At 42.3% G+C, this 71067-nt stretch overlaps 3 protein-coding genes and 1 pseudogene across 8 annotated transcripts; 2 read left to right on the top strand and 2 right to left on the bottom strand.

Annotated features, from left to right (window-relative positions):
• The first annotated feature begins 2933 nt into the window (after positions 1-2933).
• LAMTOR5 (late endosomal/lysosomal adaptor, MAPK and MTOR activator 5) lies at positions 2934-7671 on the top strand. The gene is made up of 4 exons (XM_055339214.1): positions 2934-3045; positions 3429-3490; positions 6842-6959; positions 7337-7671. Exons 1-4 carry the CDS (start codon positions 3011-3013, stop codon positions 7395-7397), a joined length of 276 nt encoding a protein of 91 aa, XP_055195189.1. The 5' UTR covers positions 2934-3010; the 3' UTR covers positions 7398-7671.
• A 10714-nt stretch (positions 7672-18385) lies between these two features.
• Positions 18386-58282, top strand: SLC16A4 (solute carrier family 16 member 4). Of its 6 annotated transcripts, none has more exons than XM_055340244.1 (9): positions 18386-18528; positions 19604-19702; positions 24787-24919; positions 25758-25901; positions 26072-26233; positions 27761-28252; positions 30660-30871; positions 31895-31988; positions 56413-58282. In XM_055340244.1, the coding sequence occupies exons 2-9, from the start codon at positions 19616-19618 to the stop codon at positions 56457-56459; spliced, it is 1371 nt and encodes a 456-aa protein (XP_055196219.1). In that variant the 5' UTR covers positions 18386-18528; positions 19604-19615; the 3' UTR covers positions 56460-58282. The 6 variants fall into 6 exon arrangements, with proteins under 6 accessions (XP_055196219.1, XP_055196217.1, XP_055196216.1 ...); XM_055340242.1 differs by lacking the exon at positions 56413-58282 and adding an exon at positions 42141-46520; XM_055340241.1 differs by lacking the exon at positions 56413-58282 and adding an exon at positions 40370-42134.
• LOC129520372 (U4 spliceosomal RNA) lies at positions 45002-45126 on the bottom strand (annotated as a pseudogene).
• RBM15 (RNA binding motif protein 15) lies at positions 57862-64909 on the bottom strand. Its single transcript, XM_055340240.1, has 2 exons — positions 62011-64909; positions 57862-57969 (listed from the first exon to the last, which is right to left on the bottom strand). Exons 1-2 carry the CDS (start codon positions 64871-64873, stop codon positions 57923-57925), a joined length of 2910 nt encoding a protein of 969 aa, XP_055196215.1. The 5' UTR covers positions 64874-64909; the 3' UTR covers positions 57862-57922.
• Positions 64910-71067: the final 6158 nt, after the last annotated feature.

The raw sequence follows: 71067 nt of genomic DNA, 5'->3' as shown, positions 1-71067 counted from the left end.
ATCCTCAGTGGAGCCCCCAGGAGGGCTCTGCTCCTGAGAGGTGAAGGAAGAGGGGCCAGGGTCTCTGAGGCCAACAGCAGCAAGAGGACCTAGAAGGTCTGGTTGCCCCCACTGTGCTTCTCACCTCCAACTCGCCAGTCAGGATATGTGGGCATGGCCATTCTCTGCTGGGCCCTCCTGGGACTTTGATTTTAAGAGCTTGTTTTAGGGAGGAGAGGAGGAAGATGAGGATAAGTGTGGCAAAAGTTCAAGATTTAAAGGTTTTGCTTTTTTCTTTGTTTTTTTAAGTAATCTCTACACCCAACATGGGGCTCAAACTGACAAGTCCTAGATCAAGAGTTGCACACTCCTTCAACTGAGCCAGCCAGGTGCCTCACCACTTACAGTTCCTTTCCCAAAAGACCCATCAAGGGCAGCCTGGGTGGCTCAGCGGTTTAGCACCTGCCTTCGGCCCAGGGTGTGATCCTGGAGACCGGGGATCGAGTCCCATGTCAGGCTCCCTACATGGAGCCTGCTTCTCCCTCTGCCTGTGTCTCTGCCTCTCTCTCTCTCTCTCTCTCATAAATAAATAAAATCTTCAAAAAAAAAAAAAAAGGCCCATCGAGATTCTTCAATAAATACTGAATCCTATTGTGCTCCACAATGCTCAGGATGCAGAAACGGAGGAGAAACTTCTCCCTGTCTTTGAAAAGTAGGCATATAAAGAATTACAATGCAATGAGGCAAGTACTTGAGTATGGAGCTTTTCCTGTCACCCCAGAAGTGGATTCAGCACTGAAAACTGAAGAAAAGAATGATGGAAAAAAAAAGAATGATGAAATACCCCCACCAAATGATGAATGTGGAAAACTGTGGGGTTAGGCACGCCCCCAGCAGTCTCCCCATCCCCCAGCACCTCCCCAGCCTATACCAGCAACCTGCTCCTTCTGCCCACCTCGCAGGGGGGGACAGCAACAGGGCAGGGAGAGGGATAGGGTGGACTTGTCTGCCCTCTTGCCTCTGGGGTGGCAAGGATGTGTGGGCCAGCACTGTCTGGCTTTGAGAGAATCAGAGGTTCCCTGCAGCTGCATTAGCCAATCTGGTAGCTGTTAGCCACAAGTGGCTACTGAACAGTCGAAATGTGGCCAATTGGAATTGAAATGTGCTATGAATGAGGTACCTGGGTGGCTCAATGGTTGAGCGTCTGCCTTTGGCTCGGGTCGGGGTCCTGGAATTGAGTCCCTCATCGGGCTCCCCACAGGGAGCTGCTTCACCCTCTGCCTGTGTCTCTGCCTTTCTCTCTGTCTCTCATGAATAAAAAAAAAAAGAAGAAGAAAAAGAAACGTGCTGTGAAAAGTATACACCGGATTTTGAAGACTTAGTGCAGGGAGAGAAAATGTAAAGTATTTCATTAGTATTTTTAAATTGATTACATGTTGAAATGACAACATTTTGGACACATTATTTGGATAAATAAAATATATTATTAAAGTTAACTTCACCTGTTTTACTTTTTTAGTGTTGGCTAGACCATTCAAAATTACAAATATAGGGGCAGCCTGGGTGGCTCAGCGGTTTAGTGCCGCCTTCGGCCCAGGGCCTGATCCTGGAGGCCTGGGGTCAAGTCCCACGGCGGGCTCCCTGCATGGAGCCTGCTTCTCCCTCTGCCTGTGTCTCTGCCTCTCTCTATGTCTCTATGAATAAATAAAATGTTTAAAAATTTAGAATAAAAATCACAAATATGGCTCAAGTTAGAATTACACAGGAGGTATAATTTGTAACCTCTGCTGGGGAGGTCACAAACCAGGGCGAAGTCCTAGAACCGTAAGCTTTACAGCGCGTTGGGCTGTAGGGGGCGCTGCCGCAGAGCCAAGCTTCCGGCCTGCGGGACTTCGGAGGGCAGAGGACAAAGTTTTGTGTGTGTGTGTGTGTGTGTGTGCGCGCGCGTGTGTTTTAAGATTTTATTTATTTATTCATGACAGACACAAAGGGGGAGAGAGAGAGAGAGAGAGGCAGAGGGAGAAGCAGGCTCCATGCAGGGAGCCCCATGTGGGACTCGATCCTGGGACTCCAAGATCACACCCTGGGTCGAAGGCAGGCGCTAAACCGCTGAGCCACCCAGGGATCCCCGAGGACAGTTTTTAATGCTCTTTCAAAGGTAGTTTTAAGCTGCTTTCCGTAAACTTTAATTTTTTAAAAATTTAAATGGCCCAAACTATGTTAACATAAATAATTTTTCTAGGCAAAAGTCTGAAACTCCTGAATCACAACATTGAAGACTAGAGTTTTAAGGAAGCTGCTAGTCTCACTATCAGCTGGGGATGTAGCCTTCGACCCAGGAATCCCATCCTAGTAGTTTATCATAAGGAAAATTTTAACGTGCACAAATATTCAGCTACAAGGATACTTACGCCGTATGTAGTACCCAGCCCTCCCCCCAAAACTGACAGACTAACTGGACACTAATAAGGGTTCACTTAAATCATTTATGGCACAACTATACAATGGAGTATTTTGTAATTACTACAACAGACGTCTATGGATACTTACTGGCATGGAAAGACATTTATGCTAAATTCTGTGAAGAAGGCCAGCTACATACCTGCATGTCCAGTATTGTGTCAATTTTGCCTAAAAACAGAAAAAAAATGAATAAGAGCATACAGTTGCAGGCAATGGGCTGAAAGAATATTCTCCAAGAGGTTTTTTTTTTTAAGATTGTATTAATCCGGGGCGCCCCGGGGGGCCAAGAGGACTAGGCCCCTGCTCCTGCTCAGGTGCTCAGGTCGGGGCTCAGGTCGCGGCCTGGGCCAGGGGCGGCGCCCGGCATTGCGCGGCCGCTCCTCTGCCGCTCCCTCTGCTCTGCTCGGGCGCGAGAGGGGGACGGGCGGGGACGGGCCGCGCCTGGGCACCGCGGGCGGAGGGGCGGCGAAGTTTGTCCCTCTGCCGGCGCCGTCCCCGGGGCGCCGGTCGCGTCACGTGGCCCGACGCTCCCGGCCGGGGCTGAGGCGGCGGCGGCGGCGGCGGCGGCATGGAGGCCACCCTGGAGCAGCACCTGGAGGACACGTGAGTCGTGCGGCCCGCGGCCCGTGCCGAGGTCGCGGCGGGGGCACCCGGAAGTCCCGCGCGGCCCGCCCCGCCCCGAGCGGCCGACCCGCTCCTCCCCGCGGGCGGCGGGCGACAGGCGCCCCTCAGGGCTTCCGGCCGCAGCCCCGCGCCCAGCCCGAGCCCGGGGCACAGCGCCCCCATCCCCCCAGTCACGTTGGCTCGGGCGCCGGGCTGACCCCAGGTCACCGCGACGCCCCTGCCCCGGAGGGCGCCGACGCAGACGCACTGCCGCGCCCGTAGAGCGCGAGCCTGGTCCGCAGGGCCCCCGCCGGCGCGGCGCGGAGCACTTAACCCCGCCTCTGACCCGCTGTGCTTCCCTCCCCCGCGGCCCCCGGAAGCAGCATGAAGAACCCCTCCATCGTGGGCGTCCTGTGCACGGACTCGCAAGGACTGAACCTGGGCTGTAAGTCCCCGCCGTGCGCCCCCCGGGGGAGGGCCGGGAGCCTAGCCCCTCTCCCCTCCCCGCGCACCTCCCGCTGGCCTGCCACCCGAGGGGCACCTCTGTCTCCAAACGGGATTAGAAAGCGGAGACCTTCCCGGGGCGCCTGGGCGGCTCAGTCAGGCGGCACCTGCCTTCTGCTCTGGTGCTGAGCCGGGGCCCCGGTCCTGGGATTGACCCCAGGTCGGTCTCCCTGCTGAGCAGGAACCTGCTCCTCCTCTCTCTGCCCCTCTCCCCTTCTGGTGCTGTCCCTCTAAAAGGAATAAAATCGGGGGATCCCTGGGTGGCGCAGCGGTTTGGCGCCTGCCTTTGGCCCGGGGCACGGTCCTGGAGACCCGGGATCGAGTCCCACGTCGGCTCCCTGCATGGAGCCTGCTTCTCCTTCTGCCTGTGTCTCTGCCTTCTCTCTCTCTCTGTGTGTGTGACTGTCATGAATAAATAAATTTTAAAAAGTTAAAAAAAAATAAAAGGAATAAAATCTTTTTTGAAAAAAAGAAAATTAAAATTTTTCAATTGGTATTTATGAAGGTAGACATGTTTGCAGTTCTGGCACCACAAAATTGTTTCTACTAAAATAGAATTTGAATTATTTTTTAATTTGAATTATTTTAAATTGGATCTAGCGGATAGTAACATCAGGTACCATTTGTTGAATGTCTGCAGACTACCAGGCTTTGCGCAGTTTATCTCTAATTTTCACAATAACCCAGCAAGATGGACGGTGCTATTTTGAAATCCAACTACACTTACCAGTAAGAGAGTAGGCAGTAAAAACAGGACCTTCAGAGTTGAACACACTTGGGTTCAGCCCCCTGTTCTTCCTCTTGCTTAATAGTGTGAACTTGGACCAAAAATAGTGTTTCTGAGCCTCAGTTTCTTTACTGGATTGCATCGGTTGATTGGTTGGTTGTATAGATTTACTTTCAAAGGGCAAAAACTCTTAGACAATTTAATTTTTTTTTGAATTTTATTTATTTATTCATGAGAGACAGAGGCGGAGAAGCAGGCTCCCTGCAGGGAGCCCGATGCAGGGACTCAATCCCTGGATCCCAGGATCACACCCTGAGCCGAAGGCAGAGGCTCAACCACTGAGCCACCCAAGTGTCCCTTTTAGACAGTTTAAATACATGTCTAACAGAATTACTCCCTTAAAGTCAGAGGTAATGCCAAAACACACTCTCACTTACAGACACCCGTATCTTCCTTGTCTTCTCTCAGTGAAGAAAGGGGGTCTGATACTTTATTCACGTACCTCCTTATCCCTAGTGTGACCTTTAATTTCTTGTGCACTCATTAACTTCTGCACATCTGTCTCAGGAATTTCAATTTTTTTTAATTATTTATTTATGATAGTCATACAGAGAGAGAGAGAGAGGCAGAGACAAGGCAAAGACATAGGCAGAGGGAGAAGCAGGCTCCACGCACCGGGAGCCAGACGTGGGATTCGATCCCGGGTCTCCAGGATCGCGCCCCGGGCCAAAGGCAGGTGCCAAACCGCTGCGCCACCCAGGGTTCCCTGTCTCAGGAATTTCAAACCTAAAGTCATCTTGCATGGCCAAGATAATCTCCACTTGATCCAAATGGTCTAAAGCCATTTGGTCTTTCATTACATGGGAATTTACCTAGAGCTTTTCTGGGTCATTGTTGTCATCAAGTTTTAAGATATAAAAAATACGGTCCTTGATTCCCTCTCACGTCAGAGGAGGCTCATCACTATACAGGCAGCCCTCATCCAAGCCCCCATGGCGCAAAGACTGGTGCTAAGCAGCCAGGCCTTGGGCAGTGAAGATGGAGAGCAGTTGGTTGACGTGGGTGGAAAGGATGTGAGCTGCCAAGGCTACTCTGAGCCAGGATCTCTGTACTGGGTTTTTGTTTAATAACAGTAATTATAGAATTGCATTATTAAGCTCTTATTACGTGCCAACCACCATTCTAAGTGCCTTCCCCAAATTGAGTCCTTTAATCCTCCTAACAACCCTGTGAGGCAGATAAAGAAATTAAGGCACAGGGACACCTGTGGGGCTCAGAGATTGAGCGCCTGCCTTCAGACCAGGGTGTGATCCTGGAGTCCTGGGATCGAGTCCCACATCGGGCTCCCTGCATGGAGCCTGCTTCTCCCTCTGCCTTTGTCTCTGCTTCTCTCTCTCTCTCTCTCTCTCTGTGTCTCATGAATAAAAAAAAATATAAAATCTTAAAAAAAAAAAATCCACCGACTGCCATAGTGGCGTGTCTGTTACCTGCCATAGTTCCAGGCAGGTGAGCTTGTGCCACCTTCCTTTTTTTTTTTTTTTTTTTTTAATTTATTTATGATAGTCACGCAGAGAGAGAGAGGCAGAGACATAGGCAGAGGGAGAAGCAGGCTCCATGCACCGGGAGCCCGACGTGGGATTCGATCCCGGGTCTCCAGAATCACGCCCTGGGCCAAAGGCAGGCGCCAAACCTCTGCGCCACCCAGGGATCCCCTTGTGCCACCTTCCTATGTGGAAATAATAAGGTTAGTCATTACTTTTGGTATCTGGCACCCAAGATTTAGTTATCTACAGGCTAAAACAAACATGAACAAAAAACAGTTATGTTGATATTTGAAAACAGCCAGCTTACTCTAGTAGAAATAACAGAATATTCTCATACACTGTCAAGGTGATCTTAGGGCTGAACTCCTTTGAGGTTGAGCTCACTTTTAGATGTCACATGAGGAATTAGTTTCAAGAGTCTCTTGCCCTTTCTGACTGCTTTTTGTCAAATTCACCTCTGAGTGTCTTGGTTTCAGAAAGGTTCCTGTAAAATGAGTTTATGGCTTTCAGATGGATTTCAATTACAACTTCCTTATATGCGTGAGTAGGAGTTTAGAGATGGTGATGAGAATGATTGAAAATTGAGTGTTCTCCTGATGCTTTATTGATTTAAGAACTGTCTCTGGCTTCCTTTTTTTTTTTCTTTTTTAATTTTTTTTTTATTTATTTATTTATGATAGTCACACACACAGAGAGAGAGAGAGAGGCAGAGACATAGGCAGAGGGAGAAGCAGGCTCCATGCACCAGGAGCCCGACGTGGGATTCGATCCTGGGTCTCCAGGATCGCGCCCTGGGCCAAAGGCAGGCGCCAAACCGCTGCGCCACTCAGGGATCCCTGTCTCTGGCTTCCTTACGTATGTAACCAGCTTAGTATCAAGACAAAATCATTTCATTTCAGTACCTAACCTAAAAGACCATGAACTGAGCCTTCTTTTTGTGAGTAAGTCAGTGAGAGGTACTATTATAGCTCTAGACTCCTTTTTGGACAATTAGTGACCTGGTGACATCTCTGTCTTCCAGGCCGTGGGACCCTGTCCGATGAGCATGCTGGGGTGATATCTGTTCTAGCCCAGCAAGCAGCTAAGCTGACCTCAGACCCCACTGATATTCCTGTGGTGTGTCTAGAGTCAGATAATGGGTAAGTAGTTGTTGGCAGATCCTTTCCTTTTTATAAATGGTGAAAGAGGAATACGGAACTATGCAGAGTATGATCACAGCTTTGCAAAAAGAGAAAAAAAGTGTGCATGATATACGTGTAGGTAAATGTGTGTATGATATACATGTAGGTAACAACATAGTAGTGGTTGTCTCTGAGCAGTAGGATTATAGATTCGTTTAATTTTTCATATTTTATATTTCTCTATTTCCCAAATGTTTGTGTTGATATATTGCTTTTGTATATAAAAAAATGATAAATATTTTTTTTAGTTGTGTCCTAAACCAAACAGCATGTTTAATCTTCAACAGTCTTCCACTTACAACATTTTACTGAATATCTTTCGCTTTGTCTTTCAGGAACATTATGATCCAGAAACATGATGGCATCACGGTGGCAGTGCACAAAATGGCCTCTTGACGTCTCATCAGTTCTCCAGCAGCCTGTCGTAGAGGCTCCATCCTACCTACGTTGATTATCTTGTAGAACGACTAAAGTTCCAATAGTTAGGCCATTTATTTAGTGTGCATTGGGCACTTTTCTGTTAATTTTAGAGTAAACTGCTTTTGGACACCCAATGGACTGACTTATCAGAACATTAGTAAGAAAGGATCATGTTTTGAAGCAGCATGTCCAGGTCACTTTGTACGTAGAGTTTTCTTATGTTCAATAAATCTGGTCAGAGGAAAGCTTGGATCTTTTCTGGATTCTTTAAATTCTTATCAAATGTTCTTTTTTTTTTTTCAATTTACTCTCTTCTTTTTATTTATTTTTTTTTAATTTTTATTTTTTTTAAATTTTATTCATTTATTCATGAGAGACACAGAGACATAGGCAGAGGGAGAAGCAGGCTCCATGCAAGGAGCCCGATGTGGGACTCGATCCCCAGACTCCAGGATCACGCCCTGAGCTGAAGGCAGGCACCAAACCGCTGAGCCACACAGGGATCCCCTACTCTCTTCTTTTTCAGAAGCTTCCCGAACTACACACATCCTCACACAGTGTCCATAGATATTTAAAACAAATTAAGCCTATAATTAACAAGCCTACCCCATAACAACAATATAGCTAATATCACTAAGTACTTGTACCAGGAACTTATTCTCACTGATGACCCTACATGGTATGTACTCTTAGCTGCCCCATTTTGCACTTGTGTAACTAAGGGATTTTCAGAAAAACCTTTTGGATTTAAGACTCCCAACTCAGGGGTGCCTGTCTGACTCAGTCGGTGGAGCTTGTGACTCTTGATCTCAGGGTTGTGTGTTTGAAACTCATGTTGGGTGTAGAGGTTACTTAAAATCTTTAGGGCCTCTGAGTGGCTCAGTCAATTAAGCATCTGACTTCAGCTCAGGTTATGATCTCAGGGTCCTGGAATGAGCCCTACATCAGGCTTCACGCTCAGCAGGGAGTCTGCTTCCCCTGATCCCCCCGTTTGTGCTCTTTGTCAAATAAATAAAATATTTTTTTTTTTTTAAGAATCTGTTAAATGAGAAGTTACTATAGGCTTTGACTCCCTTTTAATAAAATTATAAAAATAGGACACCTGGGTGGCTCAGCAGTTGAGTGTCTGCCTTTGGCTCAAGGTGTCCCTCTCCTATTATGTCCTGCTTTTCTCTGCGACTCATGAATAAATAAATAAATTCTTAAAAAAAATAAAGATTCCTGGGCCTTATCTTATTAGCAGAATGGAATTTGGGATATATAAGTCAAATAAATTTGAGCCTAAGGATTAATCTGATGAGGTAGACCAAACTATTTTTCAAGCAGAAAAATTTCCTCAGTATGTATTTCCAATTTTTTTTTTTTAAGATTGTATTCATTTATTCATGAGAGACAGAGAGAGGAAGAGACACAGGCAGAGGGAGAAGCAGGCTCCATGCAGGGAGCCTGATGCGGTACTCCATCCCAGGTCTGCAGGATCAGGCCCCGGGCTGAAGGCAGCACTAAACCGCTGAGCCACCGGGGCTGCCCTGTATTTCCAATTCTTAACCCTGAGTGATAAGAACCAATCTTTTAAGTTTTTGCTACATACTAGACACATGCGAAACAATTTGCATGCATTTAGCTCATTTAATCTTACAAGCTATTATCCCCATTTCAGAGAGGAATAGGCTCAGCAAAATAAAGTCTAGCACAGGATCAAATAAAAATATAAAAAATTGGCAGAAAGGGAACAAAAGAATGCAGGGCTAGAGATTACTGGATAATCTAGAGCTAGGAAGAACTGAGTTCTTTGGAAAGAAGCAGTCAACTCAGGAGAATTACAGAGCAAAAATGGCTGGGTTTGACTTTAGGGATGTTGAATTTCTAACAAGATACGCTGGTGGGGGATCCCTGGGTGACTCAGCGGTTTGGCGCCTGCCTTTGGCCCAGGGCGCGATCCTGGAGACCCAGGATCGAATCCCACGTCGGGCTCCTGGTGCATGGAGCCTGCTTCTCCCTCTGCCTATGTCTCTGCCTCTCTCTCTCTCTCTCTCTCTCTCTCTCTCTCTCTGTGTGTGTGTGTTTTTCATGAATAAATAAAATCTTAAAATAAATAAATAAATAAAATCTTAGGAAAAAAAAAGAATGGTAAATCCTGTAAAGAAAAATTTAAGAGTTTGAGCAAAGACCGATTTGAATTGGGCAGCACTGAACCAGAAGTAGGAACACTGTGCCAATAGAAATTTGGGGAGAGGCTTTCATAGAGAAAATGCAGAAGCAAGGAAATTATTGATTGGATATATAGCTTAAAGCCCAGTTTGCTGTGTTTGGTTGTCCTTAAGTAACAATCTTGTAACCTTCAGGCATTTATGGGCTTAGAGTTGGGTTTGCTTCTGTAGGCTCCCTGAGCATTTGCACCCCCTTCAGTCTAATGGTGTCCTATTGCTTTAGCGAAGAGGTTTGTTCATTTTTTGTATTTGTTACGATACCAGGTGCATTGATCCAGGTGTTGAGGAACAGAGGGCCCACTGAGGACAGCACAAGCTGATATCCCACAAATGACACCCCCCCCCAGGTGTCACACCCCCCCCCCCAAGTTTCCCAGGGTGGGATTTGTGTGACATTCCTCTGGAAGCTTCCCATTGTGTTAATATTAATGCCTTGCTAGAGGGATGAAGGATCTTTAACTTGGCAATGGCAAGACCTCCAGTATCCTGTAGATGCTCCTTAGCATACGAAAATCCTTTTGAAATCTCCCTTTCCTCATCTGCCCCAATTCTGCAGGTATATAATCAGCCACTCCTCACAAACCTGAGGAAGTAGCTCTTCTTGCCCGGGTCCTGTCCCGGGGCTTTAATAAAACCACCATTTTGCACCAAAGACTTCTCAAGCATGATTTCTTGGTCCTCAGCTCCGGGCCTCATGTATATTCCAAAACTTATCACAGGTGCAGCAGGAGATACTTGCTAGGTAGAGACTCCTCCTTGTTCAGCCAACAGGTAATCTAAAGCAATTCTATTATCTAAAACCACTCTGAGAAGGAAGCCTAGGGGCCTTCTGTTACACAGCAATGGCAGTACATTCAGCAATAGTTGCCAGAATTACTGAGCATTGTCTCCCTGTGCATTAACACAGAAAAAAAAGGAAGTTGAGGAAAGGCAAGAAGAATAAAGGTTTCATACTGAAGATGAATTTCTTGATCATGATCTTAGAGCTGTCCACCTAAAGATGCTATCTGCTTCTGGAAGGAACCTCCTTAGCCTATTTTAATTGTAGTTCTCCAGCTGGTGTGCAATTCCAAGAGACTGAAGGAGCCCTTTCAAATTGGAGATCTGGACCCACGGTTTTGGTCCTTGAAATTTGGCTGCCATCTGGGTGGTAAGATGGACCTGGTGTCCATGGAAGTTCAAAGTCCTTACTTGTTCTTAGTGATTTAAAATCAAAAGGATGGGGAAAAGGTTGGCAATGTCAGTTTGGAGAATTGTAACCAGATCTGTGAGGTAACTAGAATTCAAGATCCAGTCTGGTTTACAAGTAGATAGCAAAACTTCAAAGACTGAACAGCACTAGAATCTGACCTCTGTTGGGGAGGAAGAATTTCCTATGTCCTTCAAGGTCCTTCTAGCTGGACTAAAGATCAACTGACGTAAGATTAACAGAAAAATTTAGTTTCATAAATATAGAGAATCTACAGACATAAAATTGTAAAGACCGTGAGACAACCTGATGCTCACGTCCTGAGGGATAGGGCTCTGAGGATACAAAGGAAGAAAAGCCATTAGCGATGTGACAGGTGTTTGGAAAACAAAGGTTATACAGATAAGTTTCTTAGGTAAATAGGAACCTGTTAATATCTCTCTTCCTGATACAGGCAGGCAGTTGTAGAGGACGTAAGGAGCCTTTCCTGAATCTTAAGGTTTTTGATTGCTTTTAACTCAAAATAATATCCATGCTCATGTGGCTATCTTGGGCAGCCTGGGTGGCTCAGCGGTTTAGCGCCGCCTTCAGTCCAGGGCGTGATCCTGGACACCCGGGATCGAGTCCCACGTCGGGCTCCCTGCGTGGATCCTGCTTCTCCCTCGGCCTGTGTCTCTGCCTCTCTGTGTCTCTCATGAATAAATAAATAAAACTTTTATTTTATTTTATTTTTTAAATAAAACTTTTAAAAAATAAATAAAGTGGCCTATCTTGTAGTGGCCTGCCCTTGGCCCCTACATGTTCATGGGTCAACTGTAATCTGTTTCAAGTAAATCTAGTCTCATTAGACTTGCCCTAATTACTTACACAGGTGCAATAATAATAATGATTGATCATATAGGCTCTTTTTAAATCTGCTTTGCTGGAAGTTATTATGAGAAATCTTAGATTTGACTTTTAAAGTCTCTCCAGTTCAAAGAAAAGAATCCGCCAAGTCAAGGCCTCATCATCACACTTCACCTAGAAAACCTACAGATTTGGGTTAATGTCTCTGTCTTTGAGGTCCCAAATGATGGGGAGCAGAAGGCTAGCTGAGGACACAGCACAGGCTCACACCCTGCAAACCGCACCCTCCCCTCCAAATCCTGGGTGAGATATTTGTGACATAGCTCCAGGAAGCTCCCAACTATCTTGATGCCTTGCTAGAGGGAAAAACAACCTCACTTTGACAATGGCAAGGCTTCCAGGATCTTGTAGGTCCTCTTTAGCATATGTAAATCCTTTTATTTTTTTTAAGACTTTATTTATTTATTCATGACAGACAAAGAGAGGCAGATACCTAGGCCGAGGCAGAAGCAGGCTCCCTGCAGGGAGCCCCATGTGGGACTTGATCCCAAAACAGGATCATGACCTGAGCCAAAGGCAGACTCTCTACCTTGGAACCACCAGGTGCCCCTATGTAAACCCTCCCTTTTCCTCACCTCCTCCAACTCCCAGGTATATAATCAGCCACCCTTCATTAGCCCAGGGCAGCGGCTCTTCCTGCCCTTGGGTCCTGTCCCCGGGCTTTAATAAAGCCACCATTTTGCACCAAGATGTCTCAAGAATTCTTTCTTGGTCCTCAGCTCCAGACCTCACCCCACCAAACCTCACCTTGATTCCAAAACTACATCACTAAGATAGCCTGACCTTCCTGGGCCTGCCACAAAGTAACCTTCCTTACTCAGGCTGCTAGGAATGCTGTAAAGAAGGTACTAGGCCAGTTTTTCCAAAGGGCTTTAGTGGCTCCATAAAATCAACTTTAGTTCCTTAAAACTGCCTGGTCAAATGCATATTTTATGCATATTTTACTTACATGTTTTATGCATATTCTCAAATAATGACATTCCAGTCAAAACTTTGACAATTTAACCAATGTCTTTTTTTTTTTTAAGATTTTATTTATTTTTTCATGAGAGACACGCAGAGAGAGAGGCAGAGACACAGGCAGAAGGAGAAGCAGGCTCCACGCAGGGAGCCCAACGTGGGACTCAATCCCAGGACCCCGGGATCACGTCCTGAGCCAAAGGCAGACGCTCAACCACTGAGCCACCCAGCAGTCCCCATAACCAATGTTTTCGATTATATCCTGTTATAAGGACAGATTGTTACTGAGCTTATGCAAATAACTATATTGTCATGAAATAAGATGATTCAACAAATTTCTGAATTTGGGACGGATCAGATAGGGAGAAAAACTGTTTCAATTCTGTTTACAAAGGTATACTTTATCAAATTGCCTTAAATCATAACTAAAGAGAAAAAGATTTCCTTAAATCTGGAAAACAAAACATTAAGGAACCAGCAATGTTTCAAAGAAACAGTTGTTAAAAAAATTATAATCATCCTTGTAAATTCATTTAATCTCATGTTGTTAATTCTTGTTTTATTTATTTATTTTGTTTTATTTATTTTTTTAAAAAGATTTTACTTGTTTATTCATGAGAGACACAGAGAGAGAGGCAGAGACCCAGGCAGAGGGAGAAGCAAGCTCCATGCAGGGAGCCCGACGGGGAACTCGATCCCAGGACTTAGGATCACTCCCTGAGCGGAAGGCAGACTCTCAACCCCTGAGCTGAAGAAACCTCCCCCCTTGTAAGTAGGGCCAGCCCTAACCCAGAGGCAGCCCATCCAGGCGCCTTCCTGAAATTTTAGCAACTAAAAGCATTCTGTTCACAATAAGAAAACCATTCCCCCCACACCCTGATTGGAATGTCCCTGAATAGGTTCTTGTTGACCCTCTGTGAAATCAACCTGGATGCTATGCGACTCCCGCGGTTCTTTTGCCTTTAGGCGGTTTCTTTCCTTTTGCCTTTAAAAGATCCCTGTAATTGCTAATCGGGGCTCTTTTCCTCCTCGGAGGCGGAGAGCCCGTTTGCGCAAACGTTCAATAAACCCTCTTGCTAATTGCATCTGCCTGTCTGGGGTCTGAGTCTCTGGGGCGTCCACCGGGACACGTTGACACCCGTGAGCCAGGGTCCAACAGAGCCACCCAGGTGTCCCAATTCTTGTTCTGTTTTAATCCAGTTTTTCCATTAGTTTTGGAAATTCTTACCCAGCTCAATGTTATGATCTTCAAGTTACCAGAAACCTATATTCTAGGGACACCTGGGTGGCTCAGCGGTTTAGCCCCCACCTTCAGCCCAGGGCATGATCCTGGAGTCCCAGGATCCAGTCCCACTTCGGGCTCCCTGCATGAGGCCTGCTTCTCCCTCTGCCTGTGTCTCTGCCTCTCTCTGTGTCTCTCATGAAAAAAATAAGTAAAATCTTAAAAAAAAAGAAAAGAAAAGAAACCTATATTCTAAAGTACTTGTCAGAGTCCTTTCCATGAATCTCCCTAGAAATGAAGCACTTTTGCAAAGAGATCAGAGTAAAACAGTAACTGGCAAGAAGACTTCGTGGAAAAAAATGTCCTTTGTGCCTTTTTTTTTTTAAGATTTTATTTATTTATTCATGAGAGACAGAGAGAGGCAGAGACACAGGCAGAGGGAGAAGCAGGCTCCCTGCAGGGAGCCCGACGTGGGACTCGATCCTGGAACCCCGGGATCACGCCCTGAACCAAAGGCAGGCGCTCAACCGCTGGGCCTCCCAGGCATCCCAGTTTTGTGACTTTCTTTATCTAAAAAACACATTCTAGGGGTTCCTGGATGGCCCAGTCAGAAAAGCATGCAACTCTCGATCATGGGGTCATAAGTTCGAGCCTCAAGTTAGGTGTAGAGATTATTCAAATAAATCAACTTTACAAAAAACTTAAACAAATAAAAATAAAAAATACACTCTAGGGGCAGCCCTCCCGGGGTGGCCCGCCTGCAGCCCAGGGCGTGATCCTGGAGACCTGGGATCGGAGTCCCAAGTCAGGCTCCCTGCATACAGCCTGCTTCTCCCTCCTGTGTCTCTGCCTCTCTCTCTGTGTCTTTCATGAATAAATGAATAAAAATCTTAAAAAAAAAAAAATACACTCTCCCCCCTCCTTTTCTTTTTTTAATTTTTTTTTAATTTTTTTATTTTTATTTATGATAGTCACAGAGAGAGAGAGAGAGGCAGAGACATAGGCAGACCCCCCTCCTTTTCATACACAGTTGTTTCCTTTCACCCATACTAAGTTTTAATTATACATTAATTAGAATACTTAACTCAGAATCCTTAATTTCTTTCTTTTTTTTTTTCTTTTTTTTTTAGAATCCTTAATTTCTTATGAAAATAGAGAAGTAAGCAATTGTGGACTGCTAAACTAGCATTCCATGGACTGAAGAATTTATAAATACGTTTGATAATTTCTAGTAGTGTAGCCTTCCTCATAAATTTTTCAATGTCACATAAAACATACCAGTAGACTCACATCTTCAGTGATGTGAGATGCACCTTCAGAGGTGCATAAGGAGCCAAAAGTAAATAAATTTATGTTCAATAATTAATATTCTAGTATTTTATCTTACTTGATAATGTAGATATTCAGTGAATACCATCATTTAACCTAACCTCGTATAACTTTCTCCTACTTTCCAAGCAGGGCCCCCCACCGGCAACTCCCATTTCTCTTTTGTCTTTTCTGGTAAGAATTACCTCCCCGAAGTCTGCACTTCAAGGAAATGGCTCTGGGTACCTGGAGAACCGAAGTAGAACATTTACATCTCAAAGGCACAGGGAAAAGATATAAATTCCAGGAAAAAGGACTTTTATTCCCCAAATCCAGTTGTTGTTGTTGTTTTTTCAGTATCTACAAGCTTTTTGAGAGGAACAAGAGAGGTTTGGGGGTGGTAAAATGGATGGCAGACTTTGAACTGTTTCTAGAGCCACATTTTTGTTCTTGTAAAGATGAGATTTGTCAAGACAGTACAGTTGCTTTTGATTCCTCAAAGAACTGGGTTGCACCCTGAACGTCATCAAGAGGCCAGCTGACCCTCCCATCCACTTACATGATCTTCAGTTTGCTGCTTTACTTATTATTTATCACTAAGATGGAAATTAAAAGATTCTCATATTCTAGGGTTAAAGCTGTGTGCCTTTATGATTTAGTAAACCCTCTCACAGTAGCTTGGGAATATTTTTTTTCCCTTCTGGGTATATACTTTCACTTTAGTTTAGGGAAAACAGCCTTTTTATTTGTTTATTTTTAATTTTTTAAAAAGCTTTTTTTTATTTGAGAGCTAGAGCACAAGAGAGATAGAGCCAGCGTGAAGTGGGGGGCAGGGGGAGAGGGAGCCTGACAGAGGGCTCAGTCCCAGGACTCTGCGATCATGACCTGAGCTTAATAACCAACTGAGCCTCCCAGGCGCCCCAGGAAAAGGGCCTTTTAAAAAGTTCCTCACAGGTTCTGAATATCAGCTTCCAATCTGGCCAACTTCTGACCACAGAGCTCACTAAAAAGCTTTCAAAAAAAAAAACTTTCAAATATTTTATTAACACTTTTTAGCTAGACAAACAGTAAATATTTTTCTTTTTCTTTTAAACCAAAGGTATCCATATCAGGTGAATTCAAAACCCAAACTAACAAACCTCTTCTGACTTAACTATGGACAGAAGAGGTGCCCCCAAAGAAGGTGCAAGAGATATTGCCCCCCAAGACCCAGACTTATTCCTAAAAGGAATTGTACAGAAGACTTCTGGGAATCCCTCTGACAGCCAGCCATGGCCAGTAGGACACTAGTGCAGCCCTATTGGTGCCCCGCCATGGTTTTAAGGCTTCCAGCCCTGCAGTTGAGCTCCCTGCTCTTCCAAGGGTCCCAAGGGCAGAAGAGCCAAACAAGTTCTCAGGACAGAAATGAGACAAAGGGGGGAAAGGTAGCTGTCTCCAGGAAAAGACTGCCAACCACCACTGTCCAAGTAGAAATTCATGAGCCACAATTCAAAGATATAAGTCTTACACAAATGTTTTTCTCCGGCAGCCCGGAGGGCTCAGTGGTTTAGCGCCGCCTTCAGCCCAGGGTGTGACCCTGGAGACCTGGGATCGAGTCCTGCGTCGAGCTCCCTGCGTGTAGCCTGCTTATCCCTCTGCCTGCGTCTCTGCCTGCCCTTCTCTCTCTCTTTCTCTCTCTCTCTCTCATGAATGAAAAAATAAATAAATAAAATTTAAAAAAATGTTTTTCTCCTGTCAGTCTGACCTCGGAAAGAAGGGACAGCATGAAGTTTACCTTCCTCTCTACCAGGCACCACAGACAGAGGTCCAGGACAGCTCACTTTGGTAGGAATTCTCACCCTTTGCTGGCTTCTAGCAGTTTTTCCAGGATCCCCTCTGCAGGCTCTGGAGTGAGTGGGGTGTCCCAGGAGGTCTCATTCTGGTCACCAGAAATCGTAGAGGAGGAAAAATTGTTTTCCACCTACCTTTTTTTATAGTGAGTGCTTGGCTAAACTCTTTTTTTTTTTTTTTTTTATCTCTAGGGAACCACATAAGTGGATACATTCACCTAAATTAAAAGTTCTCCGCTGTGGCCACTATCATTCAAGGTTGATCACCTTTGGTAAGGCCAAGCTGCCTGTTCAGCTTTAACACCATATTTTATTCACCTGAGGCCTCACACTGGACCCAGCCCAGTTTAAGTTGGACCATATCTGTCCCCAGAGCCAGGCCAGTTTTTAAGTCGAACCCAGTCCCTAAAAAGAAATGCTTGAATAAAGGCTGGCAGTTTGGAATCTGACAGCAGTGGAGCTAGGATCCAAGAGGGCCTTGCCCTTGACCTGAAGAGGCAGCGAGAAAGCCTCAAGCTCTGGGCTTGTGGGGTACCTGCACCCCTTGCTCCTTGTTCCTGGGGTGCACAGGTGTCTCCTTTTGTTCCCTCTTCTGATACTAGAACTGTTTTTTTTTTTTTGATACTAGAACTGTTAAAAGGTAAACTGAGGCATATTAAGTAAATATGGTTAAGAGTTTATTTGAAAAAAAAAACAAAAAACAAAAAAAAGAGTTTATTTGAGCAAAAATCAGTTCTAATCAGGCATTGTTAAATCAGAAGTATTTAGCAGCACTCTATCAACAGGAGCTCAGGGACAGGCTTTTATAAAGAAAAGGTGGATGCAAAGCAAGGAAGTTGTGAGTGGTTTTTTTTTTTTTTAAGATTTATTTATTCATGACAGACACACACAGAGAGAGAGAGAGGCAGAGACACACAGGCAGAGGGAGAAGCAGGCTCCACCGCAGGGAGCCCAACCTGGGACTCGATCCCAGGTCTCCAGGGTCACGCCCCGGGCTGAAGGTGGCGCCAAACCACTGAGCCACCCAGTGATCCCCTGTCCTTCCCATTTTAATTTGGTGACTTTGAGGCATTTACAGGCTTAGATTTTGGTTTGCCTACATGAACCACCTCGGCATTAGAGCCCCCACTGTGTAATGGCTTCCTTGTGTGATTAATTTAACACTAGTTACCAAAAAGGATTTTCTACTTGGTTTACTCTGATACTTGCTTCTGAGCCTAGGGTGAAATTCTACTTTCTGAGTCTAGATGGGTGGAGGGAGGGCCTGGAATGATGTCAAATCGCAGTTTCCTCCTCCCCTCGGGAAGTAAAGTCCACTGGCAGGAGTGACCGCGTTGGCTCCAGCCTCACAGACTTAGAATGCTCGCACGTGTTCACAGCGGAAAGAAAGGCCTTTAAAAAAGAGTAACTTTGTAGGAAATTGTATATTTTTCTTCCCAGATTGCCTCATCGGTGGATTCCTTTGCTGAATACCACATCAAAGGTAAAATAAAAACGGGGCTGTGTGTTGGGGTTGGGTTTCTAGGTCTTGAACGATGGGCCTCTGCCCCCAGCCTGCTCACCTGCGGCCGGGCACAGGCGCTGTGGCCACACCTGCCCCATCCCGGAGCTGTTTTTCTTTCTTTCTTTCTATATGTACTAAACCAGTTGTGAGAAAATAGCAGATTCTATGATACTTCAGTCCTGAGACCAAGAACATGCTCTTAGCAGGAACCACAAGACCACCACCACCCTCAGGAGATTTAACACGGTCTATTAGAAAGTCCACAATTCAGAATTCGCCAACTGACCTCCCAAAGTCCTTTATGACTCGTTTTCTGGTACAGGATTCATTTGAGGACTAGTCATTGCATCTTGTTGTCTCCATGTAGTTAGTCCCTTAGAATATTTTCATTTTAGCCTCTGCTTAGTAAAGGGAATTCCTAAACCCGAGGCTCCTCTTCTCTTCCTTATTTCTCTTAAGTCAGGAGCTCACGCAGAGGATCGGAGGATGATGGACAACCTCCCCTAGGATGTGGCTTGCAGACCTGGGGGAGGACATGGAGGACAGTGCTCGGAGCGGCCACGCCACAGTGGGGTCAGGCTTTGTAACCTCCTTTGCAATTCCTGCCTGAAATTAAACCAGTGGTCCTCTTTCAGATGCCATTCAGATCTCTGTGGTAGCTTTGATGTCCCTCAAATCATGGCCTTTCACTAGCTTTTTCTCATCTGTCCTATGGTTCTGTCTGGATGGTGATTATGGAATAAACAGAGATAGGGAGACATTGTAGTCAGGCAGATTTTACTTGTAACTAAGGAAATGCCTCAAGATAACTGTCAAAGTCATCTGGATTGCCAGGGGAAGCTAGGCAGCAGGCCTCCAGAAAACCCCCAAAGATGCCCTGCTTGTATTTTTGAGGTTGAGATCAGAGACTGTAAACAATTTAGAAATCAGGAAATCATCTATTTTTAAAGGGGTAAGCCTAAAAATATTACACGTGGTTTTATATCACAGACAAAGTTTAAAGGTTTACATCAGTTTCTTGTCAACTGAATCATCTGTCTTGGTCTTGTCACAGGGACCAACCATCATGGTGCAGAGGGCAAGGAAGGCCCGACCTTACACTAAAGCCCTGGATGGAGGTTGGGGATGGATGATTGTATTTCATTTCTTCCTGGTAAGAATTTCCTTTCCCCTTTCCTACTGCCCACAAGAGGGTTCCTCTGGAGAAGGGCTCAGAGCAAAGCCAGAACTGCTGAGAGCTGCCAAAGTTCGTGGCCTACACTGAACTTCAGAGAAGGTTGAAAACGTCCTCCTTGAGCAACCAGTTCCCCTCTGGTCCCCTCCTCGCTACCACCCCGACACCTAGAGGATGCTCTGCCTCCAGCAGCACCTCTACCCCGGCCGCATGGCAGTTAGGATGTGCAGGTGATCATACATGGAAGCACTGGGAGGTGCTGAACGTTGCTGTTGGGTGGGTTCTCAGCTCTGCCCGCATACACACGGCGGCAACCTCCCTCTCTCCTGGGGGATGGAGATGTTTGCAGAGGGAGAAGCAGGCTCCCTGCGGGGAGCTGGATGTGGGACTCCATCCCCAAACCCGGATCATGCCCTGAGCTGAAGGCTGGTCAACTGCTGAGCCACCCAGGCATCCCGGGCACACCATTTTCTAATTAATTTCTTTCCCTCCTCCTCCTCCTCCTCCAGAGGCTCTTAAGGTTGTTGTGAGATAGTAGTGATCTGAGTTGTTAGCATGGCCATTCTAGAATATTGTTGAGTCCCATTCCAGCTATGCCCCAAACAAGACTGTAACAGTGGCACCAGCTCCACATTCTGTGTGTTTCCAAATAAGCTAACTTTGAGATGTACCCACAAAGATACCCATCTCTCCTGTCCTCCTCCTCCCCTGCTCTGCCTTACAGTAAGAACCTCACAAAGATGGGACTGTGGGTCACGGTGACTACTAATTAACGATCCTGCAGTCCACAATGTGATCACATTGTAAATAGGATGATGGGAAATCATGCCTCGCCCTAGTGACAGAGGAGGAGAAAGCAGGGTCACAGGTCCTCAGGCAGGATTTATGTAATACAAATCTCCTAACCAGAGGACTATTTGTTAAACATTAGCTTCATTACCAAAGAATGTGGACTTTTTTTTTCTCCGAGAAGTGTCACTAATAAGGAAACTAAGGATGCCCTGAGAGCCTTCCCAGGGGCTCCCACCTCCCCAAATCACAGGCTTTGCAGAACCAGCACTACTGGTGAGGATCTCCAGATCTCCCACCTTTCTTCCCAATAACGAGTCTTACTTTTCCTAATTATCCTCTAGGGATAGAAGTTATTTGACCAGTGTAGTTGGTGATAAGAAAGACTACCTAATAAGCAGATTTTTTTAAAAAAAGATTTTATTTATTCATGAGAGACCCAGAGAGAGAGGCAGAGACACAGGCAGAGGGAGAAGCAGGCTCCATTCAGGGAGCCCGACGTGGGACTCGATCCCAGGACCCCAGCATCATGCCCAGGTGTCTCGTAAGAACCAGACCATTAAGCAGTAACAATGAGGATGGAGAAAACAGGTCAGTGCAATATAGAGGAGACAGGCCTATAAGATTTGGACAGTTAACAGAGTATACCAGGGAGAAAGGGAATCAAGGAGTCCTGGGTTGTTGGCTTGAGTAACTTAGGGGATGATGCATCATTCACTGAGTTAGAGGACACATGAAGAAGGGAAGAATATTTGAAAATGCTTGGATGGTTTAATCCTGGGCAGGGTCTGTGGGACCTGTAATGTCACCAATAATGTGTTCAGCAGCTCACGTGCAGGTGGGGCACAGGATCTGCATACTGAAATCTGAGTCATCAGCAACATCGGTCGGCTTGAACCAATAGGCAGGATGGGTAAAATCACCAGGGATGGGGAGAAGAGCAACTCAGCAGAAGCCTGGGGAAAACTGATGTTGTGATGTTCAGGGTTGGTGGAGAGTAGCCCACGGAGGAAACTAAGACGCAGTGGGAGAAGCTACGATGCAGCACCAGAGAAGCAAAGGCAGAAATATCCAGGAGCTAAGATGAATAGATGCTGCCTTGAGGTTGGATGCCACAGAACTGATGACCGGTTTGTTAGTTCAGCAACAAGGAAGCCTCTGGTAGCCTCCCTGTCAGTGGTGGGAGGTGAGGAAGCAGAGATAACCTAAGACTGCTCTCTAGTTTGTGTAGTCCAGGAAGGAAGAGCTGGGGTGATAACAGAAAGGGACCCAGAGTAGAAGGAAGTTGTTAAACAATAATTACCCAATCCTTTCTGACAAAGCCTGATGCTATTTATTTATTTATTTATTTATTTATTTATTTATTTAATTTATGATAACCTGATGCTCTCTATTCAAAAGGGGCCACTGTGGCTGATCCAGCCCCCCTTTCTAAAGATAATATTGTCCTGAGAGTTGATCTGAGGGAGCTCTGTGTGTGTGTGTGTGGGGGGGATTGCTCTTGAAGATACAATTAAAATGAGGGGGCTGAGTCAGCCATGGGAGAACTTCTAGGGGCTTTTATTTTGGGGTGAGCCCGTTTACAATGTCTGAGGTGGACTCCGGAACAGGACTCAAACCCACCTACCTTGGTCGAAAGCCAGGATGAAGTAATGAAGTCCTAGAATATAGACTTACCTAGTCTACTTGGAAAACTAAGGGAAAATCCAGATCTTGGGAAAAAAATTTTTGATATCTGAGCCAAGATACAAAGTTGGAAAGTTACAAGTTAAGGGAGGGAGACAGAGCTGATGCAAAGGCTGTGTCCTTGGCTTTCTTGACACACAGTGGAAGACACAGACCCACTCATCAAAGGCAAGTCCTATCCACTGACTGTTGCTACACCCACCCACCAAGGACAGACCAGAGAGGAAACTGAACTGGGGGGAATAGAACCTAGCCAAATTCAGGTGGCTAAGAAAGGAAAGGTCAGCAATCATCTAGACACCAGCCCAGAACCCATGTCCACAGAAAAAGAGGAAGGGTATTTTACAGAATGATGCTTCACTGTGGCGTCCCTAGCTCAGGAAAGGATGCAATAGCCACTGTGCATTCTGAACTGAGAAAAACAAGTGGGGGCCGCCTGAAGTTTGCTATGCTCTCTAGCCTCATTTCCAGATAGAAGCAACTTTGAGAAATATGAGGATTACACATTGCCTGAACAAGGGCCTGATAAAATGTCTTTTTCACTTGTGAATGTATATTGGCCAGGTGTCCATGGCACTGTTCACTCTGAATAAGGACAATTTTGTTGCTACTATCAAATAAAAATGGGGAAAACATTAAAGGATCCTCTTCTCACCATACCCAACTTTATCATAGTTAACAGCTTGAGTATCATCAAGTGCTATAACTTACCTGAATTTCTCTCAATCTTCAGTTCTATGAGCTTAACATTTTATCTTCACTTTACAAAAGAGAAAGCTTGACTTCTGTGAAGTAGTTTGCCCAAGATCACACCCCTTATAGGAAGTGGAGCCCAGATTCAGGCCAAGGCAGGCTGACTGCAGAACACTACTTGGAACTATGATGTTATGAATATGCTGGTGGGAACTTAAATCTGTACCTGTCTATGGAACAGGTACAGAGTGAGATGAGTGAACGACAGCGGGTAATGCATACTAGGCAGAGAAAATGGAATTAGTGAAAAGGAAGCCCAGGGTCTGTGGCTCATAAGCGATGCAAAGCCATGCTGGAAGCAGAGAAAGTGGCCTTGGAAAGCTAAGGCCACTGAAAAAAAGAAAGGGGGGGGGGGGACGCCTGGGTGGCTCAGTGGTTGAGCATCTGCCTTTGGCTCAGGGTGTGATCCCAGAGTCCCGGGATCGAGTTCCGGGATCGAGTCCCACATTGGGCTCCCTGCCTGGAGCCTGACTCTCCCTCTGCCTGTGTCTCTGCCTCTCTCTCTGTCTCTCATGAATAAATAAAATCTTAAAAAAAAAAAAATAGAAAAGAAAAAAAAAAGAAAGGGGAAGTTTGGAAGTCCCTGGAGTACACGTGGCTCCTGTGCTGAGTGCCTCAAACCCTGGCTGGGTGGCTTCCTGTCCAGTTTCCCCCTCCTGACCTCTGCTCTTCACTGCCCTCAGGATAAGTAGAATTCTAAGAAACAAATGTTAATAGGCAACAGAAAGAAAACTTGACCTCAAAAGGGATATTCCTCCTCCTGGAAGGGAGAAGGCGGTGCTGGCCAGGGGGATTAGTTGAGACAAAAGAAAAGAAAGGGGTGCATGACCCACCATAAGGTGAGCCTCCAACCTGTTTACTTTTGCTGTTCTGGCATAAAATAGTAGTGCTCCTTTCCACTCTCTAAGATTGTATTTATATATTCCTGAGAGACACAGAGAGAGAGGCAGAGACACAGGCAGAGGGACAAGCAGGCTTCATGCAGGGGGCCCAACGCGGGACTCGATTCTGGACCCAGAATCCCGCCTTGAGCCGAAGGCAGACGCTCAGCTGCTGTAAGCACCCCTCGTGAGTTTCCACTTGGATGAGACATTATATGGCCATCCTATTTAAATATCAAGTGAAGAAGGGTACTCAGTTCAAGAGCAAAGTTAAAGCAAAGCCAATCTGAGAACTGATGGGAACAATTCATCTTTTGGACCAACATGCTTCTCTCACAAAGGTTAAATGGAATTAGCTGTCCTTAGTGGACGGGATTCTGACAATATAGTTGGTCTGGAGTTAGTCTATCTGGGTTCAAACTCACCCCCATCTTGAGCGAATTTTAATCTCCCTAAACCACACTTTGCAAAAAAAAAAAAAAAAAAAAAAAAGACTGACTCCATAGCTTTGTAATGAAGATTAAATGAGATGCTTTTGTGTAAAGTACTCAAGAGGCTCCAAGGGCATGGCTGCCTCACAAAATACAAAATGTATAATGTGAAACCAACAAACAAACTGGTTAATACTGATGACCGGGGTGCCTGGGTGGCTCAGTTTATTAAGCATCTGCCTTGGGCTTAGGTCTTGATCCTGGGGTCCTAGGACTGAGCCCAGCATCTGGCTCTCTGATCAGCAGGGAGTCTCTGCTCCTTCCTCTCTCTCTGCCTTTTCCCCCTGCTCATGTGCTCTTTCCCACAAATAAAGTCTTAAAAAAAAAAAAAATACTGGCGACCTGGGGCTGGTGGCAGCGTGGTGGAGAGGCGCGGAGGGAGGCAATCTAAGCGCAAGCTGCTGTAACCTCTGTAATGGCTTGCCTCACCACCTGACTTGGACTCTGGTCTGCTTTGATTTAGGTAAATGTGTTTGTGATGGGGATGACCAAGACATTTGCAATTTTCTTTGTGGTTTTCCAAGAAGAATTTGAAAGCACCTCAGAGCAAACTGGTTGGATTGGATCCATCATGTCATCCCTTCGTTTTTCTGCAGGTATAAAGCTGGCATTAAGCTTGCAGTCCAAGGAAAAGCACCACAAAGGGCAATCCTGAGAAGATTCATCTGTCAGTCATTTAAGCCTGAAGTGTTGCTAAAACTCAGATTCATTAATAGATAAAGCTAAGAAAAGTTAGACTTGCAGTGTTTAGACTTTGCTTGACAAAATCAGAAGAAATAGGGTTCAATGCTTAAGAATCCAACTATTTAAGTCCATGATTCAATTTTTCATGCCTTGTTTCTTTTCACAGTGCCTGAATACAGGTTCAGTGAGCCAGTCTATCTCGGAAATCAGACCATGAAGTTCTTCAGCCATCATCTAAGCATATTCAAAACAACATATAGAACCAATTCCTCTTCCTTTGCTTTTATTTGGGGCTAAAACATGGTAGAGTAATGATTCAACCTTGTTCTACTCATAGGTCACTAGGTGCAATCTCATTTGTAGATTTTTTTGTAGTTTTTTTTTTTTTAAGGTTTTACTTATTTAAGTAATCACAACACCCAACATGAGGCTCAAACTCACGACCCTGAGATCCAGAGTCACATGCTCTTCCAAACTGAGCCAGCTGCCCCTCATTTTGTGGTCTTATAGTGCATTTTCAAATCTGCTTATTTATAATCCTCTTTAAAACAGACAGCTCTTTTTCCAAAAAACAAAGTAGTGTGGGACTGGGAATAATATGAAACCTAACACAGACACCTTTCTAAAGGATATACAACTCCAAACACAAGTCCTCTTGTTTTCCTTTAGTTGCTCATTTAAATTGCACATCAAACACTAAGAAATGCCAGAGCATGTTTAACTTAGTACTTGCCTCTCCCTTTTTCCGAGGTCCCCTGGTTGCCATTATGTGTGACATAACTGGAGAGAAAATTGCCTCCATTCTTGGGGCTTTCCTTGTTACTGGTGGATATCTGATCAGCAGCTGGGCTACTAACATCCCCTTTCTTTGTGTGACTATGGGACTTTTACCTGGTGAGTCCACTATAAAAATAAGACTGTAGAAGATGGAACTAGGAACCTTCTTTTTTACTGTCTCATCCATGGGCCCAAAAGGCCTACTTAAATTATCTCAGGTCGAGGAGAATATCTCATCTGATACCAAGCCACTCTGTGTGATTCCAAGCTATTGTTTTTCTCTTTAGGTTTGGGTTCTGCTTTCCTGTACTACACAGCTGCTACGGTGACTATCAAATACTTCAAAAAACGATTAGCTCTTTCTGCAGCTATTGCCCGTTCTGGGATGGGACTGACATTTCTGTTAGCACCTTTTACAAAAGTCCTGATAGATGTGTATGACTGGACAGGTAAGTCATTCTGTGTCTGAACATTATCTTGGAATTCCACAAGATAATGTTCAGCTCCTTCCTTCCCTCTGATGAATGTAAGTGAATTTTTGAGCCAGGGAAGAAATAAGCATGATTTCTAAAGTAAACATGTTCCTCCTCTTCCTTGGAGAACACACAGCAGAAGAGATGCTGAACTACTTGCAGGTTTTGCCACAGCCCACACAAGCAAATCCGAGTTCCTAAGATTCATGTTTGAAAGTATGGAGGGCAAAACCCCTTGCAGGGAAAGTGATACCCCTGGGGACGCAAGGATTCCCTTCTCCTTTCACCAGTAAGGCACTCTCTTTTCAAATAGTCCCGTAAGAAAAAAATCCACGTTAAAAAAATACCTCCATCTGACTCACTAAAATAGACCAAGAAAAAGAAGTGGGTAAAATAACATTAAGGTCTTTAATCTTTTATATACGGTCATCTATAAATTTTTCACAAATGAATACCATTCACTCTACAATTTGCTTTTTGCCTGAGCTAAAACATTCAGATTAAAATCTTAAGTTACTGGAAAAATATATGCATATGTACTTCTACATATATAGGAATATATACAAGCCTATTTCTACCTACAGAGCGTTTTTGTTGACTCTTTCCTTCCCAAATGAAAAACTACCTACCAGTAGTCTAACAGTAAACAGAACTAGCTGGCAAATCCCTAAGACAGGACAGCAGAACCTATAGCCAATTCCATCTTCAGACTACGCTGAAATGAAGCAATGACTCAGCCTCCAAAGCAAGATTGGCAACTGTCTTTCAAGGAAATTAAAAACGGCATGAGATGAAAGGCTGGCCCCTCTTCTAAGGCAGGTTCCGAATAACTCTTAACATCTAATTCTGTAATATTGTCCCTAAATCTCTATCACACTTTAGGGTATCTTAAATCCCTATTTAAAACACACTGAAAAAAAAAAAAAAAACACCACTGTAATTTTCTAACATTTCAAATATCCACCCCTTATACTCCACTCTTCCACCCCCCCCCAAAAAAAAACCTTTTTTTTCCTTTTGCACAAATAACACTCCCTCCTTCCAGGCCATCTCCTGGTTGCAGCTTTCTGGTTTTCTATTTTCAAAAGACGCCTTGTCTTCACAAGGATATAGTGGTGTGTAGGGCTAAAAATGAAGTCACAGATTTAGATACTTCAGTTAAATTTAGGGGACAAAGTAGGGTTTTCAGGAATTACTGCACTATGACTGAATATATTTAGTGGTGGAGCCCCTTCTGTGCCTAAGAACACAGTACTGTGAGAGGGGTGGGTGGGTATGTATGGATGTATGTATTTACTTATTTATGAGACAGAGAGGCAGAGACACAGGCAGAGGGAGAAGCAGGCTCCATGCAGGGAGCCCGATGTGGGACTCGATCCCCGATCCTGGAACTCCAGGATCATGCCCCGGGCCAAAGGGAGGCACTAAACTGCTGAGCCACCAAGGGATCCCCCGAGAGGGGTAATTTTTAACCTAACTTCTCACTTTCTCTCCCCCATTTAGGTGCCCTTACATTACTTGGAGGGATCACATTGAATTTGGTGCCTTCTAGTATGCTCCTAAGACCCATTCATATCAAAAGCGAGAACAATTCTGATATTAAAAATAAAGGCAGCAGCTTATCTCCAAGTAGTCTGGTGGCAGTGTGCACAACAGAAACGTCATCCTGTGATGAAACACAAGAGGCCACCGTCAGGGACAGTGCTCTGCAGAAGGCTGGACAACCTGGTACAAGTTTAAGAGTCTCACAAAATAAAAACAAAGAGCTCAACCATGAGCCTACTGGGGACAGTTATGAGAAAGAGGCTATTTCATGGAGCTGTAAACAAAAAGTCTTTGACATGTACCTTTTAAAAAACCCTTTCTTCTACATATTTACCTGGTCTTTCCTCCTCAGTCAGTTGGCATATTTCATCCCTACTTTTCACCTGGTGGCCAGAGCCAGAACACTGGGGATTGACACCATGGATGCCTCCTACCTCGTTTCTGTAGCCGGTAAGCAAGCATACTTTGATCTCAAACTCAAAAGGAAAAATGAACTTAACTTTACAAAAATTTATTTCATTTTATAAAAAACTAAAGAAAAAGTTTTTTAGAAAGGAATTGTGGGAGGGCCAGGAAAGAATAAGTCAGGCTGGTGGGAGCACCAGGCATGTCCTCCACAGATCTGTCACTTCACCATGCACACAGGTACTCTATAACGGACAGTGGCCCCCTAAGCAAGTCTTGTTTATTTTCATGTCAGTGTCTGTCTGACAAAGTATACATTAAGTATTTGCTGGATAAATATTTGATTTTTTAAAACTGGCAACAGACACTCCAGGAAGCAGGAAAATCACAGACAGCTTAATAAGGCAGAGGTTGAAAGGACTGATTCTAGAGCTAGACAGACTTCCTGGGTTCAGGTTTTGCTCTGTATTTCCTAGCTGTATTAACGTGGGCAAGTTAGTCACGTTCTCTGTGCCTCAATTTCCTCATCTGTATTATAGGGATAATAGTACCTATCCTCATAAGGTTATCAGGATTGAATGAGCAATGCAGGAAGAGTTTAGAATAGTACCTGGCCCATCATAAGCTTTCAATAATGTTCTATAAGCATGTGTAGCTAAGAATTTTCCCCCTTGCACTCATAGTAAGACAGATAAGTACACCTGTTAAGGCCATTCATTGATGACTGGGCTGATATTTAAAGCAAATTACAATGTTAAGAATGAAAATCATTTTAGTGGAGTATAAAAATGTAAGGAAGTAAAATGCTTAATTTTTTTAAAAGGAAGTGGGTTTCTCTCAATACACACAATAGGAATCTTAAAAAAATGAAAAGGGATGACATGGAAGTGAACTGTTCTAAACATCTGGAAAGTCTAAGTAGCCTGATGTTAACTTTTCTTTCCCGAATTTCTTCAAGATTGCTTACTCAGTCCTTACAAAACTGACTATACCCCATTCCTGCAACTGCAAAGATACCCCACACTTCAGCCAACTGAGCCTTGTGTAGACAAGAAAATGATACATAGCTAAACTGCTTTTTTCACTAAAATGTCTGGTAGTCATCAATTTAGATCAGATTAGGTGGTGCAACAGGACCACAGAACATAAAGAACATATGAATGTAACAAAGTTTCCATACGTATCCTAGGAAATAACCAAAAATAGAAGTAGACTAGTATGCATTTTCTGTCCCCCCCTCCACCGCCCAACTTTTTTTTTGTGGAGCAATTTAGGAAGAATTTAAAGTACAAAGCAACTGTAGCACATGCTACTCCTGGTAAAATGTTTCATTATTTAAATGCTACATTACTTCATAATCAATAAAAAATAAGAATGTTCTGTTACCATGAAACTGAGATATGTGATTCTTAAATTTTGTTTACACCATAGCTCCACTGTTCAAAATGATCATGCATTTCCAGATTTCCAAAGAAGCAAAACAAAATAAACACATATTTTCTGCCTATTTCCAAGTTAAACATCATACCCTTAAAAGGAGCACTTAATTACCAAAACCTTATGTACAATCATAAGAACGAGTCCCAATCTATTTTTCTTCAGCATAAGGCTTTATTATTTATAATGTCCAGTTTTCCACCATAGTCAGCAACACTGACAAGATCTACCAGTCTTTCAGAACTCTCCCTCACCTGAGGGAGGCGGGAGGCTTCTTCTTCTTCTTTTTTTTTTTTAATATTATTTATTTATTTATTCATAGAGACAGAGAGACAGACAGAGAGAGAGAGAGAGAGAGAGAGGGAGGGAGGCAGAGACACAGGCAGGGGGAGAAGCAGGCTCCATGCAGAGAGCCTGACATGGAACTGGATCCAGGGTCTCCAGGATCACGCCCTAGGCCGCAGGCGGCGCTAAACCACTGCACCACCAGGGCTGCCCCCCCCCCCTTTTTAAATGATTTTACTTATCTATTCATGAGAGACAGAGACAGAGAGAGAGAGGCAGAGACACAGGCAGAGGGAGAAGCAGTCTCCATGCAGGGAGCCCGATGTGGGACTGGATCCCGGGTCTCCAGGATCAGGCCCTGGGCTGAAGGCGGTGCTAAACTGCTGAGCCACCGGAGATGCCTGAGGAAGGCCCTGGGTCCTCTGTAACCAGAGATTTCCTAGTTAGGTGGTACAAGCTTTCCAAACATGATGAGAAAAAAAACAAAAAAACCTGAGGGGTCCTCTACCCAACTCTGGAGGAGCCTTTTTGGCATTGTATTTGATGTATTTGGAACAAGTAAATAAATGATAGAATCTACTGAGAGATAAATGAGACCATTTTTCTATGTCCTTGCCTCAGGATGAAAGTCCTATTACTTAGGGAAAAAGGTCTTATGCAGTTAACACCTTCCAAAGGGGCTAGGGAAAAAGGAATAAGGATTCATAGGGCCGTTTCAATCTTGTTCCAGGTATCACTGAGACGGTCAGTCAGATAATCGCTGGATGGGTTGCTGATCAAAACTGGATCAAGAAGTATCATTACCACAAGTCTTACCTCATCCTCTGTGGCATCACTAACCTGCTTGCTCCTCTGGCCACTACATTTCCACTACTTATGACCTATACCATCTTCTTTGCTGTTTTCGCTGGTGGTTACCTGGCAATGATACTTCCTGTACTGGTGAGTAGACATACTCATTAACAGTGTAAATTCATTTAGTAAAACCAAGTATTAATAATAACCTCCCCAAAGATAATACATATTTTGTATTAATTTTGTAATTTAAAAAAATCATATGCAAGGCCTCACAAACCTGGTAGCTATATCCTATCCAGTTTTTCGTCTTACCTCTGAGGGGACAAATGATGGGAAGACTATCTACACGGGACAAAAAGAAAAAAAAGCAAAAAAGGGATCAGCAGGATTCCACTTTGCTTCAGTCTCCCAAAAAGTTAGGTTTCTGCTTACTTCTTTCAGCTCCAGAAATTTAACTCCTTCTAAGACACCACCTTGAGGGGTTCCCTGAGAGAAAAACGGGCTTCCTGACCAGTGTGGCTCCTCTCTTGCTGAAGGAAGTTCGATGTACTTTAATAGGGATATTGTTTAATTTCTCTGTTTTGACCCCAAATTGACTTAAAGTCCTGTGCCCAAAAGCAATGGAAATACTTACTCAAATACTTCATGGAGTCTTCTTAGAACTTAGGTGCTGAATGTACTGGAACAGAATCCCAGGGAAACTTCTGGCCTGATATTAATATTCGTGTAAGGGCTGTAGGATATTATATGAGGCTTTTGCAAAAACCAAACTTTCTAAAGCTGAAATCAACCTGGGAAGACAGACTTCTTACAGACCAGTGGCTGGTATTTAGCCATAGGTGGATTTGGGAATACCACTGTTGGCTCAGAATATAAATACCACTTCCTAATAGAGAAAAGCAGTGAGGGTGAGGGGAGAAAAAGTACCCTTGAGACACCTCAAAGATTTAAAATAAACCCCATGTTCCTTACTAATATAATGAAAACACTGCCTGCCTGGCACAATTACTCTTCCCTGTTTGCCTCAGCTCTTTTATAGTATCAAGGCAAAGGGCCATCCAAATCACCTAAGAAGTCAACTGCTCATAGTATTTATCCCTCTGCAAGCATAGGTCTCTACAGAACTTCGCCCTCAATATAGCTAACACTGGATTCTAATCCCTTTAGGTTGATCTGTCTGGGAATTCTAGAGCACATCAGTTCTTGGGACTTGCCAGTTTCTTTGCTGGGATGGCTGTCCTTTCTGGACCACCGATAGCAGGTAATAGCCTAGCTGTATTCTGAACAAACTTCAACAGGTATGAAAGAAAATGATCCATTATGAATGGTAACATACAATGACAGTATCGGGGTAAAAAACTGATGAGATTTCCGCTGTTCCTACATTGACTCTCAACACTCCGTCACCAACCCAGGAGAATCTGAGGATTTACACAATAGATAGTAAGAGGTTAACTAAGCACCTTCTTATATTATCTTGGGAGTCTTAGAACTGTGTGTGTCTACTTGCCAGGGGAGACAACCCAGAGTTTTATATGATTCTTAAAGACCTATGATGTCTTCAACCAACCAACTAACCAACCAACCAACCACTAGCATCTTTTATCTGAGCAGGAGTCATTAAAGAACTTCAAGGCTGCCTGACCCCTTTGCTCTTCAGATGAGCTATACACATAGCTGCCCAGGGCTTCCCAGCATCTTTTATTTTCCAAGAGGGATGATGGAGGCCCTTCATATTCTTTCTGTACTGAAGGTGGGAGGACACTTGGCCTACAGGCCAGAATCTCTATGGAAAGGATGTGTGGGGCTAGCCACTGGTAAATATTAAATACAAGTACAGGAAAAATATTAAATACAAGTACAGGAGTTCTGATTATTTAAGCTAGCATTAAGACTGAAACATTATTTTCTATGCACTTTTAACCTAAATGGACATTTTGTGCATGCTGAACATTTAATCCAAGACTCTTAAAAGACTACTCACACAGAAATATTTCTAGAGAAGACTTAAACTTTAGTGTTTTACACACTATAGGTTCTCAATGTTTACATGTACAGATTACTACAGAATTTTCAATCATACACAAAAAGGAATTCAGCTTAAAATTTCCTTTTACTACCTTCAATCCTGAAGTGAAACAGAAAAGATACGATTTTGTCTATCATTTTTTAAAAACTAAGTTTTATGATGATCCTATTTAGGTGTGCACCTAAATGTAAGGCCTAGAAAAAGGCAAATATCAAAAGGGAAAGTATAAGATTAATAACAAAAATTATTGGAAAGAAAGCAAACACCATTAACTGAAGTTCAATCTAGGAAAATTTTTCTAAGCTAAAAGTGTATACAAATATACAACCAACCCCTATTCGTGTTTACAAGCACACCTCAGCCCATGTGGTCTAGCTTAGCCTATACCTCACACCTGGAAAGCAGGCTTGAAATTTTAAATTCAGATTCAGAACTGTGATTTAGGGACTGGTAACAGGAGACCACACACCAGAGGTGCCTAGCCAAGCAGCGCTATAGCTAGTGCCAGCGAGCTAGAAAAAACAGAGCTCAAATATAGCTTGCCCATGCGTTTTCTTGATCTTTTTTTTTTTTTTTTTAATCCTTCTTCACTGGCCATCCCAGTGATGCCTTCAAACTTTCCAAGCCTATTAGGTCCAAAGCAGAGGGAGGTAATAAATACCAGGCACAGAGTATCTTATTCAAATGATAAAGGCAGGTAACATGTTTAGAGATTTCAAGTTTTGTATGTTTTTATATACATCTTAAAATGTTTCAAGAGTTCAATACATGAGAAGTTTTGTGTTTTTTTTTTGTTTTGTTTTTTTAAGATTTTATTTATTTATTCATGAGAGACACAGAGAAAGTGGCAGAGACATAGGAAGAAGGAGAAGCAGGCTCCATGCTGGAAGCCCAATGTGGAATGTGGAACTTGATCCCGGGACTCCAGGATCACGCCAGATGTGTGTTGGGTCTTAAAACCAATTTGTTGGGTCATGATCTTTAAAATTTTTTTAATGAAGAAGAATAGACTAGGGGCACCTGGGTGGTACAGTCAGTTGAGCACCCAACTCTTGGTTTCAGCTCAGGTCATGATCTCAGGGTCCTGGGATGGAGCCCCACGTTAGGCAACATGCTCTGCAGGGACTCTGCTTTTCTCTTTCCCTCTGTCCCTTGCCCCTGCTCTCTTGCTCTCTTATTTAAAAAAAAGAAAAAGAAAAGACTACAACAGAACAGCTTAAAAAACACTGCATCACTTTATTTTAAATTTTTAGTTCATACACACACACACACACACACACACACACACCTATGTAATATAAAGTATATGTGATATCAAACACACATTTCTTACAGTCAATGAGTCAAAAAAAATTTACAATCCTTTTATTACCCAATGTTCACAATACCCTAGGCACTATATAAGGAGAGCTCATGAAAAGAATTTTTAACCACTAATTCTGAGAATATTACCTAGGCATCATAAATTGTATAAGTTCTACAAAATAGTCAAAGGAAATGATAAGGCTGATGCTGATAGCTTATATAAAGATTTTTAGTCTGGAGTTGCTCACAGTATCTTAAGATTATAATAATTAAATATAAAATTCAGTTAAATTTCCTTCTTTATACCATGATCTCTCACCGACAGCAAGGCTAAGCATCTTGTTAAAGGGAGAAACTTCAGTAAAGTCCTTACTCATGTAAGTCATTCCTCAGTGAAACGACAAAGAGAATTTTACAAAGGCCATTAGACTTGTTCCTAACTTCTGACTCCAACAGCAAGGACCAAAGAAACATCAGAGATGTTGATTTACAGATTGACTCAGCTCTCGACAGGTATGGGCAGTCACTTTATCGCCTTCAGCTTTAACTAAATCCAAAGTCTTACTGGTTATAAAGTATTAAATTCTCAACCAAATTTAGATTTTCAGAACTGCAGGAGATGCTCATTTTGTACTTACCTAGATCCGTTATTATCAAATTGCAAAACCTGAAATTCCTAGAAAAAATTACAGGCATATTTAATTAGGAATCTAGCAAACAGTAAAACTTTTCACAATAACCCTCAGTTAAAACACCAGTTAAAAACTGTAACATCAATTACATGAACAGTATTTTCTCCTTCCTGTATGGAAATGAAAAAAGAAAAACAAGTTAGTCCTATACAGCATATTTTAATAATTCAAGGAAAGAAAAAAAAAGCATAAGAAACCCATAGGAATCATATGACTGAGTTTTTAAAAAATACTTTTCTTTTAAAAAATGTAAATAGACATACAGGCAAGACCTTCACAAACCTTGATTAAATATGGTAAGAAACATAGGGGCAACAAAATGTATCAGATCTCAAATGAAAATAACAGACCTGGACTGAAATGGAAAGAAGTAAAAAATTACGCCCCACACCCAGTCTGCTTCTTCTACCCCATAACCCCTCCTATTCTTAACCCTGTGACAAATTCAGTGTTAGTTTCCTGACCTAAAGTAGTCAACAGACGTAAGTGTAGGTCAAATGTCACTGCTCATCCAACCCCAACTGCTATTTTTTGCTGGTAGATGACATCTAGAGCTACAAGTTGGCCCAGACGGAAGCCTTGGAAGATTGTAGAAAAATAAAAAGTACTAATGTTTTAAAACTTTACTGTATTTCTAGTTAATCCCTGTTAACAAAAATGAACCTGCAAAAAGCACTATAAATACAAAAATCATGCCCTGGGCAAACCAAGCATATAATCATATTCCCTGACATATAAGCAGGAATGTGAAATTTCTAATCTTATATCCAACACATTTGACAACATATTTGAGCTCAAAAACGCTAAAGGCTCAGTTTCACTTAAAAACACCACCATCGGGGATCCCTGGGTGGCTCAGTGGTTTGGCGCCTGCCTCTGGCCCAGGGCACGATCCTGGAGCCCCGGGATCGAGTCCTGCGTTGGGCTCCCGGCATGAAGCCTGCTTCTCCCTCTGCCTGTGTTTCTGCCTGTCTATCATGAATAAATAAATCAATCTTAAAAAAAAAAACAAAAAACAAAAAACAAAACACCACCACCACCACCAAGGGCCCATATTAGCTGCCTATAAAACAAAACTGAATGCAGTTCCCCTCTCTTTCACTGCCAATGGATGAATGCCTATATCATGCTAATATATACATTTTAGATATATTTAAAATCAATCATAAATATAACCTGAAAACGCTCTTAAACTACCACCAGTTAATTATTTGATTATAATTCAGTATTCATTCAATAATCATCAAGCAATTAGCACAGCACTCTTCTAGCTGCTATAGGGAACACAGAAGACAGAAGTCATTCTGTTAATATTCTTCTACAGTGCCTAGGGTCATGGTGCAGCACTGTCACATAAACTGCCAGAAATTAATACTAAGGACAATGGTTTAGAGCCTCTAAAACTAAGAATTATTAGAATATATATTCTTTCTCGACTTCATTAATTGAAAATCTGGTTAAGTCACTATAATTTAGTTAATACGAAAATGAGTTAACTCTGTTTTACCTTTATTTTTTATTTTTTTTTTTGAGATTTTATTTATTCATGAGAGAGACAGAGAGGGAGAAGTAGGCTCCTTGCAGGGAGCCTAATTTGGGACTCTACCCCAGGACCCTAGGATTACCTGAGCCACCCAGGCGTCCCTGGAAAGCCATTTCTTAACACTGAACTATAAGTTGATTCTATTCCAATTAAGTTAAATAGTTCCTAAAGAGAAGTGCATCTCCCTCGTGCTGTTAATTGTTAACCTCACACCACGTCAAGTCAACAATACCATGAGGGAAACTAGTAATCTTTACTAGTCTTAAATTACACTAACTCTTCATCTGTGTTTTACAATGGCTAAAATGGAAGTTCACCCATCTAAGCTGGTTTCTTGTTCCATTAACCCAGATAAGGTCATCTCCTCATGAAATGGTCACTCCTTCTCTCTATTCTATCCTCATTTCAGATACAACATGAAACATATATTCCACCTGTTGCTCAGTCCACCTTCTACCAACCATGTTCACTATAGTTTTATTATCTTGGTCTATCAGCTGAAAATTTCTCTATGACTTGAAATTTTATTTGGAAAAATATAAAACAGCTCAATCTTTTGATCTGCTATAAATCTACTTTGGAGGCTGGGATAGGTAGAGGTAAGAAGGCAGAGCAGACTTCTCTGTCCTCTAAATCCTGGGGAATATATTATATCCTAAAGAAGCAAAAGAAAATCATACAGATTAGTTATTCTGTGATTATTTTCCCCATAAACATATGCCCCCCAAAATTGTAGTTTCAGTATTCCTCAGATTGATGAATTCCTACAGAAACATCAAAAATAAATTCTAAATAGTGCTCTACTGTGGTTAAAAAGAGGGCAGGGTGGGGTAGCCTTTCCTTCACAAAGCCAAAAAAAAAAAAAAACCAAGCTTCAAAATCCTAACACACAGCACAATCCTTTTAATGAAATTCATAGCATGGAGCAAATACTTACAGCACTCTTGGTAAATCTTACTTATGTGTGGACTTTAGAGAGCTACTGTCTTAAAAGGCAGTAAGGTTTGGGACACCTGGGTGGCTCACTTGAGCAGCTGACCCTTGCTTGGTTTTGGCTCGGTCACAGTCTGGGGTCGTGAGATCAAGCACTGCATGGGGCTCTGCACTCAGCACAGACTGCTTGTTCCTCTTCCTTCCTCTCCCCCTGCTCTCTAATAATTCAAAAAACAAAAAACCTTAGAAAAAGGCAGTGAGGTTTAAATATGCTAAAACCATGTTTCCCAAGATTTTTCCCATGATGGCCATATAGAAAATGTTTATATAGTATACCCTAAGATGAAAAGGCTGCTAATAGCCAGCCAACAGGTCCAGGGACTCTAGGGATGACTAAAGATCATTTGTATTTGTACACCTTCGAAGTCTGCCACTATGCCCCAGCCCAATGGCTGGAAGTTCTAGTTCAACACTGGCTAGTCACTTATGGAATTCTCAACCACTAAATGGAACTACATTCAAGGAACTTGGGAATTAAAGGGCCTGCTAGGTATATTTCAAGTTTTAACAAGATGACCAATAATAAACTTAGAGTAGTAATCCTAATAAAAAGGATTCATGGGGCGCCTGGGTGGCTCAGTCAGTTAAGTGTCCAACTCTTGATTTCAGCTCAGGTCATTATTGTGGGGTTATGGGATCAAACCCTGCTTTAGGCTTCATGCTCAGCAGACAGTCGGCTTGAGTTTCTCTCCCTCTGCCCCTCTCCCTGCTCCAATGCTCTCTCTTTAAAATAAAGTACATCTTTTTTTTAAAGATTTTATTTATTTATTCACGAGAGAGAGACACACACATGCACACAGAGAGGCAGAGACACAGGCAGAAGGAGAAGAGGCTCCATGCAGGGAACCCAACGTGGGACTTGATCCCAGATCCCAGGATCAGGACCTGAGCCGCTGCTGAGCTATCCAGACGTCCCAAATAAAGTAAATCTTAAAAAAAAAAAAAAAAAAAAAAAAAAAAAAAAAAAGCTCAACAATCTAGTTCTGAGATCAGAGGTATTTCTTTATTTCTTTCTTAGGATGTTACACTCATTTTTAAATACCCAGGGCTTTGCCCATAGAATGACAGAATAATTTAAAAGTGTTGGCTTTAAAAAAAAAATAAATTTAGAATCCTATGTTAAATACCGAGTTTGATAGACTATTAAAAAACTCACTTGCAAAACTGTTTATGGAAGCTGACCCCTATCTTTTTAGCTGTTTTATATTATCACAAGACATATTATTAGACATTTCTGCTTAAAATAGGGTTGTAGCCATAGACATAAAAAAATAATTTGGACTGCAATTTTACTGTATGTAAGAACTGACTGGGTCACCCATGAATTATGCTTAAGGGAAGCCAATGAATCTGCTCGATTAACATGCATCTCAGATGAATCTGAGGCAAGTAGTTTGTAAACACTGAGGAAATGCTTACAAGGGCACTTTAGCTTAGGCATTCTGTACCAGCTGGCAGTGTCCTATTCCTCAGACTGCTGGCTACAGACAGTAATACTCAGCATGCACTGAACACTTAGATGGATGCACACTCTTCTGGATTATGGTTAATTACATTATCTTGGCTTTATCATTCACAGTGCTTTTGCTAGGACCACAAAGAAACCCCATCCTTTGAATGCCAACTTACGTGTTTACATTTAAAGCAGTTAGAATATGATAGGTTCTCTACCAAACAACGATTTCCTTTAAAAATATACACTCAAGAGCCTTAAACTGTTTAGGGCTGAAAGTGCATTTGTACACAGCTTTTCTATATTGTTACCAAAAAAGCACAGAGATCTAATAAAATCAGACCAAATTAGAGTCTCTTTTACTTTCAGTGGTAGAAAAAGGCTGATTATTAACCAAATACGGTAGATGTTTCAATACAAATGAAGCCCTGAATTTAACTTACTTAGTAGTCATGTAAATCTAACCTTGATTATGACAGCTAATAGTTCATAAAATAATATGACATAGCCCTAGATGCTACACTTCATTCATATTTGCTAATTTTATAAATATAAACTAAATACTCAACTGTATGATTAATCTACTGAATGGCACCTGGATCTTAGAATTCTAAAAATATGCTAATATCTCAGTTATCAAGTATGAATAAGAAAAATATTTACATTTTTTTTTTTTTAATTTGAGAGAGAGAGCATGGCAGGGCGCGGGGAGCGGCAGAGGGAGAAGTAGACTCCCCCTTGAGTAGGGGGGCCCGACATGAGGTTCAATCCCAGGACCTGGATATCATGACTTGAGTCCAAGGCAGACATCCAACCAACTGAGCCATTCAGGCACTCCAAGAGAAACAGATTTAAAACTAATCATTTCATTAAATTTTGCATGGAAATACGTGGAGAGTTCTAAAATACGCTAAATAATTCCCTGTCCTGGTAAGAAAATATATTAAATATGTTTTAATCTTTAATGTTTCAGAAAAACATCATTCTGACTTTAAATGTGTATGTGAAATGAAAGGCTTATTACCAATTTTCTGGGATTTATAAAGACAACCACTACAACCCATTTCTCCTCCTTTCTAGAAATCTGAGACTGTCATCTTGCCTGTCTCTTTGATATTTGAAGGGCAATCACAATCAACATAATACAGACTTCTCCTAGCTGATTTCACTCTTTTGCTCAACTCCAAGAAACATTTCACTGAGGTCACTGATCCAACAAGGAGTCAACACATAAAAAGCAAGTTAAATTAGCTGAATTTAAGAGGCTAATAAAACATTCCATTCATTCATTACATTAAGAACAGGAAATAAAGCTAATGAAGCGAACAAAAAAATTAAATGTCTATATCAGAACCAAATAAAAAAAAAAAAAAGGATAGGAAATAAAGACATACACAGTCAGACCAAAAAGAGAAGAGGGTATACTATACACATTCAGTGAGAAATCATGTTCCAAAATATAAATGAAAATGAAAAGATATAGCATAAGCTCCATGAGGGCAGATATTTCTATGTGTTTCATTCACAGATATGCTCCCAGTAGCTAAAACTGTGCTGGCATACAGCACCAAAACTTCTTTGAATAAATGATCAGAGTAACAGCCTTAACTTTAAAAATTTTTTTTAGGATCAAAAGCCAATTTGCGGGCAGCCCCAGTGACCCAGCGGTTTAGCACCGCCTTCAGCCCAGGGTGTGATGATCCTGGAGACCTGGGATCAGTACTGAGTCCCGCGTTGGGCTCCCTACAGGGAGCCTGCTTCTCCCTCTTCCTGTGTCTCTGCCTCTCTCTCTCTCTCTCTCTCTCTTTCTCTCTCTGTGCCTCTCATGAATAAATAAAATCTTAAAAAAAAAAGCCATTTTGCATCTACAAACATAATAAGCATGCAATACTTTAGAAAAGAGGTTTCTCAGAGTATGGTCAGTGGACATCTGGAGGTCCTGAGAACTTTTTAGGAAGCCTAAAAAGGCAAAACTATCATAATAATACTAGGTTGTTATTTGCCATTTCACAGGGCTGACTTTTACAACAATGTTTAAAGACAAGTGCCTTGCACAAATATTCTTTGCCACCACATACTCATAGTTTTTTAAAGTGTTTCATTTAAAAAAGTTCCGTCAAATACTAAATTAAAAAAAAAAAAAAAGGAAAAATGCTTTCTACACCAGGAAAAAAAAAAACATTTTCGTATGTGCCATTAGCTAAATGATTTTGTGGACCGACCCATTCTTGCTTTAAAAGAACATTCGGGGGCAGCCTGGATGGCTCAGTGGTTTAGCGCCGCCTTCAGCCCAGGGTGTGATCCTGGAGACCAGGGATCAAGTCCCACGTCGGGCTCCCTGCATGGAGCCTGCTTCTCCCTCTGTCTGTGTCTCTGCCTCTCTGTGTGTGTGTGTCTCTCATGAATGAATGGATGAATGAATGAATGAATACATACATACAAACATAAATAAATCTTTAAAAAAATAAAAGAACATTCTGATTTCAGGAGACTTACACTCATCATTTAACACATTTGACTAGTCACTTCCTTTTCACATGTTCTCACAGCCTCCTGAACCTTCCCTTCTTAGCCCTCATGATATGTGTAAGTCACGTGTTAGTACCTGACTCCTCACAGAACTGTACAGTCTGTGAGGGCAGGGAGCACATCTGTTTTGGCTCACTACCATTCTCTTCTCCAACAACTAGCACACTATTGGGAACATAATATAAATACTGAAATGTTTGTTCAGTGAGGAAAAAAAGATAACCAATTCTCTCACTTTTTTCTTTGGAAAATAGTAGTAATTCACAATTATTCTCTTTTTAAAAATTTTTTATTTCTTCATGAGAGACAGAGAGAAAGGTTGAGACAGAGGGATTCCAAGATTCCTTGGGAGGCATTCCCCACAATTATTTTCTTTGTAAGAACAGTAGCCTTCTAATAAGATTCATCATAAAATTAGGGGCCTTGGGAAGCTCAGTCAGTTAAGTATCTGCCTTTGGCCCAGGTCATGATCCTGGAGTTCTGGAATTGAGCCCCACATCCAGGCTCCCTGCTCAGTGGGTAGTCTGCTTCTCCCTCTGTGAGCATGTTCTCTCAAATAAAATCTTTAAAAAAGAAGATTCATAGTAAAATCAGATTGTATGTGTCCCTAACTTTCCCCAACTTCCACTGTAAGACAGGAGATGAGTTCTGGGTCTATGAGGACTTTTTTCCACACAGGGTTAAGTCCCTAACTCAGGTGGAACAGATTTAACTTTATCAATAGAAAATAAGGCAGGCAGCCTAACTCCCTAATATATCACAATACATCCTAGGAATTATAGGAGGCTCCTTCCCTTGACACAGTGGATGGCTGAGAATTACTACCTGAAAGGTCCGCTTCACTAACAGACACCACTCCTTCCTTCCAGGCTGGTTATATGATTACACCCAGACATACACTGGCTCCTTCTACTTCTCTGGTACGTGCTATCTCCTCTCTTCAGTTTCCCTGTTCTTTGTACCGTTGGCTGAGAGATGGAAAAACAGTGCCTGACCAGAAAGGAAAAGGACTGCAATCAAGCGAGAGCTTAACAAAACACAATCTAAACTAAGAAGTCACTGGAAACAAAAGCTTGGAAGAAACCAATTTCCTCATTTGTAAAATGAAAAGGCAAACCAGATAGTTTTTAAGGTTTCTTTTTTTTTCATTCTGAGGAATGCCTAATTGATAGAAAAGAGCCACTTAAACTAAGCTGTTAGTATTTAATCAAACAGGCTAAAGTCTTCATCAGTGAAAATAACTACCTTAGGTATTAAAATATAATTCCTAATGTGCTATAATAATAAATTGACAAAACTCTCAACTTTGCCTTGGTAATCCAGCCATTAAGATATATGGAGATGGGGGATCCCTGGGTGGCTCTGCGGTTTAGCATGCCTGCCTTCAGCCCAGGGCATGATCCTGGAGTCCTAGGATCATGTCCCACATCGGGCTCCCTCGGGAGCCTGCTTCTCCCTCTGCCTGTATCTCTGCCTGCCTCTCTGTGTCTCTCATGAATAAATAAATAAAATCTTTGGGAAAAAAAATCTGGAGATGAAAAACTATTCTTGTTAGTGTAAACAATTATTAAATATAGCCACTGGTTGACTAGGACTCTGAAATTTGAATGAGTATTAAAACCTTGTTGAGTGACAAGAATGGTATACACCCTCCAGAGAGTTTATCTTTCCTTATTAGAAGTAATCTTTGTTTCCATTATTTTGTTTCCTAAATTTTCTATGATAAATGTGTATTGCTATGTAATAAAAACTAACAATAGCCAAAAAAGAGAGCACTTGGGCTGCACTCGGTTAAGCACCCAACTCTTGGTTTCAGCTCTGGTCATGACCTCAAGGTTGTGACATCAAGCCCCGAGTTGGGCTCCATGCTTACTGCAGAGTCTGCTTGAGTTTCTCTCTACCTTTCCCTCTGCCACTCCTACTCATGCTCTGTCTCTAAAATAAATAAATCTTTAAAAACACTTTTTAATTACCAAAGGAAACCCCTCCTTTATTTCAAGATCATTTGAATACTATTCCTGCCCATTTAAACAATATTACTTTTCACTAAATCTACTTATCTAAAATATTCAAACTAAACGATCTAGATGTGTCTTTAGAACCACAGATTTTAGGGGCACCTGAATGGCTCAGTTAGTTGGGCATCTGACTTTTGGTTTCGACTCAGGTTGTGATCTTCGAGTCATGGATTCCAGGCCCATGTCAGACTCCATGCTTAGTAGGGAAACTGCTTAGAGTTCTCTTCCTCTCCATCTGCCCCTCCCCTACAAGTGTGTGAGCCTGCACTCGCGCTCTAATAAAGATATCTTTAAAAAAATACAAGTTTTATAAGAAGATTAAGTAGCTTTTAATGGAAGAAATATTTAAACTACTCTTCTTAAATATGGAATAATTATGTTAACTAATAATATCATTCAGACTAAGAAATTACATGTAAATAGAGAGCTCTTCATTTCATTATTTGGGTGATTTTAAGAGGAAAGAAAATACCTAGGGTTCTCTGTAATACCAAGATCCCTTAAAGTCTCTTTCAGAAGACTCTTTCAAACTATTGTTATTAAAAACAATTAAAATTAAATAATTAAAAAAATTAAATAATTAAAATAAATCATTAAAAACTAAGCTAATAATATTATTACTCTATCTTCCCATTCCTTTTTTTTTTTTTTTAAAGATTTTATTTATTTATTCATGAGAGACACAGAGAGAGAGGCAGAGACATAGGCAGAGAGAAGCAGGCTCCATGCAGGGAGCCTGATGTGGGACTCGATCCCGGGAGTCCAGGACCATGCCCTGGGCCAAAGGCAGGCACTAAACCGCTGAGCCATCCAGGAATCCCCATCCTCTCTGCTTTAAAATATCTATTGATTCCCTATAGAGAAAAAAGACTAAACTGAAAGCCTGGCTTTAGCTCCAAAATACCGTACCCGCTCACTCCCTGTTTACGCCTCTGTGCAAGCTTTGCTACCGCCTACAGTCCCAAAGCTTGCCTTTTTCCCTCAGGCATAGTCTCATTCCTCACAAGTTGACTCACTCAAAGGCCACCTTTTCTGGAGACTTCGCCTAACAGGAAGTCAATCTCTGGTCATGATTTCTGTCCACCTTTCTACATGAGTTTACATTATCATTTTTCCATTAGTTTGCAAGATCAACAAGTTGGATGGTGTTCTACTGATTTTTTCCCCCAGCATAAACTTTGGAACCTAATTAATCTGGGTTCAACTCTCAATTATCTTAAAAACAGAAGTTGATCCTATTTAAAACAGGTTTTACGTTTAGATATACGAGTCTAACATTTTTATATTTTAGACTTAAGACAATATGAAAGCAAAGCAAAACAAACACCATCCTCTTAGACAGCAAAAACAGTTAATAATAAATTAAAAAAAAATAATAAATTCCACTCTGCTGCTTGTTACCATATGACCTCATCAATGTCATTCAACCTGAGCCCCACTTTTCTCCTCTGTACATGCGGATAACAGCACCAGCCCACCTCACAGATACACTGTGAGGATGAATGAAAATACTGTACTAAGCAAAATAACCCTCAGATACAGAAGCTGCTAATTTCCTTTCTTCTGCTTTCTAAATCCTTTCTATGTCAAAACAGAAGACAAAAGCAATCAATGAAACCACTCTCATCCATCCTCTCTTCTCTTGGAATACTTTTCTTAAAAGAGACTTTACCTAGAACAATGAGATTCTTTGCTCCTAAGAAAGCAGACTGTACATTTTAAGTAGGACCAACTAAAGAACTCCAAGTTGAATTCTGATTTGGGAAAAGTTTTCAATTAGCAATAATCGCGCCTTGGATAAACCTCATTGGCTATGATACTGCCACTGCGCAAAGCTTCCGATTTGAACAGGCTTTATGAATCTTATGCAACAGAGCAACTCTTCATCTGCTCAATGACAGTAGCCCCTGAACCTGGGTGGTGTGGGTTAAGAAAGTCTGATTCCCTAGGCTACAAGATGTTGAAGACAGTTATAACTAATGTATTCCTTGTATTAACAACAACTTATGATGTTCCTATTCATTTTATTACTTTTCTTTGGACAATATTATAAGATGCCATACATTTTTAAGAATCCATAATCCAGAAATACTATTCCAGCTATATATGGAGTTTCAAGAAAATCAAAATAGTTCACTGATTTTCTTTCCCCTTTGCCCTTAATAGATCCCTAGGAGACAAAGTGGAAACAAATATTAGACTCAGGATACACAACCATACGTGTTTGGAGTGGTAGGGTGGTAAACAACTTTTTTTCCACATCCAATATGTACCAGTCACTAAAGGAGGCACATTTTATGTATTACCTTATTTAATCTTCACAACCTTTATTTTTTTAAAAAAGATTTTATTTATTCATGAGAGACAGAGAGAGAGAGAGAGAGAGAGAGAGAGAGAGAGAGAGACAGGGACACGGGCAGAGGGAAAAGCAGGCTCCATGCAGGAAGCCCGACGGACTCAATCCCGGGACTCCAGGATCACACCCTGGGCCAAAGGCAGGCGCCAAACCGCTAAGCCACCCAGGGATCCCTCTTCACAACCTTTAAAAGTAGGTACTATGATACTCAGCTTATAATGAATAAGCTTAAAGTCAAAGAAATTAAACACTCAGTAAATAGTGAAATCACAATTTATACAGATTGGTAAGAAACCCTACACTGTCCCCTCTAGATCACCCTGACTTCTTGGCAGTACCACAAGATTATGGAGCTGATTTAACTGAAAACAGTTATGATTTGTTCTAACTCAAATTGGCATAAAATTTTATAATATCTACTCTAAAATGAAATGGAGAATGCAAAGTACCTAAGACAAAGCCACAAAAGACATCTGCTACAGCGCAGTAAAAATGTAGTTGTTATAATAATTAACTTTTTTAGGTCTTTCAATATTCACCAAATCTTACCAAAGAAGGTAATGCTTGAGTATAGGCCATTTGTAATGAATTCCTCAATACTAAAATATTATTGGAATGTTTATAAATTTTTTTGGAATGTTTATAAATTTTAAGTCTTGAAATATATATTTATTTTGTAGAGCTATGATAATTTGAACATAAAATTCAGCATACTTTCTTCTCAGCTACTTATTGGCTTCTGTTTAAAATTAAGATACCATTTCTTGCAGTTATTACTCTAAGTGCCATACTACCATTGCAGAAGAAGAAATGTTCTATATATGTTGATCATTTAGCACTATTTCTGATAATAAAGCTCTACCTTTACGATACCTTTTTCTTTTTATTTTAAGATTTTATTTGAGGGCAGCCCTGGTGGCTCAGCGGTTTAGCATCGCCTTCGGCCCAGGGTGTGATCCTGGAGCCCTGGGATCGAGTCCCACGTCGGGCTCCCTGCGTGGAGTCTGCTTCTCCCTCTGCCTGTGTCTCTGCCTCTCTGTGTCTCTCATGCATAAATAAATTAAAAAAAATATTTTATTTATTTATTTGTTTGTTTTTTAAAGATTTTATTTATTTATGAGAGAGAGAGAGAGAGAGAGAGAGAGAGGCAGAGACACAGGCAGAGGGAGAGGCAGGCTCCATGCTGGGGGCCCGACGTGGAACTCGATCCCTGGGCTCCAGGATCGCGCCCTGGGCCAAAGGCAGGTGCTAAACCGCTGAGCCACCCAGGGATCCCCAAAAAAAGATTTTTATTTGACAGAGAAAGAGCTGGAGAGAGGGAGGTGGATGGACAGAGGGAGAGACAGAGGGCTGCCTCCTCAATGAGCAGGCAGCCTGACATGGGGCTCGATCCTAGGACCCCGAGATCATGACCTGAGCCAAAGGCAGATGCTCTGCTGACTGAGCCACCCAGGTGCCCCGCCTGTAACTTTTGAAAGGTCTTTCCTACCCATTATATCTCATTGTCATCATGTCAAGCCTGTAAAGAAATTGAATAGGTATTATTACTCCTATTTTATACTTAAGGAACAAAAGCAAATTAGGACCAAGTTATCTGCCTAAAGTTACAAAGCTAGTCCTTAACACAGCCTAAGTATCAGTGCTGATTAGATCACCACCCCTGGCTTTCCCTTTTTTTTTTGGCTTTCCCTTTTTTAATGATTGTCTAGGGAGTTAAAGTCTAATGAAAGCAAGAACTGCACTTAAACAGAGTAATAATTTTGTGATATTTTCCAAATAATCTAGTCATATTAATATATGTGATGCTATGTTTGTCTGTAAAAAATTAGCTTAGTTTAATAAACTTATCCAACTGCAAAATCAGGCTTTCCCATGAGGAAAAAACTCATCATGTTCTTAGTATTTGATTTTAGTTATTTTTAGGCAAGACAATACAAAACATGAGCAGCGGTTTCTCTGAACACTTCAATACAAAAAAAGCCCAATACTCTTTTTTTTTAAAAGATTTTATTTATTTGAGAGCTGAAGCATGAGTTGTGGGGGAGGGGCAAAGGAAGAAGGAGAAGCGACTCTGTTGCTCAAAGAGCCCCACACAGGCTTTGATTCCAGCACCCTGGGATCATGACCTGAGCCAAAGGCTGATGCTTTACGGACTCAGCCACCCAGGCACCTCAGCCTAATACTTTTTTAAAAACCTTAAGTGTTTCTCCTAACCCAAAACCAACTTGTAGGAGGCTTTATGTCCACATATTTGCCTCATTTGCCTACTCATTTCCCACAAATATCTATCCAGTTGTCTCAGATTTATACTCAAGGCATTAACATATACACAAATGAAAAATAACATAAGTAGCCTGAATCAACTTTTAAAGAAATCAGTTAAAATTCTTGTTTTATTTCTGAGAAGTAAGCTGGTATTATTACCCATGGTCACTGAGCCAAATGATAATCATTTCTAAAAAAAAGAGAGGTGGGGGCAGCCCCGGTGTGGCGGTTTGGCGCCGCCTGCAGCCTGGGATGTGATCCTGGAGACCTGGGATTGAGTCCCACATCGGGCTCCCTGCGTGGAGCCTGCTTCTCCCTCTGCCAGTGTCTCTGCCTCTCTCTCTCTGTGTCTATGAATAAATAAATAAAATATTTAAAAAGAGAGAGAGAGAGAGAGAGAGAGAGAGAGAGAGAGAGAGTACCTGGGTGGCTCAGTCTTGGTTAAGTGTCTGCCTTTGACTTGCTCAGGTCATGATCCCAGTGGCCTGGGATCAAGCCTTGCATGAGGTTCCCTACTCAGTGGGGAGTTTGCTTCTCCTTCTCCCTCTGCCCCTTCCATTGCTCATGCTGCTGCTCCCTCTCTCAAATTAACAAAATATTTTTAAAAAAATTTAAAATTAAAAAAAAAATTAAAATAAGAAAGGAAAGGAAAGGAATGGGAAAAAGAAAACCTAATCCCTGTTAACATTCCAACAGAAGCTACTATATTGTTAAATCTCCTTCTATACAAAAAATGATCAACGGTAAGCTAGTGAGGCTTTTTTAGGCATACAGAGAATCAACTAAGATAGGGGTAACCAACTGTCTTGGTTTGGCTGGAAACAAAGGAGTTCCTGGGACACAGGACTTTCAGTTTTAGAACCAAGATGAGTTGGCCACCCATACTAACAAGTAAAGAACACATCTGGATGTCTAGATACTTGATAGCACATAGTTAAAAACCTAAAGTTTTATTCTAGCAATCTTCCCCCCCAAAAAAGAGAAAATCACAAATTCTATTTTTACCCCATTCAAGCCCCAGTGAGCAAACAGAAATAGGATACACATTAGTAGTTAAGGAAGGGAGGCATACATTTTTAATGAGAATCCACTTTCAGGCATTAACTGACCAGGGACTTGGAAGTAATGGAAGACTTCCAGCTTTCACTTCTACTATTTTTTACAGAAGTGACAATCTGAGCTGAAATAAAGCCAAGATGTCCTACTCTTGGTTCACGTCAACCAACGTTAACATTTTAGCAGGGAAGAGAAGTTTGTCAGGACCAAGGAAATGAGATAAGTGTGAAAGAGCAAGAGCCAATATTGTCTTCCTTCCAATTTCTCAAAGCTGGTCAGAGTTTAGCATAAATTATTTGTATACACCAACCTGCAGATCGAAGTTTATCACACTTGATTAAACAATTTCAAGCCTAAATGCCCCAGCTGTGTAGCACAGCCCTCTGAAGCCATAGCAGTAAGATGACTCACCAACTGGCAGGTGTCTTAGAGTCTACGAATAATGGATGTCTGCCTGGATGAAAACAAATGTATGTGCCCAACAGACGACCTCATCCTGCTTGGCAAAGAGGAGAGAAACTAAAAAACTGATCAGTAGTACAGTACTTGTTTTATAATGGAAAGAATCGGACTTAGCTCAAAAGAAGAGACTTGTAATTCATGCAGACTTTTAAAATGTCCTCTGTACATATTTTATATTTCAATTTTCACTTACCAGAAAGGTTCAATAGAATAAGATCAAAGAGGATAAAAATCAATTTTATAACCCCCAAATTAGAAATAACTGAAAGTGAGAATTGTCATACTGAGTTCGTTTCAAGAAATGTGAAGTCAGAGTCACAAGAAAAATAAATCCATATTTAAACCCTCCTATTATATTTAATGACCTGATGTCAGTTTCCACTCAAGTGAAAATTAGTAGCTCATGTTTGAGTATGTATTTTCCTTATTGAAAACTGACACCATGCCACAGTTAATAAGATACGGGTTTATAAATATGGAGTTTTAAAAGAAACTTACCCTTTCCCTTTGTGCAGCTCTGACTTCCAACCCAGTTTCTATAGAAACAGGAGGACAAGTGCCAGTGCCAGAAGTCTGCCAATTAGAACTCATCTTTTAGTTGCTGAATAATAAAGCCATATCCCAAAGTCCGCTATAGGTTTTTGATTGTCAGTAGTTCCTAAAAAGAAACCCAGGAGGAAAAAAAAAGATGTTTAACCAATTATTGTACTTAGATATGCTCCCTCCTTTAAACTTGGCTATTAAAAAAAGTGGAGGAGGTTTGATTCACTACCATACATATTAAAAACATTTTTTTAGAGCTTCAGTATCTCTAAACTTAAAGGGCAGCAAATTGAAGGAAAAGGTGTCTCTGAAGGTTCAAAATACCTTTACACCCACACATGGAAGGAAGAAAACACTCAGGTATTACAGAAATAAAGTACTGTCAACCACCAAACCTTAAAAGTTCAACGAATTCATTCTTTTTTGTGAAATGTATTTTCAGTAAGTTTCTAACACTGCAGAGAGTAAACTTCACAAATGGAATTTGTCAGGAGAGATAAATGATAATATGGGTAAGTCTCCACTAAAAAAAATCTCTCTGGTCTCAGGAGAAATCTATAAATCAGAAATGAACCCCAGAAAGATTTTCTGGAGAAGCAGACATGTGTGCTTGATGAAAAATGCCTCTAGAGCATAAATGCCAATTTAAAAATTAAAACATTGTGCAATGTGAATAATCTTGTTGCAATTCTTCATTTGGTATCATTAAGATTGCTTGGTGACTTTTTAGAATCATTTATCATAAAAATTTACACATTAAAAATCATTCCTGTATCTAAATTGATACACTTCAGTTTAGAGTATTCCCTTTAATACATTATATGAATCTCAATATTTGTCACTATGATTAATATGAATTCAATTTTTGTTGCTATTCAAGGAAAATCAGTTTATTTATGAAGTTACTATAATACAATTAAAAACCAAAGTGATTTGAATCTCTCCTCAATCCTGTCTATATCCATCCCCCTAGAGAGACCTAAACCTACCTCTACCAAATTTTCTAAAGTATGCGGCAGCTATCAGCAGTGTCTCAACTATCCTCACCCTTATCTGTAAAAAACAAGATGTTCTATCTCACAATGAAAAGAGTGGACTAGAACAGAATAGAAAGGAGAGGAAAAAGAAGCATAACAAAATAAGCAAGAACCACCAAGACAGGCAACAGCAACCCCTCTTGAAAGTTTTTGGTTTTGATTTTCAAATAGTGCTTAAGAGGCTAATTGTGTGTTTTCTATGTTTAAGGTCGATCTCTCTAGAGCAGTGGTTCTCAATCCTGGCTACACATCAGAATCATCTGGGCACTTAAAAAAATAATACTGGGGCCTTGGCAGACAGAGTCCCACTCTGCCTAGATCAATTTAAATGAATCTGAGAGAGTAACTTCCAGGTACTGGTATTAAAAGGTCCTCAAGTGATGCTAATATAGAGCCAGGTTTCAGACCACCGCTGTAGAATGCAGAAAAATTCCAATTAAGGAGTCTTGTTTACTGAAATATTTCTGTATATAAAGAATATACACAAGCTAGATGCTTATCCTGGAAGCAAGGTAAAACTACTAATGGTGAATTTCTATATGCTAAGATACAATGGAAAACCAAGTTTCTTGATATGCTATGCATATTTTAATTAAGATATGTAATTAAAAATATGTATGTATACAGCACCTCAGAGTCTTAATTTTTCCTGTAATGATAGGTCTATTCTGAACATGTATGTAATAATATGCTTATGCATTAAAGTTCTTCACGAAGTTCTTTCTTTGGGTAAAAGGAAATCTGCTGGTCATCTGAGAAAGGTCATATACCAAAACAGCACTTAAAAGCTGTATACACACATGTACCTGGTTTGGACAGGGGGACAGCCATTCTACAAAAAGACCCTCTAAATAGATATACTATTAGTATGGAAGTTTCGTTTGATACCACTAGAAAACTGGCAAGTTATGAAATGTAGAAAGCATGATCAGTGTGTTTTGGCAGAAACTATCTATAACTACAGTCGAAGCTTTTCCTGACAGTGGGCTGAAAGCAGAAACAGTAAGAAACAACATGTTGAGGAAATAATGATTTACTAGGAAGAAGACTGCTTTGAAATCTCAGGGTGGCCAGCAATTTTGACCCTGAAGAAGAAATACAATCTCTATATGGTTATTTAAATAAAAGAATATAAATAAATAAATAAATAAATAAATAAATAAATAAACGAACGAACGAACGAACGAACGAATGAATACCCCTGATTTCTGAACAAGAACATCTGCAGTCTTACAGTGAATCTGAAATGCTAATATATCTTTGGAGGAAATACTATCTTTGACTTGTCAAGAGCTGAAAGATTTCCTATTTTTTTTTTAAGATTTCCTATTTTGAATTACATATTGCATCTGTCTTCAATTAGTGTAGCTAATTAATCCTTCAAATATTTGGGTACCTATTATATACTAGACTTTATTCTAGATCTTAGAATAGTTGAAGTTTGTGTTACTTTCCTGAGACAGGTAGCCAAATCTTTTTTTCTTTTTTTCTTTTTTTTTTTTTAAGATTTTATTTATTCATGAGAGACACGGAGAGAGAGAGGGAGAGAGACAGGCAGAAGGAGAAGCAGGCTCCATGCAGGGAGCCCGACGTGGGGTCTCCAGGATCACCCCAGGCTGAAGGCGGTGCTAAACCGTTGAGCCACCCAAATCTTGATCAAATCACATCACTCCACCTCCTTAAAACTTTCAACAGCTTTCTACTGCGTACAGCATTTGTCCTTGGCAACTGACCCTTACAGTTCACTATCTCCCTTCTTCCATCAGAATGTCAGCTCCACGAGAAAAGAGAAACTTGTCTGTTTTCTTCACCAGTAACGCTCCCAAGATCTCAAGTAATTCCCGGCACATAGCAGATACCTAAGTATTTGAAGAATTAACTAATTCCACACTAACTGAAAACAAACCCAGTTTAGATAATCCAAAACAGGAAACCCTTCAACCATTCAGAAGTCAAAGATACACTCAACTTTATAATTCCAATCTGTCTCAATCTTATCAGTAACCTGCTTAGGAGGTAGTAGATATAGGTGCTGGTTCATTCATGGAAAGCAACTTGCACATGTACATACACATATACATAATCCTAGAATCATTTTCAATTTTAACTTAAAATAGACTACAGTCATACTACTTTTAGATTAACATCTGAAACCTCAGGGATATCCCAGTTTATGGCTGTGTATCACTCAGCCAACTTACAAAACTTTTCTGGTGTTCCTTTAGCATTTTATAAACTGAAGTGTGGCTTAGACTATTATAAGGCAAAATTACACACTAAACTAGATGGAATTCCTTGGAGAAATAATTACATGACTATTAAGTGATAAGTTCCATGGCATTTGCAGTTTCATTTTGCTTGTCTCTGTAACAGCTCTGAATTTATCTTCTGGAAATTCCTCCTCTCAGCCTCAGAGACAGAACACCACTCTGCCTCTTCTACTTGGGATTCTTTTCCATACCATCTCCCCTTCCCAGGCCTTATATATGATATTACTCCGAGTTTATACTTCAGCACTGTACTCTCTGTGGGCCAGTGCTGCTCCACATGTGGCCAATGACCACAGACTACATTAGAATTACTGAGGAAGCTTGTAGAAGAACAAAGACTCCTGAGCCACCTCAGCCCAACAAATCCCAGAATGCCCGGGGATGGAGCCAAAGGCCTGCATGCTTCCCAAGAACCACAAATTTGATACACTCTACAGTTTGAAACCCACTGCCTGGACATTTTCTCAAGTTTGCTACTTTATCCCATCCCAGCCTCCAGAAAAAAGTAGTGAGGTATGGCAATACAGCAACCAAGAACCCTAACTGGGAGAAAGACCTGGTTAGAACCCGGGCTCTATCAATTCCAGCTGTCAGATCATGGTCTCTGGTGAGACTTATCTGATACAATGTGTGCAGAGGCCCCGCAGAATGCTCCTCGGCCTAAATGGGTATTTAACAAATGATTGCTATTATTAGTACTGTCACTTTCTACCAACCTGCCTCCACTTTCTATCAATTGATTATATACACCCTCACTTCCCTCTCTCAAACTACCTTTCAGGATTCCCTATTTTTATTGACCGGACCATTTTACAAGTTTTCCAGGTTTCAGCCTGGTCAGCTTTTCCACTGATCCATAAAGCTGTTATATTATTCATGCCTGCTTGCCTGATATCTCAACCACAATCTCCCTCTTCATTCCACATCTTTCTCCAACTTTACAAATTATTTTGTAAAGTCTTTCTTGACTATCCCAGCTTAAAGTAACCTTCAAGTTCATATAGACTCATATCACCTGTAAAAAATTCATTAGCAATTAATCAACAACTGGCCTATGACATCTCCCTTACAATTGTCTTAAACTGTGAACTTCCCCCCTGGTATTTAACCATCTACTTGTTTATAACTAGTTTCCCCACCAAACAGTGTAAGTTACTGATGTGGGTAGAGACTATTCCATACTTTGATCTACATGCTCTGCATCTTATTTAATATACAATCAGCATTCAAATGATTATACAGAGACTCTACCTGAAAGCTTAATATTATAGCATTTTAGTAGAAGCATGTTAAGCAATTTGACCTCAAGGTCAAAATCTCTTCTTGGCTGCTAAGGACAATCTTGTCTGAGGCTTGAAGGAATTTTGTCATTCAATAAATTGCTTAAGGAGAGTAAATTGGAACCGGAGGGAGATGGAAGTGGTGGTCAGATAAGCCATAATCAGATAACACACTGTAAAACAAAAAATAGATGCTGCAACCAGCCATAAGCACTAAATTTACTGCCTCAGATAAACAGTTTGTAAACAATAATGTGACTTAAGCTACAGAAGTGGCAATTTATAAAATTTAAGTTGTGTTACTAAAGTCAGGGTACTCCCTATTTTCAATTTTAATACCCACAGCCAGGCTTTACAAAATGAGCACAAGTCAATTCAGAGGCGTTCTTGGAATAATTTCCCCTATAGTAGAATCCTAAATCTAGACCATACGAAAGATACTGAGAAACCACACAAGGGATTCAAAAAGGCAGGTCCCAACTTATAAAACCAGAACTCTAGATCTAACACTCAACCCCATTAACAGTTTTTCCTTCATGGTGTAGCTGGAAATAAAATGATTTCACAAGCTGTTTCAAAAGATTGTCATGCTGTGTACCTTTCCATTTTGCATGATATGGTTTCACATACAAATAAACAACTGTTCTATTCACAACCTTTGCTTCTTGTTGAGATGAAACCTGAGATCTTAGAAAGATACCAAACATGTAGAAATATGCGGAGTGTCCCATAATCTTCCTTAAATCATTATAATGATTTAAAAAACTTGCTTACTAGTTGGAAAAACTACTTAATGGGCTTTCAGTGGGGACTACCAGAGAAAGAAAATATTATTGGAAATTGACATTTCCAACAGGTATAAAACTTTTGAAGAAATGTTGTGAAATCACCTAGCAAAGTTTTAGAGGACAGCCAACTCGTAAGCAGAGGTTTTAAAAACTTGTAAATGACACACTGAGAAACTGAAAAAACAAAACAAAACAAAACAAAAAACCAAACACACCAACCACCACTGGACTTCACTTTTCCCCTCTGGAAAGAGATGAAAAACTAGAATTTTGTGAAGAGGAAAAATTCTATTCAACATTTCGACCTGGTTTAAATAAAGGAAACCTAGTTGTATTATATGCTAAAAAAGTTGTGCTTGTATTTAAGTTGCCAAAGCCTCACACTTGATTAATGGCGGGGGTGGGGGAGTGGACAGAGGGACTGGAAGGGCTCAGAAGCCTAGTAGGATTAAATGGACAATGAAAATGGTAAGAGCAGACAAAAACTAATTTCTCACAACATTGCCTTAAAACTACAGTTGCCTACTTTTACAATTCAATCTCTTTGTAAGCCAAGAAAACTAACCATTTTGGCTAAATTATCTATCATTCCCAGTCTTTCTTTTTTTGCTATATATATATATATACTAACCCAGAGGTTTAGAATCAATGTTTGTAATGGCAACATTATATATAGCAATAAATCCTTCCAGCACCATTAAATCCCAACAATGGGTGAAGGTCAAGGCCAATGGAACATGTCAAAACTTTAAAGGACATCAGGCTATTGTAAATCCCAAATCCATCACCAGGATTTTAATACTTTTGGCTCCCACAGTAAAAAAAAAAATTTTTTTTCGCATATTAAAGTTAAACTTAAAAAACACATATAGACACCAAATAGAACAGAAGTTCCGATCTGGAATTTTAAGAACACAACACTGTAGTGAGGGGTGGAAGCTAGTAATGGCAGCAGAGTGCCTCGAGGCTTCCAATCCGAGAAAACAATACCCCAACCAGTAAAAGCCCTCACCCTATTAACCAAATGCATTTTTGACCTCTAAAAACCCTCTTACCTGTTTACAAGGGTTTATACAGCTGTTTGCCCCTGGAACACCACCTTGCAGCGTATAACCGTGGCATCCTTTGTTGATAATCACCTGTTGCCTAAGTAAGCATCATCCCGCCTGGAGACAAACAGCACTAGGGCTCTTCCATCCGAGGTTAAAATTCAAAACAAGCCCAACAAGCCTGCATTTCAAGGTGGTCTTCGTCTGCAACTAGGTAAGTTTAAAACTGGCAAACAACAATGGTGTCTGAAGCCAATGGTGCAGCACTGCTGGCTTCCTCTTGAACTCCAGCGTTGTCACTTGCACCGAAGTCTCCTGCTGCAAACAGGGGGGTTGTTCTCCTGTACTGGGAACAGCTTCCAAAGCTCAGGAGCCCCTGTACAGGATAACGCAGGAACTAAAGGCAAACACTTTTTCCTCCTTAAGGATGCCTCCATTTTTTTTTCCTCACAATCTGTACTACCAACCGAAGTGACTGGGCCTGAGTGTGCGTTCGTACCTATGAAACCGTCACGGTGCATGCACATCCAAGGCATGTGGAACCACAGGTCAAATAAGGCACAGATACCAAGTAACGGTTCTAATTACAAACGCTAGCTCTCAGGAACTCTTCATCCATTCAGAACTAAACCCATCACTGCATAACTCGGGTAAGAAGCCCCTGGAGATGGAGGAGCTCCTCAAATGTGTCAGGAAAGGCTTTATTAACATCATCATTAACATTTAAAAAGCAAACGGAGCATTTCTCCTTCTTTTGGCAATTTGGTGCAAATGTTAAGTGCAAGATAAAGCAATTTCAAACTTTTCTTCAAATTAAAAATGAAACTAAGGCCAAACGTGATGGGTGAACAAAATAAATCAAAACTTAAATTTCAGCAACTCCGGCTCTTCAAACCAGCAAAGCCCCCGACTCGTGCACTGTGGTGAGGCTTAGGGTGCTCGCCCCGGCTTCTTGCGTGCCCGCAAACAGCACCATTTCCTCATCAAGTTGAGGACTGAGAAGCAAATGATCCCCTTCACTGCAAACAAAGGGGGTCACAGTAACACTAGTGATCCTTCAGAATTGACACACCGTGATAGTCAAAATGATGGTCTCCCTGCTTCTTGCTCAAGACATACGAGATCTGAGCAGCAGCAAGTACCCCCTCGGCTGCAAACAAAGGGGTCAAAGGTTTGCCGTCAATTCACTTCCAGGCAGAAAAACATTTTCCTCAAAAGAAACAATTTATTTAGAATAAAACAAAAGCAGCTCAACTGTGAGCGCACGTTTGAGTGACAGCTACTTTTAAGCTGTGTGAGCCATAAAAAGGGTTTTTCTTTACTTTTCCAGAAATCTTGTGTACACAGCACAAAGCAAGAGGTCATTTTTTTCCACTTAAAACACCGGCATTGGCATCACAATAGCAGATACACAACTTTAAGCTGCCATTTTAGTAAAATGCACAAATACTAAACAGATTAGCTTTCTTCCATCAAGAGGCCCATGTAAACTCCACATAAGCCACAACTTCTCTTCAAAAAGGTCCATTAGAGCTTTGAATTCCATATCTTCAATCCGCAGTTCACCAGTTTTGCTTGCAAGGGGGGGAAAAAAGGTTATTCAGTACAAATGTTTACAATATTAAAAATATATATATTTCCCCTATGCCATTATAGATGAACAGGTTAACAAGACCTTCCTGGATAGTCCAGCTTGACTTCAAAAAGCACCAATAATACCCACTGGCACATACCTTGAATGAATTTACTGTATAAACAGACAACAAGTAAAACAACAGGGTGGATTTTTTTAAGGACTGCAATTAAGCAAAGATTATAGGACTGAAAATACCCTTTTACTCATACTCATGTAACTGAGTAAAACATGTCAAAAAATTCAGAAAAAAAGGAAGTTTATAATCAATTTACAATCAATATATTCTAAAAATAACTTAAAATGAAACTAAGAAAGTTGGAGTTTAGTCAAACTTTTACCCCCCCTTCCCATTTTCATTCCGTAATTTATATGGAACAATCCAGAACTACTCAGTTGCGGAAAGGGGTCAAGATACAAAGCCATTTAAAAATCCACCTTCATCTGTGTTACCAAAGACAGTAGCTGTTCTTCTAAGAAAACTCATACGAACAATTGCTAAACAGCCAAGAACACTTTAGGACTTTTTAACTGTTTAAATCAAACATAGAAACCTTTTTATTTAGCTAGACAGTTCACTGTGGTTACCTGAAATCAATTTCTCCCTTTAGGGACATCATTATAACCAGAACTTTAACAAGGTCAGCTCCACTTCTCTTCTTGTTCTCACACCTAACTGCTATCTCAAAACCACACACTGTGGCAGAGACAGAAAAAAAAAGTCCCAAAATTCTCTCCAAAACTTTTCACATACAAAGGTCATTAAGGCCCTCTTCTCAAGAGGATTTCCGAATTCTGTTACCACAGTTTTTGGTGAATGGTTCCTATATGGACCCAAAACTGCAGTTCAAGCTGTACCTGCATAATGAGCAATTTCATGGTCTAAAGAAAGTGGATTTCAAATTTAAAGAAAAACAAAACAAAACAAATATTGTCAGTGAAAACGGGCTCATAAAATTTTTAAATAAACCTAAACAGTGTTTGACTCTGAAAGCAACACACACAGCCCTTACTTTTCCTACTGTATCTCAAATTATAGGGCCAGTGAGTATGTTACTTTCAAAATGTGACAAAAAGCTTCTATCAGCCAAAGGATGGACATTTTAAGATGTAATCCTTAAAGAGAAAACTCTGTCTACAGGGTCCAAGTATACACGTTAAACCAGGAATTTAAATTTCTGTGTGGAAAACCCTTTAAAGGAATCCCAATTACAACCAACAAAATAGTATTAAAAAATTGGCTAGGAGCTGAATGATTGCTTAGTTTTCCATAAACTTTGAAGTTGTGACCTAAAAGCCTTAATTAGCTTGATGTTTTTCACCAGTAATACTTAATAGGTCATTAAATGATATACTTGAAGAAATTTTCTTTGCATTCATTTGAACTGAGTTCCAGAAAAATCAACTAAACGAGCTTTTAAGTAAAAGAAACAAGTGGTTGTTACAAAGAACATCCAATATTGAGATTATGAAATTCTGGCTAATGAGAATTAGAACCAGAGAGCTTTAGACTCTTACTTTCATTCCGTCCTGAAGGCTTAAAAAGATAAACAGTATTATGAACCTGCACAACAGAATGGGCAACACAAATGAGAGATTCATCTGAATGATGGCACTCTGTAGGTAAGCACCAAACTCAACATAATTAGTTATTTCTAATACATACATTTAGAAATGGTATCAAGCCATTGTTTCAAAAACACAGAAGCACAAATTGCCCAGATCTAACAAAAGCCGCCATGTCAGATTCAAATAAACAAACATGGAGCAAAAACCACAGTACTCTTCGGTAAGTTGTCACATCAACTTGAAAGAAAAAAAAAAGAAAAGAAAAAAGAAAAAGGGAAACACCACACTTTGGATTAGAGCAAAATTAAATGTTGTGGACTTCACTCTCTAGAAGAGCAAAATCATTTGTCCAGCCTTCTTATCAAAAGATATTCAAAAGTTAATGGTTAGTGAGATTATTTAAACTGGAAAAATGTATCTAGCCAAACTGTACTTTGACCCCACGTATGCACAGACTACAAACTCACATTAGTTTCTGAACAGTCTCCTCCATATTAGCGTGCCAAGCACAGCTTTTTAAAAGCAAAAAGCACCAAGTCCTACTCGTAGGATTTCAGATATCTTCCCTACAGGCAGACGGACTTTTGTGCTCATAGCCTAGTACCTTCCTTCTGTCAAAATAGCTAGTTTTTCCAGTTTAAAAACAAAACAAAACGAAACCCTCACAAAAACCTCCCAACTTAAAATTTATAAATGCATAGTGAAAACCAAAAAGGATGATACAGCAGTGATGAAGATTTCATGCTGACATGCATTAGACACCTGTCATAACGGAAAATAAAAAAATTACATGACACTTCCCTGGGTTATTATTGGTGCTATTTCAAAACTACCAGCTTTGATAACAGAAAGAAAACAGTTGAGTTCTGCCAGGCTTTCTATAAGTCACTTTCACAGAATAGAAACATGACCATGATCCAAAAGGTCCTAGAGTTTCTAATCAAATCTAATTAAATATCAAGGGCCTTAAAGTCCTCAGCATTTAAATCAAAGGGGGAACTATACTTACTAATAACCCGAGAAACTAGGGGTGAGGACAGAGGGACAGATCAAAGAAATAAGACCAAAAAAAAATAATAATAATAAAATTTAAAAAAAAATTAAAAAAAAAATCATCCATTACTGTTCTGCAGCAAAAACCGTTGTTACGAACCAGAAATCGATATAACCTTTAGCTTTGAAAAAAATTGTGAGGGTGGGTTAAATTATTTTGTATTAATTTCAGGTGTCTGGGAAATAAAACAATAAAAGGGTTTTTCCTATACTGACATTTCAGTTTGGACATCAGTGAAAATATTAAACACAGAACTTGAGAGATACTCAACATTTTCAATAATGTAATGTCACCGCTGTTTATAAATGAAAATAAAAATACAGGCAAAATTTAAGAAGCATGTCAAAGGCATTTCACGATGACTTTAAAAATTTCTGCAATCCAGATATGGCTGATTAATGCCCACTAAAACAAAAAGCTGACTTATCAGCCTGCAGACAACTCTTCTTTCTATTATTGAAATCAGAAATTTGCATGGATACAAAAAAATTCATCTTTGATGAAAAACACTAAAGTTTTGAAATATGCACAATTAAATTAGAACTGTACCTGCTATACCTCTCTGAAAGTCAGTAAAAAACATCACCACACACCAATAACCAAAGAATTCTGATTTTAAAAACACCTACTCACTTCTTGCATACTAGCATAAGACATACATGGTTTGTAACCTACTCCTCGATTTTTACTGAACAGTTACAGCTACAAACCAAAAGTGCATATACGGGATACAGAACTTAAAAACTAATGATAAAAAGGTTTATGTTAAAGCAAACTCTCCGGGAATAAACCATGTATATCAAGAGAAATACTCAAATACCTGATTAAAATAATTAACATTGCTATACAATTTACCAGCTTGTACTTTTAAGATTCCTGATCAAATTTCAGTCACACAAATAATATTTCTGGTACAAGAATTATTTACCTACATACCAATCAAGCCCTTTTTAGATGTATATTATCTTCTTTATATAGTCAATGGGCTTTTCTCCGAATCCTGACTTTTCGAAATTTTGGGTTTGTAACTCTGAGGATTTTTTTTTAAGCTCAAGATTAAGGGAGGGGAGGGGGGACAAGAAAAAGAGGGGGGAAAGTTACTAAGAGTAGGAACTCCTAATTAAAATAAATCCATCTGCCTGCTACCTTCAGGGCATCCCTTTCACTTAAAATAATAGCTAAACTGTCCTGTCTTCTATTTCAAAGGCTTATAAAAATATAAAAAAAAGAAAAAAAGCTACAACTAAACAAACTAACTCAAAAGAAAATTTCATCTGATGCTGTATCCCATTACACATCACAAAACAGGAACCATGTCAAAGTAGTAAATACAAGTTATACATGGACTTTAGGACGCACCACGGACAATGATCATGACCAGGTAATCTTCTTCAGATTTGGCCAGTGCCTTGGCAGGGGAATCCAGGAACTGCTGGGAGAACTCACAGGGTGGGAAAGCATGTAGGACCCCGGTGTTTTCCTTGTCTTTGTTGCCCCCCACGGGAAGGCTTATCACCCCAGCGGCCTGCTTTTGCTTTAAATAGGACACAAGGTTCCTAAGTGGCCTCTGAGTAGAGGTGGCAGTGTCTGATGTGGCTGAGGAAGAGGAGGACCTGCTGTCAGAACTTCCAGGCACAGCCAGGAGAATGGCATAACCATTGGGACCTGCCACTTTGATGCGTCGAGTTACTTCATCCAACTTGGGCTGGTCCAAACGAAGACGCTGAGTGATCTTGAGCTGGGCTACTTTGCCTCCAGTTGAGCCCTCCACAAGAAGACTACTAGCCACTTGGAGGTCACCCTGCAACAGATGCATGTTGGAAGGAAAGTTGCTGTTCTTCAATAGAAGCATGCCCTGCCAGGCCAAACAGAGCTTGGGAGAGGCTGCAGTGGTGGGGGCTGTCCCACCATCCTGTTTCTGGGAAGGGGACTTCAGCTTTGAGGAAGCAGTGCTGGTGCTAGGCGCACTCCCATCAGACCGGTCTTCTTTTTTCAGAGGGCTTTTTCCCTCAGTGGGAGCAGTTGTCCGGTGCTTCCTATCCCGTTCAGCTGATGCAGAGTTTTTACGGTCTCGCTTGTCACCCTGGCTCTTCTCCAAACTTCCTCGCCTGTCTCTGACTGGAGAGGGCCTTTCCAAGATAAGAAGACGAGAAGATCGATCATTGTCACTGTTGTAGCGATCCCGGCTACTGCTCAATTCCGGGCTGCGGTCGGGAGAAGGAGCACAGTGACGTTTTCGGGGACGGTCACTCTCAGGGGACCTATCCAGGTGCCGGCCCCCACTCTCCTCGGGCGGCCTTCGCTTCCTAGGCTGGTCTCTGCTGCTGGGCAGATCTCGCTCACCTCTGTCCCGGTCCAAGGACCAGCCATCTCGCCTGCGATCCAGGCTATCCAGGGGCTCGTAAGCAGGCACAGCAGCAGCTGCAGTCCTAGTGCTGCGTTCACGAACTGGGGGCGGGGGTGGCACCCAGTCAGAGTCAGGATAAAGGTCTCTGTCACGATCTCTGTAGAGTAAGGGTGGTGTCCTATCCCGAGCACCCCTCAAAGGGTCAGGTGCCCGATGTCCAAAAGCATCTGTCACCAACTCGTAATGAGTTAAGGGCAAAGGCTGCAGATACTGCTGCTGGTAACGATGTTCTGTATCTGCAAAGTCTACTCTAAGGCGACGATCTGGGCCACCAAGTGGGAAGCCACGCATATGGGTCCAGGCAGCATGAGCTGCATCCAGGCTTTCATACTGGATATATGCCCAACTATCACCTTTGCGGTAGTCTATAGTGCGGATGGTGCCAAATCGGTCAAACTCTCGTGCCAGGGCAGCAAGAGGCACCCAAGGTCCCAGACCACCTACCCAGAGGCGAGTGGTGGGTGTAGCTTTACCGTAACCAATTTTGATAGGATTCCGAATAATGATCTTGCCAGACATTGCTAGTTTGGCCCGGTGAGACATGTCTAGGTTCTCAAATTTAAGGAAGCCATAGGTACTGGTCTGGCCCCGAGAGGGCCTCTTGATATCTACCTCTGTGATGACTCCAAAGCGGTCAAAAGCCCTTCTTAGGTCACTCTCTGTCACAGTGATGTCTAGGTTGCCCAAGAAAAGCGTCCGGTTAGCTCGCTGATCGTCCTCGGGTGAAATCTCATCCACTTCTCGGAAAGGAGCAGCTCCTGCTCCGGCTCCCACCCTGGGCTCCAGGCTGTACGCCGGGCGCACTCTCTCATAGAACGGATAGTCTCGCTCTCTCTCCAGCTCACGGGGCAACGGTGGCGGAGGCGGGGGGGGCAGGCGGCCAAGAGCCAGCTGCTGCAACCGGTAGTCTCGGTACCCCAGGGCCGCGCCACCAGGGGAAAGCGATCTCTGGCCGCCGCCTCCAGGGGGGTGCCGGTGTCCGCCCACGGAGGCGCCCACCACGCCGGCCGACGGCGGGTAGGGATCCTTGTCTAAGGGGGAGCGGCTGCGGCGGCGGCTCACGTACACCGCCTCGATCTTCAGCGGCCGGTCATAGAGCACCAGGCGGCCTCTGGCATGCTTGGCCGCCCGCGCGTCCTCTGGCCGCCGGAAGTTCACAAAGGCTACTCGCTCATCCCCGCTGCCAGAGCCCGAGAGATGACTGATTTTGACACTTACATCACCGAAGCGCTTGAACTCGTGAAACAGTCCGTCCTCCACCGCCTCGTCACTCAGCTGGGACCCCAACTCGCTGATCTTCAGCGTCTTGTACTCCGCGCCGTCCCCGCCGCCGGGAGCTGAGGAGGCGGCCCCCGAGGAACGTGACTCCCCGCCTCCACCCCGGGAGCTGCTGCGCGACTCGCCCCCGCCCGAGGAATTTTTGGTGCTCGGGGAGCTGTAACTGTGCAGGCGGCCACTGGAGCTGCCCCCGCCGGTGTCATACTCGCGGCTGCCGCCTCGGCTGCTGGACTTGTCCAGGTGAAGGCTGCGCCGCGACCCGCCGCCGCTGTCGGTCTTTCCGCTGCTACTCCCATTGCTGCCACCAGAGCCCCCTAACTTCTTGCTCCGCTCCCCGCGGGAAGTCGAGTCCTCACCACCGCGGGAGCGTTTGGGCTTGACCGGAGAGCGCTCCTTCCCCTTCATTGTTGCGGGTCGCCGGAGGTCGTCTCCGCGGAGATGCTGAGCCCGCCGCCCCGCGCTCGCTTCACACAGCGGAACCGCACGCCGCCATCTTGGACTCCGCCGCGGCAGAGGCTCCCGCCCCGCGGTCCTCATTGGTCAGCTGGCTCCTCTCTGCTACAGGCTCATTGGGAAAACGTCCCGTCTGTCTTCACAACTCCCCGCGCTCCGGAAAGGCGCCCGCCCGCCCGCTGTTATTGGGCTCCCAACGCCCGGGTCCGAGTACCTCATTGGTCATATTTGTTGTCCATCTTAACGGCTCCTCGCGCCAGGCCGCAGCTCCGCCCCTCGCACTCTAGGGTCACCTGACCCAAACTCGGGAGGCGCTGATTGGGCGAAAAGTCTGCCCTGTAACGGTACTTCTAGCGCGGTAAAAGCGGTGATCCCACCTCCTCATTCCTTTCATTGGTTTCCGACCCCGTCCTTTAACTCACGATTTGGAAAGTCGGGCCATCTGTTCCGGCGTTTTTCCTGAGAGGCCCGCTTACAACGTTCTCGCGAGAGACAGAAAGCGCTCCCTTTCTCGACCGCTTCTTCCAACTCCTCGGGCGGCTGTAAGAAGTTTAAATCTGATTGGATGCTGACGAGGAAGTTGATAGGCTGAAATAGCTGTCCGTCATCCGCTTAAAGGGGTAGGCCGTACACGGAGGAGGCTGACTGAAGGTGAAAGAGCGGACCGCGCGCTCGCCGTGCGACGTCACCGGGACGTCGCGAGATGCTGACACGGCGCTGGCTCCGCCCCCGGGCGCTCGCGGCGTTCCGTCCACGGGCATTTACGGGGCACCTATGGGGTCCCGCGGCGTCCGTTGGTGTCTCTGGGCCGCCCGCTCGGGGCCTGTGCGGGGCCCGAGCCCTCGGGGCGCGGTCCCCAGGAGGCCGGCCGCGGCAGCCGGAGAACGCCGCAGGCCGTGGGGCTCGCCCGGGCCGGCTCCTGGGCGCTCCCCGCCGCCCGGCGACGTCGGTCGGTTCGCTCTTCCTACGTCGCGCCCCGTCACCGGGCGAGGGCCGACCTCCGCGTGCAGCCGTGGGCGTGCGCCCCGCGGCTCCTCGCGCCGCCTCGCCGACCCCCCGGGGCCCGCCCGTCGTGAGGTGAGTCCGGCAGCCGGAGCAGGTGCTCGGGCGTCGGGGGAGGGAGGGGGGGGCCGGGAAGCCCGGGCCGGCCCTCCCCGCCGCCTACCCGCCTACCCCGAGGCCCGTGCGCGGGGGACGACGCGGCGGTGGCGGTGACGCGACCCTTCTCGGGGCGACACGGCTGTTGCCCGAACCCGAGCTTGGGAGCCGCGTCCGGGCCGGGGCTGCAGAGTTCGGCTCTGCCTTCGCCCCCCTTCCCCGCATGACGTCGAGGGAAGCGATAGGGATTTCGCTTCTTGCTCGGATGGAGGAAACCTGGTGTGAGGACGTCGCGGCAGCGGGCGCACGCTCCCCCGCGTGCCAGGACCAGCTGCCACAGCCCGCGAGTGGGCCAGGGTGTGGGACGTACTGCCGCGGGGGGTTCTCCACGGGACATGGCGGCGGCGCTGTTTGTGTTTTTCTTGATTTTTCCTTAGCAACTTCACGGCGGTACTTAGGGAGTGGCCACTAAGATCGCCCTGAGACGGGGCTGGACGGTCTGGCGGGAGAGAGACTCAGCTTGTCATTGCATGTCATTCTAGCATTTCTTCTATTAAAAGGAAACTTGTTTTACCACGTGTATGTTATTACCATCTCGTTTTCTTAAAATAGCAATTATTTTTAGATTCATTTAAACTACTTTTATAGAAAAAAATACAAAAGTAGAATTCTGGGGGATCCCTGGGTGGCGCAGCGGTTTGGGGCCTGCCTTTGGCCCAGGGCGCGATCCTGGAGACCCGGGATCGAATCCCACGTCGGGCTCCCGGTGCATGGAGCCTGCTTCTCCCTCTGCCTGTGTCTCTGCCTCTCTCTCTCTCTCTCTCTCTCTGTGACTATCATAAATAAATAAAAATTTAAAAAAAATAGAATACTGGGCCGCCTGGGGGGCTCAGTGGTTGAGCAACTAACTACTCTTCGGCCCAGGGAGTGACCCCGGGGCCCGGGATCGAGTCCCGCCTGGGGCTTCCGGCGTGGAGCCTGCTTCTCCTTCTGCCTGGGTCTCTGCCTCCCTCTCTGTGTCTCTCATGAATAAATAACTTTTTAAAAATCTTAAAAAAAAAAAAAAAAGTAGAATACTATAAAGGTCTCCCATGTACCCAACACCCAATTTCAACAATTAGCAACCCCTGTCAATCTTGTTTAGTATACATTCTCTTCCCACTCTTCCCCCTCGTTATTTTGTTCCAGGCTTATCTGGTACATTTCCTGCCCCAGACATGAAATTAGCCATTTCTCCAAGGAGATCTGATTCCTTTTAGGGAGAAATGATATTTAAAGATAAAAATTTATATGTTAGGGAGTAAAGACAACAACCAACATATTATTTGTAAAAGCACAAGTCAAAAAGCTTTACATGGTTAGGGGATTTTAATCTCTTTCAAGGTTATATTAAATACAACACAAAATTGAAGTTAAGTCGTTATCTGATTATTTAATAGCCAATCCAAATAAACCAGGCTCCAGAGTGACTATTTTTGGCTTAAATTGACCTGCATAGGTGACTGAATGATCAAAGATGCCCAAATCAGTATAGTTTGTCCAACATAACAGGGATTGAAGGAGCATACGAGTTGAGGGAGAGAACTCAAGGAGTTGGTACCAGTATGTGTGGCAGTGCCCGAGGCTCTGCTAGGCTTAGTGGCCTGGCGTTTGCAATACCAGGGAGCTGGATGGAAGCTACCGCAGCTGGCAGCCTCCAGAAAGCTTGCCTAAGGGGGACTGCTGGCCTGTCTGCTGTCCAAAGGACTGGTAATTTGAATTGGTAGACCAAAAGGCCTGGATTCTGGAACCAAAATATAACTTTGCTGTGTGTATATATGTGTATATGTCCACAACAGAATTAGATAATTAGACATAATATGGCCATGCTGTAGTCAAAATAAGTGTTTTCATTTCCTTTATGTTCTTTAAAGTATGAAGGTGATTAGTGAGGTTCTATCAGCCTATGTTTGTACTTGTGCTTTAGAGCTGAAAGAGGTTAAAAGTGACCCATGTTTAGAGGGCCAGGACCTTAAACCCTTTTTCTGGCGTTAGTGATAGAGTTGTTAAGGTCGGGTTCAAGCTTCCATCTGGCCTCCTTGTGAGTACCTTGTCAAAAACCAAGACATAGAGCTGAAGAAAAGCCACCATAGCCCATTCTGGCATCAACATTGGTCCCTTGAAGCTGTGCTTGGAAGGCTCTCAGGCACACAGCCCAGCAGGAGAGCTGCCACAACTAGCTTTCTATATGATGAAGTGCCTTTTCCATATCCTTTAAAACCAGTTTTAGATTTAAAAGGAAACAGCAAAATAAAAGTTATGCATATGGAAGAAAACTGCACAATAAAACAGTATCAGTATGTTTTCAATCAAATGTCTTCTTTCCACCCTCTTCATAGGTTTTATTGTCTGTGTACCCTCAGTACACAGACAATTAGGATTGCAATATGAAATTTATTTTGGGAGCTGAGAGCTGTTTGATTTCCTGGCAGATGGAAAAAGGCCTGAAGCTGGGAATTGAAATTATTTTCCTACCCACAATAGTGGATTAAAATTTTCGATTTCATCTTCCTTCATAAAAGTGAATGGTCTCCTGATAGGTTTATTTTGTTGGTCTGCAGAAAAAGCGTGTATTTTACCTATAGGCATATGTTAAATCCTAAAATAGCAAACAGTCATTTAGGACCCAGTTTGCATTATTAAAGTCACTTAGTTATTTGTGGTTTGTGGCCTTTATTTTTAACAGCTTTATTAAAATATTTACATACCATAAATTTCACCCATTCAAAGTGTGGAAGTCAGTGGTTTTCAGTATATTTACAGAGCTCTGTGTGTGGTTCATCCTTTTAACATTGCTACAGAAAGCACTCTGCTATAACTTCTGCTTGACTAAACCCTAATATAATTATCTCTTTCATTTATTTAGATATCTTATAGGGCATTGACTAAGAGCATGGTTGCTGGAACCAGCCAGTGTGGATTAAATCCCAGCTGTGCTGTGGGCAGAAGAATTACTGTTAATCTCTCTGGGCCTCAATTTTCTCATCGATAAAATGGAATAATTGTAGAATTTCTTCACTGGGAAGACTAAATTTGTTGAAACATATGAAGATCTTAGAATAGTGCCAGGTACATGGTAAGTACTATATACATGTTTGCTATTACGAATATGTTTTCTCTTTGAACTTGGGTACATAAAATTGGATTAATCATATAATCCTTAGTTCATGGCACATAATCATCAATGGCCCAGCCATGGGCCATTAAACTTTTCATTTCCTTATCAACAATATAGTAATACCCATGAAACTACCACTTGATCCAAGAAATAGAATGTAACCGATAATTTACATCTACCTAAATACCTTATCCTTATTCCTTATCCACTGCCCACTCACAGATAACTACTATCCCGAATCTGGTGTTTTTTGTTTTTTTTTTTTTAATTTATTTATGATAGTCACACACACACACACAGAGGGGCAGAGACCTAGGCAGAGGGAGAAGCAGGCTCCATGCACCGGGAGCCCGACGTGGGATTCAATCCCGGGTCTCCAGGATCATGCCCCTGGGCCAAAGGCAGGCGCTAAACCACTGCGCCACCCAGGGATCCCCTGAATCTGTGTTTAATAATTTCTTGTTTTGGGGCACCTGGGTTGCTCAGCAGTTGCTCATCTGCCTTTTGGCTCAGGGTGTGATCTTGGGGTCCTGGGATCGAGTCCCGAATTGGGCTCCTCACAGAGAGCTTGCTTCTCCCTCTGCCTATGTCTCTGCTTCTTTCTGTGTGTCTCTAATGAATAAATAAAATCCTAAATTGTTTTGGTTGGTTTTAAGAACTTTAAAGAATTTTTTATTTTTATTTTTTTAAAGATTTATGAGAGAGAGAGCGCCCACAAGCAGGAGGGGCAGGGGGAGAGAGAATCTCAAGCAGATTCCCTGCCAAGTACAGAGCCTGACATGGAGCTTAATCTCATGACCCTGAGATCAGGATCTTAGCCAAAACCAAGCGTCAGACACTCAGCTGACTGCCACCCAGGTGCCCCAAGAACTTTAAAGAATTTTTTTTTTAATTTTTATTTATTTATGATAGTCACAGAGAGAGAGAGGGAGAGAGGCAGAGACATAGGCAGAGGGAGAAGCTGGCTCCATGCACCGGGATCCCGACGTGGGATTCGATCCTGGGTCTCCAGGATCACGCCCTGGGCCAAAGGCAGGCGCTAAACCACTGCGCCACCCAGGGATCCCTAAAGAATTTTTTTAAAGGAATTTTTAAAAATGTGTTTATGTGTATATGCTGGCATACATGGGTGTGCATGTTCGTGCACCTTAAGAGTATTTTATTTTTCCTTGTGTTTTAACTGTATACAAATTTATATTTGAATAATAATAATTGAATAATACAATATTTGTAATCTTCTGAGACTTGCATTTTTTCATTCCTAATGTTACTAGGATTCTTTCATGTTATCACATATAGCTGTAGTATATTTCCATTACTGTAAAATACTCTGTTGTATTGAATATACCACCACTTATATATCCATTCTTCCTCTGATGGGCATATGGTCCATTTTCTGTTTCTGTGCTATTATGAACAGTGCTGCTATGAAGGTTCCTATTCATGTTGTCCTGAGGCACACAGTGCAAAAATTTCTCTGGTATAGGATTGGGAGGTGATGGGTAGGGAATATCTAGGAAGAGAACTAACAGGTTAAAGGGGGATATTTAAGGTTAGTTTTACAAGAGGATGCCAAATTGTTTCCTAAAGTGTTTTTTTTTTTAAATCAATGTATAGACTTGGCAGCAACTTATAAGAGGTCTTATTAATACATGTCATTGGCATTTTATAACTTTTTTTCCAGACAAATGACTGTCAAATAGTATCCCTCTGTGGTTTTGATGTTTTATTTCTCCAGGTACTAGTGAGTTTGTATATACCATTTTAAGTTTCCTGGCCATAAGTTTCTTCATTTATGAAATATCTGTTCATATCTTTTTGCTCATTTACTGAGTTAGATCTATCTATCTTTCTTTCTTTCTTTTTAATTTTGTTTTGTTTTGTTTTTGAGTTAGATCTTTCTTATATGTGTAGGAGTTTTTCATATATTCTTGGTTCTAATAGATATATGGCAAACATCTTTTTCTAGTTTGCAGCTTTTCCTTAATTTGTTAGTACTTTCTGTAACTTGCCTAAGAGATCC

This window comes from Nyctereutes procyonoides, unplaced genomic scaffold, assembly GCF_905146905.1.
Source record: "Nyctereutes procyonoides isolate TBG_1078 unplaced genomic scaffold, NYPRO_anot_genome, whole genome shotgun sequence".
In the NCBI taxonomy this organism is placed as follows: domain Eukaryota; kingdom Metazoa; phylum Chordata; class Mammalia; order Carnivora; family Canidae; genus Nyctereutes; species Nyctereutes procyonoides.
This window is presented reverse-complemented; position numbering and strand designations above follow the sequence as displayed.

Excerpts from the sequence above, each read along its gene's own strand:
- LAMTOR5 (XM_055339214.1), top strand. The coding sequence starts at position 3,011 with ATGGAGGCCACCCTGGAGCAGCACCTGGAGGACAC. Across the intron at positions 3,046-3,428 it reads GAGCAGCACCTGGAGGACAC|CATGAAGAACCCCTCCATCG; the intron begins GTGAGTCGTGCG and ends CCCCGGAAGCAG. Across the intron at positions 3,491-6,841 it reads GCAAGGACTGAACCTGGGCT|GCCGTGGGACCCTGTCCGAT; the intron begins GTAAGTCCCCGC and ends TCTGTCTTCCAG.
- SLC16A4 (XM_055340241.1), top strand. The coding sequence starts at position 19,616 with ATGGTGCAGAGGGCAAGGAAGGCCCGACCTTACACTAAAGCCCTGGAT. Across the intron at positions 24,920-25,757 it reads ATCCCTTCGTTTTTCTGCAG|GTCCCCTGGTTGCCATTATG; the intron begins GTATAAAGCTGG and ends CCTTTTTCCGAG. Across the intron at positions 26,234-27,760 it reads AGATGTGTATGACTGGACAG|GTGCCCTTACATTACTTGGA; the intron begins GTAAGTCATTCT and ends TCCCCCATTTAG.
- RBM15 (XM_055340240.1), bottom strand. The coding sequence starts at position 64,873 with ATGAGGACCGCGGGGCGGGAGCCTCTGCCGCGGCGGAGTCCAAGATGG. Across the intron at positions 57,970-62,010 it reads GGTCATGATCATTGTCCGTG|CAAAACTGGTGAACTGCGGA; the intron begins GTGCGTCCTAAA and ends CCCCCTTGCAAG.